We start from the raw sequence: 63,646 nt of genomic DNA, 5'->3' as shown, positions 1-63,646 counted from the left end.
CTTTCATCTACTCCTTTCCAGCTGACCAAGAGCAGAACCACGCCTGGCTCCACTGCCACTATGCCGTCCCATGCTGTCTCCTCAGGATGTACTCAGATGTCCGTTCCTCCACCCAGTCTGGGAGCCCTTTGAGGAGAGGGATGCTGTCCTAGTCAACTCTTTCCCAGCACCAGGCACAGTATCTGGCACATTCTATCTTTTTCAAGGACTCTTCCAGGTGGCCTGACCTTCCCTCCTCTGAACCGCTGCATTTCTTGTCTGCATCGTGTTTACCCCAATCAGACATCACCTTATTTCATTATCTTTTTACAAATGCTTTATTTCTCTGGCAGGTTTCATTGGAATCAGAATTTTCATTCATTTGGTAGCTGTTGGCCTTGTGTCCACCTCTCTCTGGCACTCAGGTCTCACTTAAGAGCTGGCCCTCTGAGCCGTGGTTTGCCGTCAGTGAGATGGAGACAGGGGCAGTCCTAGGCAGTCATGTTTTGTTCCACCTGACCCTGGGCACCTCTCCCCCTCCCAGGCGACAGGCAGGGATAGGTACCAGCCTGGGAGAGACAGCTCATCCACAGGCTGGCCCAGCAGAAACTCTGGGCTCAGCCAAAACTGCTCAATTGAGGACAAACTGGGCAAAGTAGAATATTACTCTGCGGAGTTTTTAGAAATATGGTGGGGTAGCATTTGGGAATAATAAGATTTGTAGCTGGGCATGGTGGTGCATGCCTGTAGCCCCCCAGCTACTCTGGAGGCTGAAGCAGGAGGATCTTTTGAGCCCAAGAGCTTGAGGCTACAGTGAGCTATGAATGCACCACTGCACTCCAGCCTGGGTAACAAATCAAGACCCTGTCTCCAAAAAAAAATGTACACATTTATGTATTTGAGATACATAAAATATATTTAAAAATTAAGCATAAAAATTATATAAATATGTCAAAATAGGAAACTGGAGATGCTTGAAATCCAGACTTTGGGAGCCTAGCAGTGCAAGGATCTCTAGTCTCGGCTTCTTTTTTAAGATGGAGTCTTGCTCTGTCGCCCATGCTGGTGTGCAGTGGCACAATCTCGGCTCACTGCAACCTCTACCTCCTGGGTTCAAGCAATTCTCCCTGCCTGAGCCTCCTGAGTAGCTGGGATTACAGGGACACATCACCACCAGCTAATTTTTGTATTTTTTTTAGTAGAGATGGGGTTTCGCCATGTTGGCCAGGCTGGTCTTGAATTCCAGACCTCAGGTGGTCCATCCACCTCAGCCTCCCAAAGTGCTGGGATTACAGGTGTGAGCCACCATGCCCAGCCTAGTCTTGGCTTTTTGTCAGCTCCCTGCTTATGTCTAACACTCACCCCATTACAGAGCTGGTGTGGGAGTTTCTGTCCTGGTGACTTAACAGTGTGACTAAAGTGCTTAGCACTGTACCCGGACCACAGCTGGGGCCCAATAAACAGCAGCTGTCATCATCCTCACCATTGGTATGTTATTGTTACTGATTCTTTGATGGCAACCATAGCTCATCCCCCTCTATCTCCTATGCCCTACAGCAGGGCAGTGGAATGGTTAAGAGGCTTTGAATTCTAACAGTCCTGCTGTAAAACGCCAACTTGTCATTTTGGATGTGTGGCCTTGGACACTTGGGCAGGTCACCTATGTTCTTTGAGCCCTGTTTTCTTATCTGTCAGGTGATGATTTTAAAAACTATGCTTCCATGGATTGCTGGGCTAAATGATATAAGACTGTAAAATGCCTAACCCAGGGTTTGGCATCAAGTAAGCACATTGTAAATGGTAGCTGCTGCTCTGCCTATACTTATAACTAGTCTTGTGCTTTAAACTCAAATATTTGTTTGCTCACTGAAGTCATTACACAGAAAGACACTTTTCAGTCTCAGTAAGGAACTTGGGGAGGTAACTGGGGCAGACAGCAAGAGAACAGGTGTCTTTTTTTTTTTTGAGACAGAGTCTCACTCTATCGCCCAGGCTGGAGTGCCACGGTGCAATCTCAGCTCACTGCAACCTCCACCTCCTGGGTTCAAGTGATTCTCCTGCCTCAGCCTCCGAGTAGCTGGGACTACAGGTGCATGCCACCATGCCCAATTAATTTTTTGTATTTTTATTAGGATGGGGTTTCACCGTGTTAGCCAGGATGGTCTCAACCTCCTGACCTCATGATCCACCCACCTCAGCCTCCCAAAGTGCTGGGATTACAGGCATGAGCCACCGTGCCTGGCCTGAGAACAGGTGTCTTTTGTCCGGCTTCAGCAAACTCATTGGAACTGATGGGTAACTCGCTTTGCTTAGAACCCCCACCAGCATTCACGCGGGGCTGCTTCCCAGTCACACTGCTCCTGGGACGAGGGCTGCTGTTCTGCAGTTGGCGCCATTCTTTACCTCCTATTACTGAACTGCCAGCGTTCACTTGTGTTCTGTTAGGTAGATTTACCAATTCTTGTTCATTCAGATTTTCTTTTGCTCACTAATGTGTTTAACGTTCACTAACTTACCAAATGTGACTTATTAGTGACTTTTTCTTTGAAGATGGAGTGGAGCAATCCTTGCGCCTTCTGCAGTATTCTACTGCTGTTATGGAACAGTGCGGCTATGGGTGTGCATCAGTGAGGGATGGGGAGAGGCTAGGGGAGTACATGTGAATGGAGAGGTAGCCCCACCAGTATGTTTTCTGAAATATAGTCTTGCAGAGGGCAGTTTTGGGAAATTACTGCTCTCACACACTCTTCTTGACCCTACCCCTCCAGCATCTCTCTGCTATCCAAGGGTTGGGATTTTTAAAAAGAAAAACAACAACAACAAAACCAAAAAACAATGTGAGTTTTCCACCATCTTATAAGGGTGAAAAGCCCCCTCCCACATCTGGATGAACATTCCTGCATGGGTTTGAGGGCTTGGGAAAAAGACAGGGCTTGCCCCCACAGTGCAGGTAGGCCCAGTGATCCTATGAGAGGGGCCAGGAGGTGGGGGAGGTCCTCTGCGGGCAGGAGGTCAAGTATATTGTATTATATGACTGGTGCTTGATGAACCAGGGGAGAAGGCACCAAGAATGACTGTATTTAAATGTAAAATCTCCACCCCTTGAGGGTACGTTTTCAGGTCTGGGTGACTAATTAGACTGGGAAACAAGGGAGGGCAAGATGGCCCTGTGCTTCCCCTGCCCGCTGCCTCTGGTGGATGTGCTTCCCCTGCCCGCTGCCTCTGGTGGATGTGCTTCCCCTGCCCGCTGCCTCTCTGGTGGATGTGTGGACTGCTGGCTTCAGTACTGTTTTTCTTTCTGATGGCCCTTGTTATTTCTGCGTAAATATTTACACATTCAAATGTCTTACTGCATTGCTAGAATTAACTATATTATGAGAAAAATAATATTTTTCAGAAGGCCTGAGGTGGGCTGGGGTCACTCTGTGTTCTCTTCCTACAGCAGGGCCTCACTCTTCTCCCCCTCAGCAGCGGAAAAGGACTCTCCAGTTGGGGTCTTTTCTGTTGGAGCTTCTGTTGGGGCTTCACTATCCCTGGGATAAGAATAACAATGGCAAGGTTTTTGTCTGACCCGCCCGGACCCTCCTTGCTTGAACCCCAGAGAGCGACCGAATTACACCAGGCAAATAGACAGTTTAGGAGTTCAGGCTTTATTGGAGAGCCTCCGGGCGGACTGGACTCGTGCCGGGGGAAGAGTCAGCAGTCTCGCGCCGGCTTTCTTTTTTCTGCGGCTTTTATAGAGGTAGAGTGACTGGGGGAGTGGGAAAGCTGGCGTGTCGGGTGGCGATTGGGTAGGTGGGATGTCACGCGGGAAGTCTGCTGGGCGGGAGTTAGTTGGGTGGGAAGCTGCTGGAGAGCTGACGGGACGGTCGGTGATTGGTCAGGCCTGTTGCTGGGCGGAAAAGGAAGAGGGGCCTTTTAAGTGGAGAAGCTGAGTACTTTCTACGTGGCTGGGACCTGGGTGGGGTGAGAGGGGGGCCCGAGGGTCTCCTGCCAGACAGTTTTAATTCTTGAAAGGAGCAATTAAGCTTCTCATCCCCTCCTCATTTTAGATGGGAACTGTGAGGGCCCGTCATTTACCCCCTCCTCATTTTAGATGGGAACTGTGAGGGCCCATCATTTACCCCCTCCTCATTTTAGATGGGAACTGTGAGGGCCCATCACTTACCCCCTCCTCATTTTAGATGGGAACTGTGAGGGCCCATCATTTACACAGTTTCCCTGTTGAAGATCTCATCCTCACTGGAAGACTCCTTGTCATGCAGTTTCTCTGTCATGTTTTTCACACGTGTGGCACTGAGATGTCTGTACGTATCCCCAAGCCAGAGCAGCCATCTTAAAAAGCCACCCTAGAAGATAGAAAGGGAAATATTAATTTTGCATGTCTTCTGCTTTCTCTGGCCACAGCAATGAATCCTGCTTCAATGTACCTGAGTCGCACTTTGTGATGAGCATGTCCTGTGTGGCAGAAATCTGGAAATGCCCCTGGGGAGACACATGCACAACACAGTGAGTGATGCTGCCATTTCCCACGTCTCTCACACTGTACTTCTCTGGTCTTATTAGGACTAAATGAGTACCTCAGTCCAAAATCACAGTGAGCAGAACCACTGCAAACCACATACCTGGGGTCTTGAAAATAATTCCATGCAGGTGGGACTTTCAGAAGCTCTCCATGTCTGTCCAGAAGGGCCCCACAATATAGCTGGAGGGACTTTGTGTGTGGCTTAGCATGGAGCACGGGGAGGATGTTCAGTCCCACTCACCCCCTTGGCCAACCGCCCTTGTACAGTGAACAAACCACACAACCATGCTCGGCAGAAGCATTTTACATCAGTCCCCTTCAGACTTAGTCTCATGGGCATCACTTGATGGGGGGGTGGAGGATGAGGTGTTGTTTTTTTTTCTAGATGCTTTATTTGCTTTATTCTATAAGTTGAATCACCTGAAGCAAATGCCTGAGTGCAACTAGCCAAGTTGTCTATCTCATAGATCTTCATACAGCAGGCTGTCGCTGGTGAGTGAGTGAGCTGTGACATCAGCTTAAAGGACAACATATTCTTTTGAATGTGAATAAAATAGAAAAAGCCAGAGTGCATTGTGTGACCATGGGGCAAGACACTCTCCCTTTCTCTTTCTCAGGTTTCCTATCACAAAGGACAAACTACTGTCTAAAGTCTCACCTATTTCTTTCTTTCTTTCTTTCTTTTTTTTTTTGAGACCGGTTTCACTCTTTTTGCCTAGGCTGGAGTGCAAATGGCATGACCTTGGCTCACTGCAACCTCCACCTTCTGGGTTCAAATGATTCTCCTGCCTCAGCCTCCCAGGTAGCTGGGATTATAGGTGTGTGACACCATGCCTGGCTAATTTTGTATTTTTATTAGAGACGGGGTTTCATCATGTTGGTGAAGTTAGTCTCCAACTCCCGACCTTAATTGATCCACCTGCCTCGGCCTCCCAAAGTGCTGGGATTACAGGTGTGAGCCACCTGGCCTGGCCTTCCTAGTTAAAATTCTGTGAGGTTTGTATAAAAGGAATAGAGTGGGAGCCCAAAAACCAGTAAGATGAAAAAGTAGTGTTTCCTCAGTTCTCGGATCCAGGGAAAAAAGAAAGGAGAAAAAAAAGAGAAAGTAGTGTTTCCTGCCACTTTAGAGGAAGGACTCACATATTCTTTCTTCCATAAGCCTTGAAGGAGACTAGCGCCCTCACTCCAACACCAGGTTGCCTTCCCTACCCCTTCCCCAGAGCCTCCAAGAAGGCCCTTAGCCTGCCACCACCAGCAGGAACAGGCACCAAAACCTTTCCCCTTCCTGTCCCTTCCCATCTCCCCAAAGGGCTGGGGACATCAGATGTGTCCTTGTTCGTTCCATCTAGCTCAGCTTTGGCTGGGGAGCTAATTTCAGGGGAGTCAGGCTAAGCATTAGGGTAAGTAAGTATTATTCCTGTCTTGGGTAGTTTCCTCCCTGAAAAATGAGGACAGAGTTCTAAGCTTTCCTCTATTTCTTAAATTATAATTTTAAAATTGCTGGACTGGCTGGGTGCATTGGCTCACACCTGTAATCCGAGCACTTTGAGAGGCCGAGGCGGGTGGATCACGAGATCAGGAGTTCGAGACCAGCCTGGCCAACATGGTGAAACCCTGTCTCTACTAAAGATACAAAAAATTAGCTGGGCATGGTGGTATGTGCCTGTAATCCCAGCTACTCAGGAGGCTGAGGCAGGAGAATCGCTTGAACCTGGAAGGTGGAGGTTGCAGTGAGCTGAGATTGTGCCCTTGCACTCCAGCCTGGGCGACAGGGCAAGACTCTGAATTAAAAAAAAAAAAATCACCAGACTAATATTTACCTTGAGAATCCTTTTTCATCTTCCTTTGGTGCCCTTCTATGATAATAAATCTGTTTTGGAAGAAAACACAATTAAGATTACCCATCACAACAACCATTATTTCCAAATCTGTATTTTTTCCTTTTATTCATCGTAAGTCTCATCCACCTGAGGACAGAACTTTTTGGAGACAGGAATTGTATGCTGTTTAACAGTGCTTTGAATCAGTACACTCATCCTTGATATCTTGCAGGGGATTGGTTCTAGGATACTGCCCCCACACCGTACCAGAATCTGTGGATGCTCAATCCCTTATATATAATGGTGCAGCATTTGCATATAACCAACACACATCCCCCATATACTTTATTTATTTAGAGACAGGATCACCCTCTGTTGCTCAGGCTGGAGTGCAGTGGCATGATCACAGCTCACTGCAGCCTCAGCCTCCTGGGCTCCAGTGATCTGCCTAACTCAGTCTCTTCAGTGGCTGGGACTACAGGTGCACACCACCATACCTGGCTATTTTTTATTTTTAGTAAAGACCACATCTCACTATGCTGCCCAGGCTGGTCAAGCGATCCTCCCACCTTGGCTTCCCAAAGTGTTGGGATTACAAGTGTGAACCATCAAGCCTGGCCCCATGTACTTTAAGTCATCACTTATAAAATGTATAGATATTGTACAATGGTGACAGTTGTTATGCTGTACTTTCTATTTGTATTTTCATTGTGTGTGTGTGTGTGTGTTTTTTTTTTTTTTTTCAAATATTCAGCCTCATCTAGTTGAATCTGAAGATGTGGACCTGCTGATGCAGAGGGCTGACTGTATCTAACTTAGGGTCTTGCATGCAGCTGGCACTTAATATATTTTATTGACTGTTTTAGATAAAATTCAACAGATAATTCCTAATAAAAACTCTTAAAAGCAGGAAAAAAAGGAAACCCGAGTCCTTCCTCTAAAATGGCAGGAAAACCAGCTTGGGCAACATAGCAAGACCTTGTCTCTACACAAAAATTTTAAAAATTAGCTGCTGGCCTGTAGTCCCAGCCATTCAGGAAGCTGAGGCAGGAGGATCCCTTAAGCCCCGGACTTTGAGGTTACAGTGACTGCTCTCCAGCCTGGGTAAAAACAGGCTCTGAAAAGGAAGGAAGGGAGGGAGGGAGGGAAGGAGGGAGGGGGAGGGAAGGAAGGAGGGAAGGAAGGAAGGAGGGAAGGAGGGAGGGAGGGAAGAAAGGAAGGAGGAAAGGAAAGAAGGAAGGGGGAGGGGGAGGGGGAAGGAAGGGAGGAAGGGAGGGAGCGAGAGAGGGAGAAAGGAAAGGAAGGGAGGGAGGGAAGAAAGTATAGCATAACTATTGGAAAGGAAGGGACAAAACTATCATTATTTGCATATGAAATGATAAATATTAGACAGCCAAAGAAGCCTAAGAGAATCAACTAACATTTTACTGGAAGTAATATAAGAATTCAGGGCCGGGCGTTGTGGCTCACGCCTGTAATCCAAGCACTTTGGAGGCCAAGGCGGGTGGATCACCTGAGGTTGGGAGTTCAAGACCAGCCTGACCAACATGGTGAAACCCCATCTTTAAAAAAAAAAAGAAAAAAAAAGAATTCAGTACGGTGGCTATATACAAAATCAAGAGATCAGCATACAAAAAATTTTTTTAAAAGATGGCTACTTCAAATACTTTTCCCAGGTACCACCAATAACTAATTAGAAAATGGAAGAAAGATCCCATTTACAATGGCAATAAAAATGTATGAAGTATTTAGGAACAAAAATACAAAGATCTTTTATCTAACAAAAGATGTGTAAGATCTACATGATGGAAACAGACTTTTCTGAAAGACATTCAAAAAAATGAATACATGACAAGAGATATCACGTTCCTAGAATGTTGTACAGATGTTAATTCTCGAATTAATCTGCAATTTAACATGATCCTATTCAAATCCCAAGACAGTTTTTGGTGGTAGCTGTTTTTGAGAGAGGGTTTTGCTCTGTTGCCCAGGCAAGAGTGCAGTGGTATGACCACAGTTCACTGCATCCTCGACCTCCCAGGCTCAAGCAATCCTCCCACTTCAGCCTCTGAAGTCTCTCAGATGGTGTCTAAGAAATGGTGACAAATCTCACAAAGGGAGTAGGCTCAGAAGGGCTGGAGTATTCAGGGAAGGTGTCAAGAAGAAAGACGAACTTGAGTTGGCTTTTGAGAGTTTCATAGGGTTCCCTCAGGCAGAGTGAAATAAGGGCATTTTAGATGGACAAAGGCACAGACAAAAGCAGAAATGGGCATGGTGTGACCAGGGTATGGTGAGGGGCTGCTCTGGCTGGAATGGAGGGCTGCCACAATAATGGAAATGGTGAGTGAGGAAAATAAGTTTGGATTGGCAGCATAGCGTCAAGGTTGACAGCTTATTAACTCACCCTTACAATATGCTAGCACTGGCCTGTTGGAAAAAGTAATACATCATGTAATTGAACAAAAGGCAAACAGAGGCAAGCTCTGGGAATGGGCGCTATAAACAGGACTCGCCCCAGAGTAGCCAGATGTAGGCTTTAGATATGTAATGCAGATTGAGCATCCCTAATCCAAGGAGGAATGTCTCATATGGGTCCGAGAAATGGTGACACATCTCACAGAGGGCCTGGGCTCAGGAGGGCTGGAGTATGAGACATTCCCCCCTCCCCTGTGAACTTAAGTAAGTGGCCAACTACTTTTTAGAAAGATGGCTACCCTGTAGTACTTTAACTGGACCTATTTAGACAATGCCCTACACACTGGAGAAGGAAGACACTATGTGAGTCTAGTAAGTCTATGAGATGAGACGTCTCTCTTTTGGCTTGTCCTTCTTCTCCAGGGTGATGACAGCTCTGTGAGGGTGGAGATTATACATTTCTCTTCATTTCAACAACAAGGAAATAAATTAGTGGCAGAGTCCATTCAATTGTTGACATAGTTTTGGGTGGGAGAAATTTTGCTATTATATCAACTTAATTTCTTAAAATAGTCTAGTGGGATTAATTTAATTTCAATTGACAGAAATCTCCTGGAAGTGACGATCCTTTAAAAATCCTGGAATATATATTATAGTAAAAGAACAAAGAATACCTCGGCCTTAAACAACTGAAGAAGAATGTCAAGTAGTAGTAGGTGGGAAAGTGGCTTTGATTTTCAGTTTGTGGGTTCTGAATCTACACAAAGACAGGATTGCATTCTGAAAACCTGAATTAATTATTGTCCTTACCTTGACGGCACAGAAAATTAGGATTAAAATCACAATTACAGTCACAGGTATTGCCACTATGAGTTTGTTGTAGCCATATCCTGGAACGACTTTAGTGAGCTAAAAAAAAAAAAAAAAAAAAGGAAAGAACAATTTTTTTAAAAAAAACAAAGAGATAGGATGAAAGCTAACTATTAAAAACCCCAGTATTCCAAGTGAGTAGCTTACAGGTTCTTTTTTATTTTTTTGAGACAGGATCCCACTCTGTTGCTCAGGCTGGAGTACAGTGGTATGATCATGGTTCCCTGTAGACTTGACCTCCCTGGGCTCAGGTGATCCTCCCACCTTAGCTAGCCTCCTGAGTGGCTGGGACTACAGGCATGTGTCACCACACCTAGCTAATTTTCGTGTTTTTTGTGGAGACAGGGTTTCACTATGTTGCCAAGCTGGTCTCACACTCCTGACCTCAAGTGATCCACCCACCTTAGACTCCCAAAGTGCTGGGATTACAGGCATGAGCCACCTGGCCAAAGTTACACGGCCAAGACAAGCTATGGCCTGCGAGTCCCAGGTTCTCTTGTGTTGGCACTTTCCTGACATATGCTAAATGATGGGAAAGTCTGGTCTCACCTTTCTCTGTGGTCCTCACCTCACTTGACTTCCGCTCTTTCTGTTCACTCTGGGCTTCCGTGCTCTCGCTGATATAGTTCTCAGTTTTCCACTGGTCCGTATCCCATTCTGCCTTGGACACCTTTACTTCTTGCTGTTCACTGAGAAGTTTCATCAGGAGGCCTGTCTCGGAGATGAGCTTAGCACAGGCTAATTGCACTTGGGTCTCAGAGCAGTCCATCTTCAAGGTCCGGATAACATGAGATATGAGCCTTCTCACATTGTTGTTAGGGATGAGGGACTGTAGCTGCTGGTTTAGCTGAATTTCAAACTCATCACCTGGGGACAAGATCAATGGGTAATTGAAGTTTTTGGGCTTGGGGAACAGGTCAGTGCCCAGGTCATTGTATTCCCATTGTATTTCATTGGTTTGTTTAACAGTTGGCTCTAAGTTGAACGCAGTCCCAGTGGAATCTGCCTCAGGAGGATTATTGTAGGCTGTGTTTTCAGAGATGGTGCCTTCTGGCATAGCAGTGTTTTCCATAAAAATGTTTTCTTCAAAGGCATTTCCTGCAGTGGTGTTTTTAACATTAGTGTTTCCTATAAGATGTTCTGAAGGAGCAAATACCTCTGGAAAAGAATTCTTTTTAATGCTGTCTCCTAAAGATGAAAAAGCCCTTTCTGAAGGGGAATTTATGAGGCTCTTTGCTGCAGAGAATGGAGGCCTCTTCGCAAGCATCAGTCTGTTGAGAGAACTCTTCTTTCTGAACTTTCGACTCTTTTTGGCCTTGGGTGTTCTGTGGACCACATGGGAGCGAGTTTTATGAAAGCGGTATTTTTTTCTTGAATTTATGGTTGGTTTAGCAGCCTTTATATTTTTAACTCTAGCCTTTGCATTTTCTAAAATGAAAATGGCATAGGTTAAGTCTTTCCTTCCATTTCTTACCTCAGGTTGGGCTTTTGCAGAGGTGGAGGCGGAAGGCCCGCCCATGGAGAAGGGTTTCAGCAAAGAGGAGACTGCTGTCTTATGCTCTTGGGTGAAAAAAGGCTTGGTGTAGATAGTGTTTCCCACCAACTTCTCAGGCCTCTGCACCACGTGAGGCTGTTCCAGCTCCCTTGGGGCTGCACTCCCGGGCCTTTTTCCTTTCACAGTGTTTTCCACAAATGCCTGGGCACTCTGTTCCCTCCTGATGCTCTGCTTTCCCACCTCTTTGAAGTGCCTATTCTGGATGCTCCTTGGGCCCATGAGGACTCTGTTTGCTCTCTGCAGGCTTTTTCCTACACTTGGAATCTTTGCCAGGCTGTTTTCCTGTGGTTGGGCAGTTTGTAATTTTGTCTGAAAAATTTGCCATTTAAATTTAGGATCTAAAACGCTGGACTGTACAAGCATGGCAGTTTTTTCTTCCCTTCTAACCTCATCTATTTTTTCTTGAATTTCTGCATGTAACGCATTTTCCAGAGAATGCAGCTTTCTCAATTTATTTTCGTAAGTTGAGTTGTTGGATGTGGGTTGAAGAGAGGGGCTCTTTGTATTGTTTTTCAAAATACCCAGGGGCCTGTCACCATCTTGTGAATCTGAAAAAAGCAGTTTAATGAATGGTAACAACATTGCCTCCACATCTTCTAGATTTCCCATGGAGAAATAAGGCAAGATATAATTTAGTGCACTGATAACATCACTTTCATCATTGATGTCTCGCTGCTCACTCCCAAAGCCTGACAAGTTGATGCCGTTGCTGTCTGAGGGCGTCTCAGGCTCAATAGTCAGTTCAGTGCTCATGTGCTTCTTCCGAGCTTGTAACGCCTTCATGAACGCTCCTTCAGGATTCCCTATAGATGCTTCTTCAAGACAATGTGTGGTGTTTGTCAGACATGTACTGTTGCAATGCAGCTTGACTGTCTTGCAGACAACCTCAATGCTATTTTTAAATTGGCAGAGGCAGCAGGCCATATGGCTAGGTAAGATCCTATAGATAAAAACACAGAACAGTAAATTAATGGTGAAGGGGTTTCTTGAGTAGGTAAAGGAGGCAGACCAATGCTACCACAGGGCTAGGCAAAAAGGTGTTATTGAGGCCTATGGACTGGACAGTTGGTTAGGAACCAGAAGGCCACAGGATGGAGGACAGAGGTGCACAATAGAAGGTTAAGCATGGCAGTGAGTATGGTATGCCTAGAATAAACATGGTTGGGATTAGAATTGGGTGACACTGATCAGTAGTTTAATTCAGAAGTATCTCTTCCCAACTCAAAAGTTTTACTTTGGGCTGAAAGTACACAGGAAGAAGGTAGACTTCTAAGAAGAGTCTGAATAAACCCCCAACTTCTGTAGTCCCTTTCTCAATTCCTGTTGGGAGTGGGAAATATTAGACATTCTCTGGGCATTAAAAACAGCTTAGTTTAACATGTATTGTGGGGTAAAAAAAAACAGAGATTGCATTGGTCAAATCTGGATGGACATTTGAGCTTCAAAAGAATAACAAAAATAAGATACAACATAATTAATACAAAGAAGAATTCATGAAGAATGATATTCAAAAAGAAAGAGGGAGTGTTCTTCTTTAATGAAATAATGCCAGCTAGTAAACACAGAAGGAATGACAAAATTTAAAAAAGTGTCACTCTGCACCACCAATGTAATAAAAATTGATTCAGACAAGGATTATCATTGATACACAATTGGGTAAAAAGACACTTGTGAACAGGATCTTCACTGATTTCAAAGTACCACTCCATAGATTATTTATTAATTACCAAGGGGAAAATTATTATTATTATTTTTTTTATGAGACAAGGTTTCACTCTGTCACTCAGGCTGAAATACAGTGGCAAAATCATAGCTCATTGCAGCCTCGACCGGGCTCAAGTAATCCTCCAAATTCAGCCCCCCAAATAGCTGGGACTATAGGCTTGCACCACCACACCCAGCTAATTTTCTTTTGTTTTTTGTATTTTTAGTAGAGACAGGGTTTTACCTTGTTGCTCAGGCTGGTCTAGAACTCCTGGACTCAAGTGATCTGCCCACCTCAGCCTTCCAAAGTGCTGGGATTACAAGTGTTAGCCACTGCACCCAGCAAAATAATCACAATGGAGAGATCTGGAATATCACCTTAATCAAGTGATCAAACTTAGCATTATGGGCCACCTGTGGTCACGAGGCAGGAAGGATGTATCACCTATGCAGTATTCTTCCCAAAAATGCTTAACTTGAATCTCATCATGAGGAAACAGACAAATCCAGATTGTGGGACAATTTACAAGACAGCTATCTTTGACTCTTAAAAAATGCCAGTATCATGAAAGATAAAGAAAAAGTAGAGGAATGTTTTATATTAAAGGAAACGAAGACATGACATGCAGTGCCTTTGATTGGATTCTGTACTATTCTTTCATCTTTATGGTATGTTTGAGTTTTTTTCAAAATATAAATTGGGCAAAAGAGATACCAAGATAACTGATTATTGTTATGGCTCATTGGAGGCAGTTTTAGAGAGATAAAAACAGCCTCTGTTATCTGGAGTAAATCTCAAGGTTAATCTTAAGCAGTATAGCATGGTCATTAAGAATACAGATTCCACAGCCAGACTAGGCTTAAATCCCAGCTCCACTAATAATGTGAATTTGGGCAAACTGCTTAATCTCTGTTCCTTGGCCTTGTCATTATAATAGTACCTACCTCTAATGAGTTTTGAGGATTAAATGAATCAATACCTGAAAAATGCCTGGCACATAGTGAGTGCTCAATAAATATTAACTACTATAATTATTATGTTGCAAAGGCTGTGGGGACCTTTTCTGGGTCCTTCAAAAGGATGACTTTATCAGGACCTCATTAAAACTGTGAAAACAGAAGAGTGTTTCATGGATATATGAAGTCTATGAATTGGGAGTACAACGTATAGAGTTTTTTTTTTTTTTTTTTCTATCTCCAATAATGGGTATAAGCAAACGTATAGAGTTTTATATTAAAACTGCATCCAGTAAGTTGGCCTGACACAGCTTTCAAACCTATAGAGAAATAACCACTAGTGACTAGTAGTGTTCCTTTGAGTGGAAGCCTTTGATCTTCACATAGAAAAAATGGACCCAGAACCATAACCCAGCATTTTACTTATATAGCAACCTTAACTCTGACACAAAGGTGTTTTTTTTGTTTGTTCTGAGGCAGGGTTTCGCTCTGTTACACAGGTTGAGTGCAGTGGTGCAATCTCAGCTCACTGCAGCCTCTGCCTCCTGGGCTCAAGTGATCGTCCCACCTGAGCCTTCTAAGTAGCTAGAACTACAGGTGTGTGCCACCATGCCCAGCTAATTTTTGTATTTTTTGTAGAGATGGGGTTTCACCATGTTGCCCAGGCTGGTCTTGAACTCCTAAGCTCAAGCAACCCTCTCTCCTTGGCCTCCCAAAGTGCTGGAATTACAGGCATGAACCCAAAGATTTTGTTATTATTTTCGTGCCTTTAACTTCTTATTTTAAACATTTTCGGTTTTTCCTTTAAGCCTTAGGATGGCTGGGAAACATTTTCAAATGGTATAATGAACACCTGTATAACTTCCATCTGGAATCAACAGTTGCTTTTTTTCTTGCTTTTTTTTTTTTTTTTTTTAATTCCCCACCTAACCCCAACAGTTGCTAATACTTTGCCACATTTGCTTTCCATGTATGTATGTCTACACATTTTTCTGGACAAACCATTTGAGAGTTAGTTGCAGATATGAGCCTTCACCACTAAATAATTCAGTGTGCAGTCCCTAAGAACCAAGGGATTCTCCTCCATAACCAGAATACTATTATCACCCAATGAAACTTAATATTGTCATTGCCTACTATGTAGTCCATATACAAATTTTCACAATTGTCCCAATCATATCATGGCTTAAAAAAATTCAGAATCCAATCAAACATCAGACATTGCATTTAGTTTTCATGATTCTTTAGTCTCCTTAACTGTTCCCAGAACTGTTTTAAAGTATACTGACAAATCTTTGAGACTGTAAATGACCTGAGGTATAGATTATCCTTACTTGAGAATAGTAATTTTCCAATACGCATTAAAGATCATTACACATGAGCCAAGACTCAAATGGGCTGGCCTTCTTTCTTTGTATATAAATGTGTAAACTCCTGAAGACTTCCAATAATGAACTCCAATAGGGCAGTGAGTTCAATGTCATTTGGGTCTTGATGACAAATTGTTACAGAGAATAGGAGCATTTTTCCTATCCACTAATGGTAAAGAAAAAAGCAGACAGAACCTCACTATGTTAGAGAACTAAATGAGAAAGCTGGTTGATGAAGAGGACTTCATCCAGAGAGGAAGGTATCTAGCTGACATGGAAGATGCTGCAGGAGGCCGAGGAAAATGAAGCTAGAGCAATAAAACAGATTTGACAAAGTGCTGAAGACAAGAAAGTGACCTGACAAAAATGAATGCAGCAGAGTGCTAAATGAAGGGCCCATTCCATGCTAATCTTGTATAATGCCCTCAACTAGCCTTAGCATATCTGAGTTTCTATTTAGCTTGCCATATTGTGTGTTGGGGGGCGGGTGGCACAATTTAAGTTGCACTAAGTTGTGTAACAAACTCAAAATAAGGCCCTGAAGATATATATAGGGTCATGCTCTGTCACCCAGGCTGGAGTGCAGTGGTGCCATCTTGGCTCACTGCAACCTCCACCTTCTGGGTTCACATGATCCTTCTGCCTCAGCTTTCCTAGTAGCTGGGACTTACAGGTGTATGCCACCACATCTAGCTGATGTGTGTGTGTGTGTGTGTGTGTGTGTGTGTGTCTATGTATATGTATATGTATATATGTATATATAATTTTAACTGCAAAGAAGGCCAGGCACAGTGCCTCATGCCTGTAATCCCAGCATTCTAAGAGGGTGAGGCAGGAGGATCACTTGAGGCCAGGAGTTTGAGACCAGCTTGGGCAACATAGTGAGACCTCGTTTCTACTAAAAATAAAAAATAAAATTGAAAAAAAAAAATAGATACCTCACACCATATATGCAAATTAACTCAAAATGGATCATGGACCTAAATGTAACTACACAATTTCTGGGAGAAGACATAAAAGAAAATCTTTTTGACTTTGGATTAGACAACAGGTTCTTAAAGATTTCTTAAATAAGAAACAAAAAAGCACAAGCCATATAAGAAAAAATTGCTAACTTAAAGCTTACAAAAATGAAAAACTTCTGCTCTTCAGAAAACACTTTTATTTTTATTGTTTATTTTTTATTTTGAGACAGAGTCTCACTCTGTTGCCCAGGCTGGAGTGCAGTGGTGCAATCTTGGCTCACTGCAACCTCCACCTCCCAGGTTCAAGCATTTCTCGTGCCTCAGTCTCCTGAGTAGCTGGGATTACAGGTGTCTGCCACCACTAATTTGTGTATTTTTAGTAGAGATGGGATTTTGCCACATTGGCCAGGCTGGTCTCAAACTCCTGACCTCAGGTGATCCACCCACCTTGGCCTCCCAAAGTGCTGGGATTACAGGAGTAAGTCACTGTGCCCAGCCAGAAAACACTTTTAACAGAATGAAAAGACAAACCACAATCTGAGAGAAGATACTTACTAAACACATATCTAAAAGCCTTTTTTTTTTTAAATTTATTTACTTATTTAATTCTTGATATAGCATCTCACTCTGTGATCCAGGCTGGTGTGCAGTGGTGATCATGGCTCACTGCAGCCTCAACCTCCCAGGCTCAAGCAATCCCAAAGTGCTGGGACCACAGGTATGCACCACCATACCTGGATTGTTTTTGTATTTTTGGTAGAGACGAGGTTTCACCATATTGCCCAGGTGATCTCAAACACCTGGCCTCAAGCAATCCTCCTGCCTCAGCCTCCCAATGTGCTGGGATTATAGGTGTGAGCCACTGCACCTGGTCCCTGAAAGGACTTGTATCTAGAGTCTATAAAGCACTCTTAAAACTCAATAATAAATAATCTCTCTTGTGATTACAGGGGAAAAACCTTATTAATAAAAAGATTAATATTCAATTAAAATATGGGAACAGATTTGAACAATTTAGTAAAGAAGATATTTGCACATGAACAGACATTCAACATCACTACCTATTAAAGAAATGCAAACTAAAACCACAATGAGATTCCACTACACATCTAGCAGTAGAAAGGCAAACATTTCTTTTTTTTTTTTTTTTTGAGACAGTCTCACTTCGTCACCAGGCACCAGGCTGGAGTGCAGTGGCGCGACCTCAACTCACTGCAACCTCCGCCTCCCGAGTTCAAGCAATTCTCCTGCCTCAGCCTCCCTAGTAGCTGGGACTACAGGTGCCCGCCACCACACCCAGCTAATTTTTTTGTATTTTTAGTAGAGACGGGGTTTCACCATGTTGGCCAGGATGGTCTCAATCTCTTGACCTCATGATCCACCCGCCTCGGCCTCCCAAAGTGCTGGGATGACAGGCGTGAGCCACTGCGCCCGGCCCCAAACATTTCTTTAAAAACTGAAATATAAGAATCTGCTGGGCCGGGCCAGGTGTGGTGGCTCACGCATGTCATCCCAGCACTTTGGGAGGACAAGGTGGGTTGATCAGGTGAGGCCAGGAATTTCAGACCAGCCTGGCCAACAAGCTGGAACCCTGTCTCCACTAAAAATACAAATATTAGCTGGGTGTGGTGGTGGGTGCCTGTAATCCCAGTTACTCAGGAGGCTGAGGGAGGAGAATCCTTTGAACCTGGGAGGCAGACATTGCAGTGAGCTGAGATCGTGCAGCTGCATTCCTGCTTTGGCAATTAAAAAATTAAAAAAAAAAAAAAAGAATCGGCTGGGCTGGGCACAGTGGCTCATACCTCCCAGCACTTTGGGAGGCCAAGGCGGGTGTATCACTTGAAGTCAGAAGTTCAAGACCAGCCTGGCCAATATAGTAAAACCCCATCTCTACTAAAAATATAAAAATTAGCTGGGTGTGGTGGCAGGTGCCTACAGCCATTTAGGGGGCTGACAAGGCAGGAGAATTGTTTGAACTCAGGAGGTGGAGGTTGCAGTGAGCCGAGATAGTGCCACTGCACTCTAGCCTGGGGATAGAGCAAGACTGTGTCAAAGAAAAAAAAAAAGAATCTGCTAAAGTTATGGAACAACTGCAACACTCACACAACACTGGTGGAAATGTAAAATGGCACAGACACTCTAGGAAACAGTTAAGCAGTTTCTTAAAAAGTTAAATATGCACTTAGCATGTGAACAATCCAACTCCTAGGTATTTACCCAAAAGAAATGAAAACATAGGTTCACACACAAAGACCTGTATGTGAGTGTTTTTAGCAGTTTTATTCATAATTGCCAAAAAATTGAAAACAACCCAAATGTCCATACACTGATGAATGGATAAACAAATGGATACATCCACACAACTGGAATACTACTGAGCAATGAAAAGGAGTGAACAGTTGTCCCTCAGTGTCTGCAGGGGATTGGCTCCAGGACCCCCTGCAGATACCAAAGTCCACAGAGGCTGAAGTCTTTTACATGAAATAACATAGTATTTGTATATAGCCTTGGATATACTTTAAATACCTAAGACAGTATAAATGGTATGTAAATAATTATACCGTATTTTAAATTTTCTACTGTTTTTATTATTTCATATATTTTACTTTTTCCAAATACTCTCCATCCTTGATTAGTTGAATCCATGGATGAGGAACCTGCAGATATGGAGGGCCAGCTGTTCTGATAGGTGCAACAACATGGATGGTAGCGTAATCTAAAAAAAAACTGTGCTAAGTGAGGCCAGGCACAGTGCCTCATGCCTGTAATCCCAGCAGTTTGGAAGGCCAAGGTGGGTGGATCACTTGAGGTCAGGAGTTTGAAACCAGCCTGGCCAACATGGTGAAACCTCATCTCTACTAAAATATGAAAAATTAGCCAGGCATGGTGGCACATGCCTGTAATCTCAGCCAGCTACTCGGGAGGCTGAGGCAGGAGAATTGCTTGAACCTGGGAGGTGGAGGTTGCAGTGAGCTGAGGTCATGTGGCTGCACTGCAGCCTGGATGACAGAGTGAAACTCTGTCTCAAAGAAAAATTATGCTAAGTAAAAGAAGCCAGATACAAGAGGCTACATGCTACATGATTTCATTTATAAGACATTCTGGAAAAGGCAAAACTGTAGGAACAGAAATCAGATTAGTAGCTAACAGGGGCTGATGGTGGGAGGAGGGGACTGACTACAAAGGGACACGAGGGGCCTTTTTGAGGTGACAGAAATGCTTTATATTGGGAATGTGGTGGTGGTTATGTCAATATACATTTGTCAAAACTCATCAAACTGTACACTTAAAAAGAGTAATTTTGTTATATGAAAATTGTATCTCAGTAAACCTGACTTAAGAAAATACTAAAACAAACCTAAAGAACCAATTAAGTGAAAATAAATCTAAGAAAAAAATAACTTACAGTTTTTCCAATTCAAGAGTCATCATGAGGATGTTCTTAACTGTTGTAAGTGGGACTTGTGTTCTTCCCATGTCTCTGAAGAGGAAAATCAAAACATTTGTGATATAAACGCCAATACAAAAATTCTATACTTAAAAAAGATATTTCAAGGACATGTGATTACTTCAATTTTGGCTTTTCTATAAAACAAGCCAACTCAAGAGTTTATTTGCTGCAGAATTCCAGAGAGCTCTTATTAAAGAAATTTAAGTTGATTTGCATCATCAAATTAATGATATTCAAGAGTAGAACTTGTACTTACTTTTTATTTATTTATTTATTTATTTTATTTATTTTTCTTCTTACTTGACATGGTGATTGTAGTTAGCTGTGTATTTTTTGTTTTTTTACCATTATCTTACTTCTCATTTTCATATTGGATTCACTCATCTTGATTATTTACTCCTTTCTTCCTTTTTAGAATAATGAACACCTATTCCTCCTTCCTTTCTTAGTTAAGTAATATTCCTCCATGTGTCTGCATGTTCCAAATCTATATGGGTTCTTCAACACTGTCCTCTTCCCCTGCTGGCTGTCTTGACCATTATACATCCTTTCTTAATCCTTTTCTTTGCCAATAACTTTTTTTCAGTAACCCAGTGAAATTTAAATTATGACTTTTTAGCCTAAATGCAAAATACTTAATCATTGATGAAAAACTTAAAAAGAGCATAAATCATTTCATGACTCATGTGAGTACTGTTAATACTTACAGATATTTTAATGCTGGCAATTTAAACAAATATGGATCTTCAACAGTTGTCAGAGGATTGCGATTGAGAATTCTGAAAAGAGCAAGGAATTAAAATTACCTGCATTTTCAATGTGTGAAACTGCATGAAATGCTTATATTCATTTTTTGGTATGGAACGTGTAGGTAAAAAAAATCATTTTCTGTTTTTACCCAATAAATCACCATTAGACTCCATAAAGCACTATTCCTCTGGGAACTACCTAGGTCTCTAAAAGATAAAGCAGAGGAGAGAAAGAGGGGAAAAATAGAAAAAACAAGAAGTGGGAAACAAAAAAAAAATATGCCACAGAACTTTTCAGGTCAAAAACCCCAGAAGTGACTATGCTAGTAGGAAGCCCTGACTCTGTAGGAAACACTGTTTCTAGTGTCCTCCATAATTCAAGTTGCTTGTCTTTTTTTTTTTTTTTTTTTGAGATGGAGTCTTGCTCTGTCACCCCGGCTGGAGTGCAATGGTTGGATCTCAGCCCATTGCAACCTCTGCCTCCCACGTTCAAGTAATCCTCCTGCCTCCTGCCTCAGCCACCTGAGTAGCTGGGATTACAGGTGCCCGCCACCATGCCCAGCTAATTTTTGTATTTTTAGTAGAGACAGGGTTTCACCATATGGACCAGGCTGGTCTCGAACTCCTGACCTCAGGTAATCCACACACCTCAGCCTTCCCAAGTGTTAGGATTACAGGTGTGTGCCACTGCGCCTGGCCACTTGTCTTATCTTTATAAAGTTAAAATTTATGGTTTAATTTGCACAGTTAAGAAAAAAAAAAATAGGACCAATTCTTTTGCTTTATAGCCAAAGAAAAAAGGATAGATCTAAGAGAAGAAACTGGTCAAAACCATACTCCTATCACATACTCCCACTTTTATTCTTGTATCACATCACAGCCTTTGCTACATTGCATGTAATCACCTGTCTACCTGTCAGTCTCCTGGACTATCAGCTCCTTAAGGGAAGACACCACATCTTATTGTCATTGCGATCCCTGTGCTGGGCATAATGTCTGAAATTTACTAGGCATTTAATAAATGTTTATTGAATAAACAAATGACATTTTGTTTATATGTCAATAAAAAGAATAAATTCATTTTGATGCAAATTTTTATTCAAAATGCTGGAATCTATTTTCTTTTTAATTCTTTAAAGTGAATGAAAAAAAGAAAAGAAACAGGAAGAAATAAAAGAAAATCTGCCTTCAGGTTAACCCGAGAGAATCATCACCATACTTTTGCAGAAATTATAAAAATAATAATTATTACAGCGAGTATCTATTGGGCTGCCAGGTATTTGTGATTGGCACTTCACATTTAATCCTCACAACAACCTTATGTGGTAGATATTATTATTGCCCTATTTTATAAATGAGGAAACTGAGGAACAGAGAGGTTACATAATTTGTCCTAGGTCACCAAGCTATTAAGAAGCAAAGCTGTAATTTGAACTGTGTTTAATCTGTATGAAGAAAAAGGGTTTACTTTAACCTTATGGGTTTTTTAATTCTTTCTTTCTTTCTTCTTTCTTCATTTTCCACCCGCCCTCCTTCTTTCCCTTTCTTCCTTCCCTCCCTCCCTTTTTCTTTCTCTCTTTGTTTCTTCCCTTCATTCCCCTCCCTTCTTCTTTCCCTTTCTTCCTTCCCTCCTTCCCACTCCTCCTTTTCTATTTCTTTCTTTCCTTCTTTCTTTCTTTGTTCCTTCTTTCCTTCTTTCTTTGTTTCTTCTTTCCTTCATTTCCTTTCCTCCTTTCCCTTTCTTCCTTCCATCCTTTCCTCCCTCCCTTCTTTCTTTGCTCTCTCCCCTCCTTTTTTACTTCCTCTTTTCCTCATTTCCCTCCCTCCTTCTTTTCCTTTCTTCCTTCCCTCCTTCCTTCCCTTTTCTTTCTTTCTTTCCTTTCATTTCCCTCCCTCCTTTTCTTTCCATTCTTCCTTCCCTCCTTCCCTCCCCTCCCTTGCTCTCTCCCTCCCTCCTTTCCTTTCCTTCCTTCCTCCCCTCTTTTTCTTTTCTTTCCTTTCTTTTCTTTCTTTCTTTCCTTCCTTCTCTCCCTCCCTCCCTCTTTTTCTTTTCTTTCCTTTCCCTCCTTCCCTTCTTCTTTCCTTCCCTCCCCCTTTCTTCTCTTTCTCTCTCTTTTCTTTCTTTCCTTTCTCTCTTTTCTTTCTTTCCCTTCGCTCTCTCTTTCTTTTCTCTCCCCTTCCTCCCTCCCTTCCCTTCCCTACCCTCCCCTCTTTCCCTTCCTCCCTCCCTCCCCTCAATCTCCCTCTCCTATTCCCCTCTCCCTCTCCCTCTCCTCTTTCCAACAGGGTCTTGCTCTGTTGCCCAGGCTGGAGTGGTGTGATCTTGGCTCACTACAACCTCTACCTCCCAAGCTCAGGTAATCCTCCTTCCTCTGTCTCCCAAGTAGCTGGGACTATGGGTACATACCACCACACCTGGCTAATTTTTGTATTTTTAGTAGAGATGGGAGTTTCATCATGTTGGTCAGGTTGGTCTTGAACTCCTGATATCAGGTGATCTGCCTGCCTTGGCCTCCCAAAGTGCTGGTGTGAGCCACTGGGCCCAGCCTTAATTTTGAGAAGACTAAATACAGAAATGCCTTTAAATCTTCATCTACTCTGGGAAGGCCTCTATGAGAATTACAGTTTCTCACTAGCAGGGTGTGGTGGCGCATGCCTGTAGTCCCAGCTATTCAGGAGGCTGAGGCAGGAGAATTGCTTGAACCCTGGAGGCAGAGGTTGCAGTGAGCCAAGATTGATACACTGTAGTCCAGCCTGGGTGATAGAGCAAAAAGAAAAAAAAAAGAGAGAGAATTATATTTCTTTTCCCTAATCATTTCCCATGATTAAAAATTTAATTAGTCTACAGTCATTGAGACTTTTTTTTTAAAGAAACACGTTCTCACTCACTATGTTGCCCAGGCTGGCGAGAAGTGGCTATTCACAAGCCCGATCCCACTACTGATCAGCATGGAAGTTCTGACCTGCTCCATTTCTGAACTGGGCTGGGACATCCCTTCTTGGCAACCTGGTGGTCTCCTGTTCCCATGAGGTCACCATACTGATGCTGAACTTAGTATGGACGCCCAATTGGCATAGCACACTATAGCCCAGAATTCCTGGACTCAAGGGATCCTTCTTCTTTTGCCTCTCAGGTATCTGGGACTACGGACATGTGGCCGGTGAGACTTTAGAAACTTTAAACCGTGTTGTAGGTGACATCAGTGAAAATGGTGGAATAAAGACACTCAAAAATTCATCCCTTCGTAAAAGTAACAACAACCAAAAATATGGCCATAAAGGAGCAGTGTGAAGAAGAAGAGGTGAGAACAACCCCCCGTAAGGCTGGTTGCGTTGCCGAGACCTCAGACACACCCCCCTCCCTTGCGGGGACCTCGGACACAACCCCCTACCCTCGCCAGGAGCTCAGACACGCCTCCTTCCCTTGCCGGGAGCTCGGACACACCTCCCCCTGCCCCGCCGGGAACCTGGGGAAAAAAGCCCCATCAGGACCTACCTGATAGCATTTTGTCCCATCCAGGCCCCACTCCCTACCTACCATTTTGTCCTATCCAGGCCCCACTCCGTGCCTGCCATTTTGTCTTCCTGCTTACCATTTTGTCCTATCTGGGCCCCACTCCCAACCATTTTGTTCCATCTGGGCCCCACTCCCCACCATTTTGTCTCACTCACCTTGGGCACAGCCAATCAAATGCCTTCACTCCCCATAAAACCCCATGCCTGAGGGGAGTCTGTGCGACTTCTCCGGCCCCTCCTGTTGGACCGCAGAACCTCACCCGGGAGCCTGAATAAATTCCCTTGCATTGGATTATTTTCGTGCTGGCCTCAGTTTCTTCACCTTACACTCGGCGAGAACAGACCTTACACCCCTGGACCAACCAAAGCCCATGTGCCGCTGCATCCCACGCCCAGAGCCTACATCCCACCGCAGTCACCACGATACCTGAGAGAAAGGCTGAAGGGGATGCTAAAGGAGATAAAGCCAAGGTGAATGACGAACCACAGAGAAGATCCGCGAGGTTGTCTGCTAAACCTGCTCCTCCAAAGCCAGAGGCCCCCGCAAACAAGGGAAAGAAGGTACCCAAAGGGAAAAAGTAAAAAGCTGATGCTGGCAAGGAAGGGAATAACCTTGCAGAAAATGGAGATGCCAAAACAGACCAGGCACAGAAAGCCAAAGGTGCTGGAGATGCCAAGTGAAGTGTGTGCATTTTTGATAACTGTGTACTTCTGTTGACTGTACAGTTTGAAACCCTATTTTTTATCAAGTTTTATAAAAATGCAGAATCTTGTTTTACTTTTCTTTTTTAAAGCTATGTTGTTAGCACACAGAACACTTCATTGTTGTTTTGGGGGAAGGGGCATATGTCATTAACAGAATGTCTCCAAAGCTGGATTGATGTGGGGAAAACACCTTTCCCTTCTAGTTTTGAGAGACTTCCTCTTGGCTCCCAGGAGGAGGGATTCCCTGACTTTGGTACACATGGACCCCCTTGGCACACAAAAGCCTTGTGGTATAGAAAAACAAATTCATTTTTATGTCCTCTTCTCCCTTTCTGTCTTTCAGCATAGACTTAACTCCCTTAAGCCCAGACATCTGTTGGGACCTGACCCCCAGTCATTGGTTACCAGTGTGTCAGGCAATCTGGACTTGCCAGTGATGCCACGCAGATGGCACCTGTCAAAAGAGCAGTGGTTCCATTTCTAGATTGTGGATCTTCAGATAAATTCTGCCATTTTCATCTCACTTCCTGAAAGGCAGGGTCGGCTTGTGAAAAGTTGTTAAACAACATGCTAAATGTGAAATGTCAATCCTCACTCTAAACTTTCCCTGTTTAGAGCATCAGATGAAGACTTCATTGGGTTTTATAGTGGCTTTCTGATTTTTGGTGGTCCATCAAAGAAGAGAGTTTGAAAATTATTGTATACTGTTAATGATTGTCTGCCCATGTCCTGCCTGAAATACCATGATTGTTTATGGAAAGTATCTTTAATAAAGCTGGATACAGTTTGGCTTGGAAAAAAAATGGCCAAAAAAAAATGGACCAGAATGAACTTTTTCAGAACTCTAGAAATGTAACCAAAGTCTTGCAGTAACTCAAGGAGCATTTATTCAAGAATAATTTCTGTAAGAACAGTGAGATTTGTGTTAACTTGCCTTAGACCATTCTTCACTCTCTAGCTCAGTAGTTGCCTTGAAATATAGCCCACATCCCCAACCAGTGCAAGCAGAATGGAGCTGGAGCTCCTTCAAAGCCTTATTCTTAGTGAACTGTCATTATGTCATCTGTCTGGTGGTTCCCTGGAAGACCTCATTTGAAAGGTTTGTCTTTATTTGACCAGAATGAAAACTGTCTAGTGCAAAGCCTCTCCACAGAGAGTGTTTTTGGAAAACAATTTCAGACAAGTGTTTTAACATGGCAACTGTATGAGGCAATGGATAATAGTTGGGGGGGGAAGTCCTAATCAAAAAGCTTAATAGGAAATGCTGAGGAATAAGATGTCCACAGGAATTCTGAAACACTTCGATATATCCTTGGGAAACTAGAATACCAGAATACCACAAGACATATTCCTGGGAATCTGGAATGTCAAGCACATGCATAGGGCAGGCTGTAAGCATGGTCAGGAAAGACCTGCTAAGTCCAGAAACTCTCACACCCGGCTGATCTTGAGGTTCTGCACTAGCAAGAAATGAAAGCTAAAGTATAGCTGTAAACTGTCTGGCTGAGTGCTGAAGGTATGCCCCAACATGTACACAGAGGTCTTGGCAAAAACTAGGAGAGACTTATCGGTTCCAAGAATTTAAGTAAATCTCCATTTAATCATTAGCTGATCAGTAAGCTAACCAAGGAAAGACTTCAGTGGGCACACATGACAAATAATGTAAGACTTTACAGAATAAGTTAAAAAAAAAAAGGCACTAAATAATAAATAGCAACTACTCTAACAAGCAGCAGTAACACCAAATCCTGGGAGCATGGATCTAATTTTCAGAATTGTTACATTATATTATTTAAAATGTTCAATTTTCAACAAAAATTTATGAAAGATGCAAGGAAACAAAGTATGGCCCATATACAGGGAGAAAAAAAAGAAAGAAAGAGAAATTTTCCCTGAGAAAGCCCAGACGTTAGAATTACTAGACAGATTTTTTTTTTTTTTTTTTTGGTAGAGGTGGGGTCTTGCCAAGTTGCCCAAGCTGGTATTGAACTCCTGGCCTCAGCCTCAGCCTCCCAAAGTGCTGGGATTATAGGTACGAACCACCATCCCTGGCCTACTAGACAAAGATGTAATTCAGCTATTTAAAATATGTTCAAAGAGATAAGAGAAACCATTCAGTTCTATAGAGAACTAAATGAAAGTATGAAAGCAATGTCCCATCAAATACAGGATATCAGTAATGAGATAGAAACCACAAAAACGAGCCAAATAGAAATTCTAGAGTTGAAAAGTATGGTAACTTAAATAGAAAAATCACTAGAGGTTCTCAATGGTAGATTAGAGTTGGCAGAAGAAATAATTGGGAACTTGAAGGTCAATTGAGATTATCAGGTCTGAGGAAAAGAAATAAAAAAGAATGGCCAGCACGCGCCACCGCTAGCCGAGCACTCTCGCCAGAGCCTCTGGCCCTTGCGTGCCTTTTCCCCTCTGGTTGTAGGAGAGCGAGATCCTGCTCCGCCGCTGTGGCAGCAGCCGCAGCCGCAGCCCTGGCAGCCTCGGGAGACAGCGGCGGCGCGCGAGCCTCTGGGCGGACCGTACCACCGCTCGCCAGCACGCAGGGGGAGCATCCCGCCGCGCTGCGCACGCTTCGGCGACCCTGGGGGGCAGAGCCGGCCTCGACCCCGAGCTCGGAGTCCCACGGACCGCGCCCGCTGCCGGCCCCACCCATCCGGGTCGAGGAAGCCAAGGCCATGGCCGAGACGGAGGAGAGGAGCCTGGACAACGTCTTTGCTAAGAGGGGGAAGAAGAGGCCGGGCGCGGTGGCTCACGCCTGTAATCCCAGCACTTAGGGAGGCCGAGGCGGGTGGATCACGAGGTCAAGAGATAGAGACCATCCTGGTCAACATGGTGAAACCCCGTCTCTACTAAAAATACAAAAAATTAGCTGGGCATGGTGGCGCGTGCCTGTAATCCCAGCTACTCAGGAGGCTGAGGCAGGAGAATTGCCTGAACCCAGGAGGCGGAGGTTGCGATGAGCCGAGATCGCGCCATTGCACTCCAGCCTGGGGAACAAGAGCGAAACTCCGTCTCAAAAAAAAAAAAAAAAAAAAAAAAGAGGGGGAAGAAGAATAAGAAGGAGCGGAGCAACCGGGCGGCGAGTGCTGCGGGCGCAGCGGGCAGCGCCTGGCGGGAGCAGCGGAGCCGGGCACGGGGACCCGACCGGGCGACGGTGGGACCGCGAGTGTGCGGGCTGCGGGCCCAGGGGCCGCCACCAAGGCTGTGACGAAGGAGGAAGATGAATGGAAAGAATTGGAGCAAAAAGAGGTTGATTACAGCGGCCTCAGGGTTCAGGCAATGCAAATAAGTGAAAAGGAAGACGATAATGAAAAGAGACAAGATCCAGGTGATAACTGGGAAGAAGGTAGAGGTGGTGGTGGTGGTATGGAAAAATCTTCAGGTCACTGGAACAAAACAGCTCCGGTACAAGCACCTCCTGCTCCAGTAATTGTTACAGAAACCCCAGAACCGGCAATGACTAGTGGTGTATATAGGCCTCCTGAGGCCAGGTTAACCACAACAAGGAAAACACCACAAGGGCCATCAGAAATCTACAGCGATACACAGTTTCCATCCCTGCAGTCAACTGCCAAGCATGTAGAAAGCTGGAAGGATAAAGAAATGGAGAAGAGCTTTGAAGTAGTAAGACACAAAAATAGAGGTAGGGATGAGGTTTCAAAAAACCAGGCCCTTAAACTTCAGCTAGACAACCAGTATGCTGTGCTTGAAAATCAGAAAAGCAGCCACTCACAATAGAATTAAGGAATGGGCTTTGCTAACCCTTCTGAGGTAACTAAACTACAGCTAACCACCACCAACAGCCATTCATCATCTGATCTCTGCTGGATCTACAGACACCGTTACAGACCACTGAGTTTCATGACCGGCCCTATGGCACTATGGAAGTTAAAGTGTCAAGACTGCTCTATGCATATTGGATTTACGGGAATTTTCATTGTTACATAAATGTGTGAACTAGTTTCAACAGTGTTCTTTCATATTTACTCTGCAAATACAAAAAACCAAAACCTGCAGCCAGTGGTCATTTCAAAATCTTTTTTATGTTCGGATACTGAGCCTTCATAAGGGTTGACTACCTCAGATTTGCTGCACTCATTGTGGACTTCGTGTGGATCACAACTTCTGGATAAGAAGCTTACAACCATTAAGTGTCGATGTGAACCTTCAAACCAGCTCTACTGGATTCTTATCAGAAATCCTGCATAAAAAGTCAGCCATCTGTGTTCTGATCTGCTGTAAAAGATGAAGATTTAAGTGACCTTAATTAACCTGTCCTGTGCCCTACCCTTAAGGAATACTCTCTGTAGTAGGCTGTGGCTATATTAGACTTCCTGGAACACACCGCTGAAAACAACTTGTGTGTTCAGATCATCTGTGTAGGGCTGTGATTTGTAGTTTAAATTTTAGTTGTGTTCTGAAGAAACCACAAAATAAATTCAACCAAACTTGGGTCCACCAAGTGGGGGAAGGGGTAAGGGAGAGAATAATCTTGTGGGGTTTTTTGGTAATATTTTTATTTGGATAGTGCTTTTTTGTTTTGTTTTTGTTCTACATTAAGGCCTTTTTTGCTTTGACTTGAAATAGTTCTTTGACAGAGCATATTGCTTGGTTAAGTAACCTGAAGTATACATTAGGATTGTCAAATGTCTCATAGGAATGCCAATCCCGCAGGTGGTGGAACCAAATAGCCTTTGATGTAAAGGGTAGTGGATGCTGGAGGCTCAACTTCAGGTGCTGCTAATGCCTCGTCTAATCAGGTCTAAATTGTATAGTAAACTGCAGTGGGAAGAGTATGCTTTCTGCTGAGGCTAAGGGGTTCACTGATCTGTCCTTAACAAATTCAGAGCAACATAAGCAAAACCTCAGCTAAAACCCATTTAAGTGTCGTGGATTATGCGTGATCTTTGATAAGAATTCCTATATACTTGTGCCCAAATTTGCAAGGTATTGGCTGTACATAGGTGCAGTGATTGTCCCAGCTAGCTCTGTTTTCAACCTTTTGGTGTCTCTTTATGTTCATTTGGAGAGTCAGGGCGAAAGACAGGTGATGTAGCACTTCTGTTTTTAATAATTACAGCTTAAAATACCTATTAATCATAGTTTTTGGTCCTTTAAAGGGACCGGAGGAAGCTACCCAGAATTAAACAGAAGAGTGTCCATCTAATGAGATAGTCTGGCAGTTTCCTAGTTTTGTATCTTGCAATAGAAATATCTGAAAGTGGTAATCTGACTACTTGATGCAGAGTCTGGGTTTCTCTATAATAAATCCCTTTGCCAAATGCATGAGTTGCAGACTTGCTACTGGCAAGAGTGAAGCAAGTGGGTGAGTAAAACTATTTTGATGTGGGAGCATTTTCGGATAGGAGTTTAGCCTTGATGAAAGTGTCTGTGCAGGAATTGGACTCCGAGGGAGGTTACAGTATCCCCTGATGGGACCTGCCACCCACGTCTGGGCAATAATGTTGGCATTTGAGGTGGCAGGCAGGATGCCTGTCTTCTAATGTATTTGAGTGAGTAGCTGAGCCAGCCAAGGGGAGGTTGAATGATTAAATCAGAAATGGGATTCTTGGTAAACTGAAGACTTTATTTGGGAACCAAAAACCTTAAAAAATGGTCTCTTCATTGCTGAACTGTCTTTTTTCCCTGAAAGTATGTATTTTTTCCCAGAAAAATTTTGTTGGGGGTTATGTTACTGAAGAATGAACAGAGATGACTAAGTGGAGGTGTTATGTAAAAGCATACTGTACCCTCAGAAGATTTAAATTCCAACTCTTTGTTATAACTTTTTAAAAGATTGTGAAAATATCAAAATGTACATGAATCAAGTTTTAATATACTGTATGATGGGTGGATGAGGCTGTCCATTGTACCATTTGTCTGAATTCTCAGGCATGGTTTGGCAGTGCAAGAACTCTGTAACATTAACAAATTCAATAAAAAGTAAATATATGGAAAAAAATGGAAATAAAAAAGAATGAATGAAAGTGAATAGAATCTCAGAGACCTGTTTGTGGAACACAGCATGAAGCTTACTAACATACATATAATGAGAGTCCCAGAAGAAGAAAAAAAGAAAAAAAATAGAATATTTGAAGAAATAATGGCCCCAAACTTCCCAAACATGATGAAGAACAATCTGCATATTCAAGAAGCTCAAGGAACTACACGTAGGAAAAACTCAGGTATCCACATCTAAACATATTAAATCAAACTGACAGAAGCCAAAGACAGAAATATCTTGAAAGCAGCAAGAGAAAAGCAACTTATCATATACAAGGGATCCTCAATAAGATAATAGCTGATTTCTCACCAAAAACAATGGAGGCGCTGAGCACCGTTGCTCACACCTGTAACCCCAGCACTTTGGGAGGCTTGAGGCTCAAGAATTGCTTGAAGCCAGGAATTAGAAACCAGCACTCACAATGTAGTGAAACCCCATCTCTACAAAAAAATTAAAAATAGCTGGGCATGGTGGTGCATGCCTGTAGTCCCAGCTACCCAAGTGGCTGAGATGAGAGGAATGCTTGAGCCTGGGAGGTGGAGGCTTCAGTGAGGTAAGTGGCTGCACCACTGCACTCCAGCCTGCGTAGCAGAGCAAGACCCTGTCTAAAAACAAAACAACCACACACAACAGTGGAGGACAAAAGGCAATGAAATGGCATATTCGAAGTGCTGAAGAAACTATCAACCAAGAATTCTATACTTGGCAAAACTACCTTTGAAAATGAAGAGAAATTAAGATGTTCTAGATAAATAAAAACTGAGAGACTTTGTTGCTAGAAGACCTGCCCTATGAGAAATACTAACGTGAATCTGCACAAAGAAATAAAAAGCACTGGCTGGGCACAGTGGCTCAGGCCTGTAATCCCAGCACTTTGGGAAGCTGAGGCTTGAGGATCAGTTGAAGTCAGGAGTTTAAGACCAGCCTGGCCAGCATGGTGAAATGCTGCCTCTACTAAAAATACAAAAACTAGCTGGGCATGGTGTTGTGTGCCTGCAGTCCCAACTACTCAGGAGGCTAAGGCACTAGAATCACTTGAACCTGGGAGGTGGAGGTTGCAGTGACTGTGCCACTGCACTCCAGCCTGGGCAACAGAGGGAGACTCTGTCTCAAAAAAAAAGGAAAGAAAAAGATAATTGCATAATGCAATAATTATAAATCTAGGTGATGAACATAAAATGTATAAAGATGTAATGTGTGACAATAACAGTATAAAGGAGGGGGTGAGAGTGGAGCTTTAGAGAAGCAAAGTTTTTGTGTACTATCAAAACAAAGTTGGTATTAGTTTGAACTACAATGTTATATAATTAAGATGTAGCTGAGACCACAGGTGTGCACCACTCTACTCAACTAATTGTAAAAAGCTTTTTAGAGCTGGGATCTCACTATGTTGCCCAGGCTTGTCTCCAACTCCCGGCCTCAAGCAATCCTCCTTCCTTGGCCTCCCAAAGTACTAGGATTATTGGTACACACCACTGCAACTGGCCACAGATATTTTGTTTTTTAAGTTTTCATTTTTTGAGACAGAGTTTCACTGTTTCTCAGGCTGGAGTGCAGTGGCACAATCATGGCTCACTGCAGCCTCGACCTCCCAGGCTCAAGTGATTGTCCTGCCTTAGCCACCTGAGTAACTGTGACTATAGGTGTGTGCCACCACATTCAGCTAATTTTTAAATTTTTTTGTAGGGATGAGGTCTCAGTATGTTGCCCAGGCTGGCCTTGAACTCCTGGGCTCAAGCAATCCTCCTAATGCAGCCTCCCAAAGTGCTAGGATTACAGGCATGAGCCACTGCACTCAGCCCACAGATATTTCAAAAATCTCAAGTCAAGCACCTAAACTTCCACTGGAGGTAACTAGGAAAAAAAATAAAAAAAGCTCTCAGCAAACTGAACCCAAAGCAAGGAAATAATAAATATTAGAGGAGAAATAAATGAAATCAGGAATAGAAAAACAACAGAGAAAATCAACATCGTTAAAGGTTGGTTCTTTGAAAATATCAACAAAACTGACAAACCTTTAGCTAGACTGACCAAGAAAAAAATAGAGAAGACCAAATTATTAAAATTAGGAATGAAAGAGGGGACACTACTACTGTTCTTACAGACATAAAAAGGATTATAATATGAATAAAAGGATTATATAAAATATATGCTAATAATTAGATAACCTGGATGAAATAGACACATTACCAGAAAGATACAAACTACTGAAACTGACTTGAGAAAAAAACAGAAAATCTGAATAGACCTATGTCAAGTAAAGAGATTGAGGTAGTAATCAGAAAACTTCCCTCAAAGAAAAGCTGAAGACCAGACAGCTTCACTGGTGAATCTACCAAATATTTAAAGAAGAATTAACACCAATTCTTTTACCACAATTTTTTTTTTGAGTTAAAGTTCCCATTTATTGGATGGGTGTGGTGGCTCACACCTGTAATCCCAGCACTTTGGGAGGCCGAGAAGGGCAGATCATCTGAGGTCAGGAGTTCAAGACCAGCCTGACCAACGTGGTGAAACCCCATCTCCGTTGGAGTCTCATTCTGTCGCCCAGGATTGAGTGCAATGGTGTGACCTAGGCTCACTGCAATCTCCACCTCCCAGGTTCAAGCGATGCTCCTGCCTCAGTCCCCCAAGTAGCTGGGATTACAAGCGCTGCCACCATGCCTGGCTAATTTTTGTATTTTTAGTAGAGATGGGGTTTCACCGTGTTGGTCAGGCTGGTCTCGAACACCTGACCTCATGTAATCCACCCACTTTGGCTTCCCAAAGTGCTGGGATTACAGGTGTGAACCACTGCATCCAGCCTCCATCTAGTTTTTAACTTTTATTTTAGGTTTAGGGGTACATGTGCAGGTTTGTCATATAGGTAAATTGTATGCTGGGGGTTTGGTATACAGATTATTTTGTCACCCAGGTAATAAGCATAGTACACAATAGGTAGTTTTGATCCTCACCCTCCTCCCACCCTTCACCCTCTAGTAGGCCCCGGTGTCTGTTGTTCTTTTCTTTGTCCACACGTACTGAATGTTTAGCTTCCACTTATAAGTGAGAACATGCGGTATTTGGTTTTCTGTTCCTGTGATAGTTTGCTTAGGATAATGGCCTCTAGCTGCATCTACGTTGCTGCAAAGGACATGATCTCCTTTTTTTTTTTTTTTTTTAATGGCTCCATGGTATTCCACGGTATATATGTACCACATTGTCTTTATCCAGTCTACCACTGATGGGCATTTTCCATGTCTTTGCTATTGTCAGCACAATTCTTATCAAAATCCCAGCTAGCTTCTTTCCAGAAAGTGACAAGCTAATTCTAAAATTATATGGCAATTTGAGGCACCCAAAATAGCAAAAATAATCTTAAAAAATAACAAAGTGGGATGACTCAAATGTCCCAATTTCAAAAACCAAATCAAATCTACAGCAGTCATAGTATGATATCAGAATGTGGACAGACAGATAAATCAATAGAATAGAACTGACAACCCAGAAATAAACCCTCATATTTATGGCAAATTGGTTTTTGACAGGGGTGCTAAAACGATTCAATGTGGAAATAATGTTGTTTTTTTTTTTTTAATGGTGCTGGAACAACTGGACATCTATATGCAAAATAATGAAGGTGGACCTCCTGTACCTCATACCATTATAAAAATTAATGCAAAGTATGTCAAATACTTAAATATAAGAGCAAAAATGATAAGACTCTTCGAAGAAAACATGGGAGTAAATCTCATGACCTTAACTTAGGCAACAGTTTCTTCTTCTCCAAACTGGATTTTTTTTTTCTTTTAAAACAATTTTTTCTTTTCAATTTAATGAAGTATTACTAGCTGAAGCCAGCCTGACATGGTGAAAGGAATGCCAGACTGATGAAAGGTATGCAGCCTGATTTAAAATCAAACCCTGAACCCTTTTAAAGAAGAATAAAACATTTTATACACAAAAATGACACCAAAAGTACAAACAACCAAAGGAAAAATAGATTTTATCAAAATTAAAAACTTTTGTACACCAAAGAATACTTTCATGAAAGTCACAGAAGTCACTGGATGAGAGAAAATATTGGCAAATTATCTGATTAGATCTAATATACAGAGTATCCAGAAGATACACAGAATTCTTATAATTCAATAAAAAGACAACTCAATGTTTTAAATGGGGAGAGGATTTTAAAAAAACATTTCTTCATGTAAGATATATAAATGGCCCATATGCACATAAAAAATGCTCAATGTCTTAACTCATTAGGGAAATGTCCATCAAAAACCACAGTGAGATACTACTTTACACTCACTAGGATGGCTGTAGTGAGAAGAGAGACAATGACAGTGTTGACAAAGACATGGAGAAATTGGAACCCTCATACATTGCTGGTGGAAGAGTAAAATGGTACAGCCACTGTGGAAAACAGTTTGACAGTTCCTCAGAAAGTTAAATATAAGAGATGCCATATGATCTAGCAATTCTACTGCTAGGGATGCACCCTAGAATTAAAAACATGTCCACACAAAAACTAGTACATGCATGTCCATAGAAGCATTAGTCATAAAAGCCAAAATAAAGTGGAAACAACCCAAATGTCCACTAAGTGATGAATAGATGAACTGACATAGTGAAGTCTCCATACAATGGAATATCACTCAGCCTTGCAAAGGAATGATACATGCTACAGCATGGGTGGACCTTAAAAACAACATGCTTTGTGAAAAGAAACCAGAAACAAAAGGCCATATATTGTATGATTCATTTATATGAAAGATCTGGAATAGGCAAATCCATAGGGACTCAAAGTAGATTAGTAGTTATCTGGGCCTGAGGGAAGACAGCAATGGAGAGTGATGGCTAATGGGTACCATGTTTCTCTTTGGGGTGATGAAAATGTTCTGGGGTTAGATAATGGTGATTGTTTGCTATGTAACCCTGTGAATATACTAATCACTACTGAATTGTACCCATTATAATACTGCATTGTATGGTATGTGGATTACATCTCAATTTAACACAAAGAAGCATAGTGTACTATACGGAACACCAGGTGCAAAGACCAAACATGCTGGCAGATGGAAAAAAGAGGAGTGAAGATTCACTCTCCCTTGACTAAGGTCAGAGTGAGTCAGTGGTGAGGCTGGGAGCCACACAGCTTGTCCTGCCTTGTGATCAACCTCTTCTTTCCTATTCCAGATGGTTTTTCAGTGCCATTAACCTGTTTTGTAACACTTATATTCAATAAGATAATGTTACACAGATAAAGAAAGAATGTGAGTGCCACATGACTGGTTAAGCATGGTTTCTCAAACTAGGGCTTTAAATATCCTTCATGCTTTTTTTGTCATTAAAACCTGTAAGATCACTGGTGGGCTCTGTGCAAGTAAGCTACCCCCTCCTTCTATATCTTCCCCTGCCCACTTTCCTTCCAGCTATTAAAAATGACCATAGGCTGGGCACAACAGCTTATGCCTGTAATCTCAGCACTTCGGGAGGCCTAAGCAGAAGGATAGCTTGAGACTAGGAGTTTGAGACCAGCCTGGGTAACACAGTGATACCTTGTTTCTATTTAAAATAATAATAATAATAGTATGACTGTAAAGCAATATGTAGCCAAATCAACTTAGCAAAGTTTGTTATCTTTCCTCTAAAATTATCTCACTCTCCAACCTTCTTTCCCTCTTGACAGTTCATCCATAGCCTTGAGCTCAGCATTATCTCTGAACTAGGAAGCTCTTTTCCAACTGACATTAGGATCTTTGCATTTGTCCCCAATAAAATCAAAATATAGGGTCACTCAATATTATCCTATATCCCTCCTGTTTTAGGGCATTCTTTTCTTGATTAAGGTTGTGCCTGGACCATGGAGAGACTGAATGGGAACTGACTCAACAGCTCAAATTTGAGGACTCTATAGCAACTCTTTTCTTTGATAAAACTCTTTTTTGGTTTTATCAAACCAAATGATATGAATGTTTTTATTATATTTATATTTATGTTTCCACTTTTTAAAAGTTTTTCTATAGAGATCGGGGTCTCACTTTGTTACCCAGGCTGATCTTGAAACTCAATCGATCCACCCGTCTTGGCCTCCTAAAGTGGTGGGATTACAGGCGTTAGCCACCGAGCCCGGCCTCAAGTGTTTTTATATGCACAGTAGATGACCATTTCCATTTCTGGTTCAAGTCCTTCATTTTATACATTAAACTAAGGTGCACTGACTCCCAGTCCATTGCCTTTTTGATATCTTTATGGGAATAAAACATGGCAAGATTTTAGCCTCAAAGACTGTCTCAGAGTCAAAGTTTAAGAAGTACTGCTCTAAATAATTTTTTTAAATATGCCTTATTAGAAGAGAAAAACTCAAATATTTTTGTACCAGCCTTTTGCTATAGAACAATGGGACAGAATAAAGGTAGCTCACAAAATAAGGGAACATTTCTTGCCTGGTTTTTTTTTTTCCTCCAAATTCTTCTATATAGGTCCAGACAGATGGGTTATGTTTCCTTTCTATTAACTGAGGAGAGAGAGATGAAAGGACTGGAGCATGTCATCACTGTCCTAGATGTACTGAAATCCTAGCAGCTTTAGCTGAAAAAATGTCCAAAGTAGGCTGTGAAAATAAATTTAAATGACAAACTCCAAAATGATCTATGCTAGAATCCCAAGGCAGTCAGGGAAAACTGGTTACATGGAGGAAGGTAGTCAAAGAAATAAGAAGATGACCTAGACCCTCATCCAATATGTGTGATGTACTTGGGGAGAAAGTAACCCCTTTCCTTTATTCATCTACATAGGTCCGTGAGCCATGAAAACACATCTCTCCATACCAAGCTCCTCAATACGAGACCTCTGACTGTATCACGTAAACCCTTTTTCAGGGGCAAAGTCTAGAGAATCTGAAATGGTGAGCCTATTTTTTTTTTTTTTTTTTTTTGAGATGGAGTCTCACTCTGTTGCCTAGGCTGGAGTGCAGTGGCATGATCTTGGCTCACGGCAACCTCCACCTCCCAGGTTCAAGTGATTCTCCTGCCTCAGCCTTCAGAGTAGCTGGGATTATGGGTGTCGTCAGCACACCTGGCTAATTTTTGTATTTTTAGTAGAGATGGGGTTTCACCATGTTGGCCAGGCTGGTCTTGAACTCCTGAGCTTGAGTTATCTGCCCACCTCAGCCTCCCAAAGTATTGGGATTACAGGGATGAGCCACCATGCCTGGCCATGAGCCTGTATCTTAAACTCTTGAGAATAATCTCGAAGAAGACTCCCTGGCAATGAAGAATAACCAAGAATTAGGCAGACCTGGGTTTGAATTCTGGCTCTGTCACTTTCTGGTGAAGTGACTTGAGTAATGAACATGAACCTTTCTGGGTAGCATTTACAGCCCAAGGCAGTTTGAGGAATAAATGAGTATAGTGCGCCTAGCAGTGGGATGGACACAGCACATGATGGTGCTCAGCCATCATGATGTCACACCAGCACTAGCCAGTGAGCATAAACCCTGGAGATGCCCAGAGGGGGTCAGGAGCTCCAGAAGCATGGGATTCTCAGAGGGAAATGGAAGTCACTGCTTTAAAGGTCCTATTCAAGTTAGAAAGTAGGATACGATGCACACAAAGCCAAACTGTCATCATTCAGCTCCTATTACAGAGGAACTAAGAGCTGCATAGAAAATTACTTGCAAAGCTTGTAAGTGGTTCTGCCACTTAATAGCTGTGTGAACCTAACTAAATTACCCAGCATCTCTGAGTTTCAACTTCCTCATCTGCAAAATAGAAATGATAATAATATCCACATCACAGAGTTGTTGGTAAAATGAAAATGAGCTCTCATAGGAGGTAACATGTATTGAGCATTTACCATATGCCAATCACTATTCTAAGAACTTCGGACATGTTATCTCACTTGTATAAGCACTTAGGTGTCTAGAACATAAACAGCACCTAATAAATTAAGTGTTGAAAAAATGCTATGGGGCAGAGGAAGAAATGCTAAGCTTCTGCGAAAAGACAGCTTGTTACGCAGGGGAGAGAATAAGCTGCAGTGAGAGAAGAAAAGTGTAACAGTTGCCAGGTGTGACAATCTCAAGACTTTTCAACCATTACAAATTTAAACAGCCACCCTAAATCACCCCAAAGGACAGATCCGAGTTGTTCTTTTCATCTTTACTGTTTATGCCTCCCTGTTTCAGTATATACCAAAACGTGATGACAATACCCTCAACTGTGTAAACTTTTGTGCGTCTACCGCTATGTAAAGGAAGCTGATGTCAGCAGACTGGGGGGAACAACAAGGCATGTTTGTGACTGAAGCTCAATTTGCTATCACAGTGTGGCCACACCTACATCACTAATATTCTAATAGTGGGATAAAGCCTGGATTTTCCTCTTATTCTCTCTGTGCTTACATTCTTGGCACGATACTGATGTGCCACAGACAAGCCAGCATGTGAGTGTGCTCTATCTGAATAGAGTGTGCTCTGTCTGAATAAAGTATGGCCTTTCTACATTGCAAAGTCATCCAGTTTCTAAAATTATGGAGTTTGTATTGTTAGAACCAATGAAATGAAGAATTTTTAAAGATAAGCCATCAGACTAGACCTGTGTATGGAAATGAAGAAGCACTTTAAAGTCAGGGAAAAAATATAAACATACTTAACATTTAGGATGATCAACCATTGCTGGTTTTCCATAAACCATTTCATTCATGATTTCTTCTGTAAGAGATATGATTATTGCTACCATTCAGAGGGGGACTTTGATAGCTGCCTGGTCCTTCTGGTCCTCCTCGGATGCCTTGCAAATAAATGCCCTCCTTTCCCCAATACAAACCCTTGATATAGCTGTTTGGCTTTACTGCACTTGGGTCAGCAGAACCCAGTTAAGTCCACTAATAAGCTCTTGGTATGCCTTTGAGTTGGATTTCAGATTCAAAATAGACTGACCCTACCACACTAACTTGGCCAGTCAGTATTTGTCAATAACATAGATGCTTCATTCAAGAAATTTACTGGGTAGTAACTTTTGGAACCCAGGGGCGATTTCAGAATTTTGTGGGGTCTGAACCTTATCTAGTGAAAACATAAAAAATCATGAATACAAAATTTGCCAGGGGCCCTCCCAGAACATTGGAAGGGGCCTGTGCAAGTGAGAAGTCCTGAAGCTTAGGCTCTTTTCAATTCACCATCAATCCACCATTGCTGGGGCCTCTTTTTTCCTTCAAACTTACATAATGCAGGAAAATACATTCTTTCAACTTATAAACACCACAGAATGGTGCCATATTGGTCATAAAATTACTTGGCAATTTGCCTTTGGAACAAAATGCAATGAGGCTATATGTCACATATGCCAAATATGACTGCAATGTAGCTTTGTTTACTAGAAAAATTTGACTCCAAACAAAGGAGCCCAGCCCCCAACATAGACTTGCTGTGTTGAGACCATCTGTCAGTCTTTGAAAGTAACTGTGACTTAGTTTGAAGGGTACAGCTCTATTCTGCTTATATGAAATGAATACTAATTTCCAATATCAGCTAGCTCTGATTTTTCTCATCACCATGAAGCAAATGCCTTTTTCTCTTGTTTAAGATGAACACAGAAACTCGAGATAAGCAAGGTGGTGTCTCCTCGAGTCTTCCTTAACCCACCACCCATTCCTACTTTGTCCTCCCCTTGTCACCCTGCTGTACAGATGTCCACATAGCTCTCCTATGTTTTCCCATCAGCATCTGCTTCCTCCCTGAGGTATGAAAGTCCCCATCTTGTACCCCCAGCACTCAGTACAGTACCTGGCACAAATGGACATGGCGCTGAGTGAATGTTTTTGAGTGAATTCATTCATTTTTATCAGCTGTGATTCCAGTGTTTTCTTGGTGTTGCCTACATAATTGTAGTGAAGCTGGCCAGATTATTATTTTTTTTTGAGACCGAGTCGAACTCTGTTGCCCAGGCTGGAGTGCGATGGCATGATGTTGGCTCAATGCAACCTCTGCCTCCTGGGTTCAAGTGATTCTCCTGCCTCAGCCTCCTGAGTAGCTGGGATTACAGGCACCTGCCACCACACCCAGCTAATTTTTGTACTTTTAGTAGAGATGGGGTTTCACCATGTTGGTCAGGCTGGTCTTGAACTCCTGACTTCAGGTGATCCACCCACCTCAGCCTACCAAAGTGCTGGGATTAAAGGCGTGAGCCACTGCTCCTGGCCACCAGATTCTTATGAGGGACTCCCAGTGTTATAAAGTGCTTAGTAACAGTGGTGAGTTTAAGATATTTTATTAATGCTACCTACACCTCTTGGTGGAGGGACCTAATGAGCCTGTTCTCTGATGTGAGGGCAAAAGAAAAACAGATCCTCAGTGTCTTTTTCCTAAGTTAGGCATTAGCAAATTAATGAGGACAGAGAGGAGCATCTGCAGAAACTGTTGCTCTAGTCCAGACACTTCCTGAACGCCTCCCTCTACCTCAAAATGAACTGTGTGAAACTAGATTTCTGAAATACAAGAGAGTTAGAAAGTCCTTTCTAAAGTCAGATGTAAAGGAGAATCTTCACCTTGAGTCTAAAGCCCCCTTCAGGCCATTGAACATACCCACTCTGATTTGCCTGTTATGTTATACAGAGAAACCATAGAATTTTTGAGCTGCAAGGGAATAAAATTTGTATTTATGGTCAAAGAGTAGTCAGGAAAGTATATGGAATTAAGCTATGGTGATGTATTTTCTTTACAAATTGTTTTTTGCACCATAACTTAACATAAACACCATCTTGGCCGGGTGTGGTGGCTCACACCTGTAATCCCAACACTTTGGGAGGCTGAGGTGGGCGGATCACCTGAGGTCACAGGAGTTCAAGACTAGCCTGGCGGAGGTTGGAGGACAGTGGCACAATCTCAGCTCACTGCAACTTCCGACTCCTGGGTTCAAGCCATTCTCGTGCCTCAGCCTCCCGAGTAGCTGGGATCACAGGCATGTGCCACTACGCCCTGCTGATTTTTGTCTTTTTAGTAGAGACAGGTTTTGCCATGTTGGTCAGGCTGGTCTCAAACTCCTGTGACCTCAGGTGATCCAGCCGCCTCGGCCTCCCAAAGTGCTGGGATTACAGGTGTAAGCCACCATACCTGGCCCTACACTTTGGATTTAACTTTGATTCCTGCTCATATGCACAGTTTCTAACTGCTTAAATGTCTGCAACATTTAGCTACAAGGAAGGAAGCTTAACACAAAGTCCTCCAGAGAGCAAAAAACTGCACCACCACGCCCAGCTGATTTTTTTGTATTTTTAGTAGGGATGGGGTTTCACTATGTTGGCCAGGCTGGTCTTGAACTCCTGACCTCAGGTGATCTGCCTGCTTCTGCCTCCCAAAATGCAGGGATTACAGGCCTGAGCCACCAAGCCTGTCAACAAGGCTAATTTGAGGGTCATTTGTTTGATGACTTTTCTTGCCCATGCCAAAGGTCAGAACTAGGAAAAGCAGAGCAAGTCTTATATAAGCTATGTAAGTCTCTTGGCCTTTGTACCTTAGTTTCCCCATTTGAGAAAAATGAATGGATCTTAAGACATAATTTTCAGAGTTCGTAATGGGCTTATACCCAGCTAACCAATAACTGTATGAGGTTTTCACATGTAAATAGTTGTTTACATGTATTCATTTTCTATTTCACTTACAAATTGTGTAAAAACTGCATTCCATGCCAGGCCTGAAATGTTCCAAAGCTCAGTTCTGTGAGTAAATTGCAACCAAGATTTCTACAAAAAAAGACACAAGCCAAAGGAAAAAAAAATTATTTCAGAATGTTTATCATTTGCCATGATTCTAATTTATACAGGATAGAACATAACCTCAATCCTTTCTCTGTGCACTAAAGAAATCTCACTGTGGACAATACTGGCTTATGATTTATACTTTAACATTGCACATGTGGTACATTAGACACAAAACAGTGAATGCTCAGTAAATACTTGTGTTTAGTGATCTTTATTTCTCTAGAACAGGATTTCACAACTTCAGTGCCATTGACATTTTGGCCACCAGGCTCGGTGGCTCAAGCCTTAATCCCAGCACTTTGGGAGGCCAAGGCAGGCAGATCATGAGGTCAGGAGTTTGAGACCAGCTTGACCAACATGGTGAAACCCCATCTCTACTAAACATACAAAAAATTAGCTGGGCATGGTGGTGGGTACCTGTAATCCCAGCTACTTGGTAGGCTGAGGCAGGAGAATCACTTGAACCCAGGAGGTAGAGGCTGCGGTGAGCTGAGAGTGCGCCACTGCACTCCAGCCTGGGCAACAAAGCAAGACTCTGTCTCAAAAAAAAACAAAACAAAACTCTTTGCTGTGGGGGTTTGTCTTGTACCCTGGAGGATGTTTAGCAGCATCTCTGGCCTCTGCCCACCAGATGCCAGGAGCACACCCACAGTTTTGTCAACCAAAACTGTCTCTGGACATTGCCAAATGTCACCTGAGTACAAAATCACACCAGTTGAGAACCACTGCTCTCTGATGATTCACTATGATCTGTGTAATAATGTTCACACTAATCTTTGCTAGAGACAAAGGATTTGCTATATAATTTTAGTTAACTTTCTACTGGTAAAATTTTAATCGTATTTCAAAATGAATAGCAAAGAGGTTTATAATTAAGTTTTATAAAAATTCCAAATATAATCAAGTTTTATTTGTAACTTACATAGACTGTAAAAATGGTAGTGATTCAAATGTATGTCTTTCAATAGACTGTATTTTATTGCAGGATAAATCTCTAGGAAAAGTAAAAGGAAAATATTGCCTTGATTAGTTATTAGATGTCAGATTAGTATGAATAAATAGCAAGAGTTTAGAATAGTATTTAATACACAGTTTTCATCTAAGCTGTAAATGTTTGGACACGTATTTAAACTGTCCAGAGCTCCTAACCCTGCCTGTACCTCTCCTAGAGTCTCATCTTCATGGTTTTAATAAATAAAATATACAACTATAGATCTTGATAGACTTTGGGATTTATTATTCCTGAGAGCAGTAGACTTGATTAGATGCCCTTTTGTAGTCTCATCAAATCCTAGATTATGAGCTCAAAGTTTTTATCTCTACATATAGTTTCCAATATTAAAAGGAATAGTCTCACATTTATATACCTTCCTAGTTTAGGTCTGTTTTCCTAAGCCAGTTCAGTATCAGAAGAAATAAGACATCCTTTCACATTATTTGGAAGGAAGTTAACCCTTTAACATATAACTTTGAACTAATTCAAATCATATTAACAGAATTTCTATCATATTAATAGAAATTCATTTTTGGCTTTATATTGCTTTAATATTTCATGAAAGCAATTTCTTCAGTTATATAGTGATGGGGCAACAAAAACAACATGGAACTGGATTTTCATTTTTCGAATAAAAACTGGTATAGTCAACACCCATTCTTGACTACAGTTGGCTCTCTTATTTTTATTGATTCTACTTGTCAGCTTGTCCCTCCCTCTTTACCTGGATGGTGTAATGTTGTCTGGCTGATGTCTCCATCTCTGGTCTCTCCCTTCCTAAACTACCCTATACAGAGTCATCATATAAACTCTCAAGAAGTGGCTTGCAAAGACCAGCATCTCCTGGGAAATTACTGAAGATGCAAATTCTTGGTCCCACTCTAGATGAACTGAATCAGTAACTATGAGGGTGGAGTCCAGAACTGAGTTCTAATGTGCCCTCCCAGTGATTGTGAGGCAGATCTATCTTACAGCACTGCTGTGATAACACGGTTCCCCATGATGGCTCCTGAGCTTAGCACTGAAAGCCCTAGAAGATCTGGCTCCAATTTCCTACTCTCCCTCCTTGTACTCTACAGGTACTCATGGCATTCCTCAAATACTTTCCTGTGTCTGGGCCTTCTCCCATTTTCCTTTTGCAAGTTTAGAATATTTTCCCCAAGATGTCTGTCCAATGTTACACAATGGCCCTTCAAAGTCCTATTCAAATGGCATTGTTCTAGTGACACCTTCCTGGGGCCAAATTGAAGTCATTTTCCCCTTCTTCTATGCTCCAGAAACAATTTATCCCTCCTAGTGCCCACATTTATTTTTTCTTTTTTAATGTAGTTATTTTTCATCCCATTTCTCCTGAGCATAAACTCCTTGAAAGCATGGACTAGGTCTTGCTCATCTGCATTGCCCACCATGTGTAAAACTGACACATGGAAATAGAGCAAACTCAAATATTTGCAAAATAAATGGATAGCTGGGGGAGTGAGTAGTGAGTAGAAGGAAAATGACTATTTTAAAGGAAACCTTGTTTTATTACTTCGTGGCCTCTGTAGCACTTTGGCATCCACTTGAGGGTCTTTATACCCACTTTCCTTAAGCCTTCTGCATTTGAAAAAATCTGTTTGCAAAAGAGCATCACTAATGAGCTTAATAAGGATTAATGACATACACACCACTGGACCATGGACAGAGGATAAGAATCAAGCGTTCATAGCAATGAACATAGTATCTTCTTATCTCTAAACAGACAGAAATACTATGCAGGTATCTCTTCCTTGGTAACAGGGTTGAGGAGATAGTTATTTTGTAATTATTGAAGACTTAGGGGCATTTCTGACACACTTACTTAGTTTAAACATTTGTAGCTATACCACTTAACCATCATTTTAAACATCTATTTTAATGTAACAATTCCTAAAATGAAATCCTTAATACCAGTCTATTCTCTTGGTAGCTTAATATTCTGGATAATATTATTTACATAATTCAGCTGATTTTTTAGTTATTTAAATGTTAATTTAATTCAGATTAAATTACCAAAAAATTCTGGATTGATGATGTTCAAATGAATGTAGGTGGTCTATATTTTCTTCTCTTTCAGGCAACAATGTGAAGTTAACTTTAATTCTTTCATTCTACTAAACCAACTTTCTCAAATCTTTTTTTGGAAAGGTCAGGTAGTAAATATTTTAGGCTTTGTGGGCCACATATGATCTATGTTGCATATTTCTCTTTGTTTGTTTTCTGTTTCTTTCACAGTCCTTTAAAAATGCAAAAACCGGCCAGGTTCAGTGGCTTATGCCTGTAATCCCAGCACTTTGGGAGGCTGAGGCAGGCGATCATCATGAGGTCAGGAGATCAAGACCATCTGGGCCAACATGGTGAAACCCGGACTCTACTAAAAATGCAAAAAAATTAGCTGGGCATGGCAGTGCATACCTGTAGTCCCAGCTACTCGGGAGGCTGAGGCAGGAGAATTGCTTGAACCCAGGAGGCGGAGATTGCAGTGAGCCGAGATTGAGCCACTGCACTACAGCCTGGGTGACAGTGCGGGACTCTGTCTCAAAAAAAAAATGCAAAAACCATTAACTTAATGGGCTATTTAAAAATAGACTCTAGATTAGATTTGATCTCTTGGTTGTAGACTGAATATAAGAAGATGGTATGTGAACAGTTATAAAACAAGGTTCATATGAGTATCAATCACTGCTCAGATTCACCATGTGAATTTTTTTCTGTCTGTATTTTGTCTATATAATTTAAAAATTGAAAATGCATAGGAAGTAACTAATGCTAGAGATGGGCTAAGACCCTATATAAACTTACAGAATTAAAGAATTTTATTCCTGGAAGAAATCTTAGAGATTATCTAATTTGAACTCCTTATTCATTTTATAGATAATATGACTAAAAACTCATAAATAGGATTAACTAACTAACTTACAAATACTGGAGGGATAGCAGGCCTTCAAATGAATCCTTATGTAATTCAGTCAAATAATTTTCACTGAGAATTCTGGAAAATGAAAAAGTTATTTCTAGATTAAAATGCAAACTACAACTATTTGCTACACAGGACTATCTCCTATATGTGGAACAAAGCTGAGTAATGGTAATTTCAAGACGGTATCTGCTCTACTTTCATTAAAACCTTTTCTTACATTTTCATTTTTGTGTCCATCTCTCTCCACCACTACCACACACACACATGCACACACACACACAAGCACACCCTACCCACTCTTCCCACCAAATTGTATATTCAATGCCTCCTCTCTAAATCACAAAGTCCCTGTTAGAATCCAACTCTGGGTGGCACCAAGATCAGCAGAACCTCCATTTCCTCCTCTCTTTTCCCAAACCTATTATGAAAGCCCCACATGGAACTATGTCAGGGCTGCAAGTGAAGCCATTCAACATTTTTCCTCATTAAAAAAATTTGAGAACTACAATATGCATAAAATGCACATAATATAAATGTTGTTTATATTTAATTTAATTTCTGAGACAGGGTCTCACTCTGTTGCCCAGACTAGTCTCAAACTCCTGGCTCAAGTGATCCTCATGTCTCAGCCTCCCAAAGTGTTGCGATTGCAGATGAGAGCCACCTCATCTGGCCAAACATTCAGTTTAATAATTATAAAGCAGATACCCATGTAACATCGTTAGAAAAGATCACCGCTAGCATCCCAGAAGCCCCCAATGTGCCCCTTTCCAATCATAAACCTCTCTCTAATCCTTATAGGTAACCATTATCCTGACTTTTGTAATAATTTTCTTGCTTTTAAAATGTAGTTCTGGCCTAGCATGGTGGCTCACGCCTGTCATTCCAGCATGTTGGGAAGTCAAGGTGGGTCAATCACCTGAGGTCAGGAGTTCCAGACCAGCCTGGCCAACATGGTGAAACCCTGTCTCTACTAAAAATACAAAAATTAGCTGGGTGTGGTGGCGGGCACCTGTAATTCCAGCCACCCAGGAGGCTGAGGCAGGAGAATTGCTTAAACCTGGGAGGTGGAGGTTGGACTGAGCTAAGACTGCACCATAGCACTCCAGCCTGGGTGACAAGAATGAAATTCCATCTCAAAAAATAAATAAATAAGAAACAAAATGTAGTTATCGCTGGGCATGGTGGCTCACACTTGTAATTCCAGCACTTTGGGAGGCCAAGAAGGGAGGATTGCTTGAGCTCAGGAGTTCGAGACAAATCTGAGTAATACAACAGGACCTCCTCTCTAGAAAAATTTAAAAATTAGTTGGGCATGTTGGCATCACCTGTAGTCCCAGCTACTAGAGAGGTTCAGATGGGAGGATCACTTGAGCATGGGAGGTGCAGGCTGCAGTGAGCCGTGTTTGCACTACTGCAGACCCTGTCTCAAAAATAAATAAAATAAAATGAAATGAAATGTAATTTTACCTATTATGTGTCAGTCATAAACAACATAGTTTAGTTTTGCTTCTTGAACATTATATAAATGAAATCATATTATATATATTATTTTCTGTATCACTTCTACTTTTAAGATGTATGTTGCTGAGGCTGGTTCAAGACCTGTGTTGTGCTTCCAATAAGGTAGTCACTAGCTACATTTGGCTAGTGATAGTGGCTAATGCAACTGAGGAACCGAATCTTTAATTTCAATCATTTTAATTATTTTTAAATTTCAAAGCTGACACTCAATGCAGTTGTTAGAAAATGGATGTTTGCAACAATTTGGGTATATGATGCTACTTGTTTAACCGCAAATTTTATGAAATCTAAATATAGATTAAGGTGGGTTTTTTTTGTTTGTTTTTGTTTTTTTTTTAAAGATGGGGTTTCACCATATTGGTCAGGCTGGTCTCGAACTCCTGACCTCAGGTGATCCGCCCACCTCAGCCTCCCAAAGTGCTGGGATTACAGGCGTAAGTGTTGTTGTTTTTGAGATGGAGTTTCGTTCGTCAGCCAGGCTGGAGTCCAATGGTGCGATCTTGGCTCACTGCAACCTCCACCTCCTGGGTTCAAGCAATTCTTATACCTCAACCTCCCGAGTAGCTGGGATTACAGGTGCCCGCCATCACACCCAGTTAATTTTTGTGTTTTTAGAGGAGATGAGGTTTTGCCATATTGGCCAGACTGGCCTCAAACTCCTGACCTCAGGTGATCCACCTGCCTCAGCCTCCCAAAGTGCTGGGATTATAGGCATGAGCTACCTAACACCCAGCCAGATTAAGTATTATTATTATTATTACTAACTTTCTCCCTAGATTTCTCAGCAGAACAGATTAAGTTTTTTTGATAAAAATTTAGCAACCAAATTTGGACTTTGGTTAAAAAAAGTTAGTATGGAAAAAAAGAATGTAAGCTCCACAATTAATTTTTATACTAATTACATGTAGAAATGATACTATTCTGGATATTTTGAAGACTTAGTATGAAAATAGACTATCTCATTAATAGCATAATAACATGTTGAAAGGATAATATTTTGGATACATGGGTGAAATAAAATACATTAACATGTTTCTCCTGTTTCCTTTTTAGTTTTATTTTTTAAGTGACTACCAGAAAAGTTAAAATTATGTATGTGGCTTGCATTAGGTTTCTAATGAATAATGCTGCTGTAGAGTATTCCATTGAACGATTATACTGCAACATACTGATTCATCTACTGTGGATGGATGCTGAGATTTTTCTAATTTTTACCTAACAAATAATGCTGCTTTGAACATTCTTATACTTGTATCCTGAAAACATTTTTGCCTGAGTTTCTCTAGAATGTAATAATAAGGGTACAAAATTACTTTCCTAAAAAGTTGTGCTATTTCAAGTGGCAGATTGAGAAAATGCCAGGTCTCTACCCATCCAACCGCTACCAAATCCCTAAAAATTATAGAACAGAAATAATTTTAAAATCCACAACCTTAGCTCAAAATGTGGAAGCAGTTCTACAAGTGCTCCTTTATCAGAAATACTCGGTTATTAGTTGGGACAGGGCAGTAGGAGAAACCAGAGGCACATCAACCCCATATCCTTCTTCCTTGGGCCAGGCAGCAAAGAGTGTCTTCCTCCAGGCAGGAACGATTGTCTGAAAGTGGGCAGTGTCCTGGAACCCTGGAGGAAGGGTGTACACTCCCTTACTAGCCATCTCCCATACCTTCCTTATTCTCAGAAGACTCCATCTGGAACACAACCCCCAGAGAATCACACCTCTCCTCTAGAGCTAGAAAACAGAATTGTCTGGTTCTAGTATTTTTTTTTCCCTATCAATAAGATATCAGACAAGGGTGGGGGAAACTATTTTAAAGTGACCATAATTCCTCTTCTTAGATTACTATGATTGTCTTTTTTTGTTTTGTTTTGTTTTTGAGACAGTCTTACTCTGTTGCCCAGGCTGGAGTGCAGTGGCATGATCTTGGCTCACTGTAACCTCTACCTCCCAGGTTCCAGCAATTCTCCTGCCTCAGCTTCCCAAGTATCTGGGATTACAGGCACCCACCACTATGCCTGGCTAATTCTTGTATCTTTAGTAGAGATGAGGTTTTGCCATATTGGCCAGGCTGGTCACAAACTCCTGACCTCAGGTGATCCACCCACCTCAGCCACCCAAGGTGCTGGGATTACAGTCGTGAGCCACTGCACCCAGCATGTGTTCTATTTTTAATTTAGAACTCACGTATGACTTGTCTATATAATATAATTACATTAGTTCAATGTAAGTTGAACTAATGATGTGACACACAAACTCTTGTGAAAAATGCCAGTTACTTCTAATGTAAGCATTTTTTCCAAAATCATTTATATGTCTAAACTAATTCCTTCTATAAATCAGTAAGAAAATGATAAAACAATTCAACAGGAAAATGAACAAAGGACAGAAAGCTCAGAGAAGAAACCGAATGTTCAATAAACATATAAAGGTATTTAATTAAATTCATGAGTAATCAGAAAAACTCAAATTTAGATGGAATCCCTTTTATTCACCCATAACATCAACAAAAAGTTGGAGAATACCCAGTGGTGAAAAAGTGTGGGGAAATGAATGCTGTCATATTCTACTGACAACAGAGTAAGCTGGCACAACATTTTTGAGGGCAATTACAATTTTATGTCTACATAGTCATAAATACCCCATACCCCAACGATTCCATTTCTAGATATTTATTCTACAGGAATAATTTCCCATGTTCACAAAGAAGCATGTGCAGGGATTTCATTGCAGCAATGCATGTAACAAGAAAACAAAACATAATCTAAACATTCATCAATGGGGAATTATTAAATAAACTATGATACACCCATACTATGGATTATGCAGGAGTTTAAATGAATGGAGTAACCCTCTAAGTACTGGGAAGGAAAGAAATCTAAGGCATATCATGAAGTGAAAGAACCAAGTTACAAGATGCTACCACTTATGTAAAGAAAAAGGATTTTGAAAACCACACAACAAATCTATTTTGCTTTATGTAAATATGTATGTAGGCAATGGGAAAAAGTCTCGAGGAATATATACTAAATGCAGGGTAGCGTTACCTCAGGGATGAGGGAGTAGGGCACAAGGAGGGTTTTTGTTATATCTGTTATTTCATCTTTATACATTAAAAATAAAATCATGGGCTGGGGGTGGTGGCTCATGCCTGTAATACCAGCACTTTGGGAGGCCAAGGTGGGAGGATCACTTGAGCCCAGGAGTTCGAGACCAGCCTAAGCAGCATAGGGAGACCCTGTCTCTACAAAAAATACAAAATTAGGTGGGTGTGCTGGGATGCATCTGTGGTCCCAGATACTTTGGAGGCTGAGGTGGGAGATCTCTTGAGACTGGGAGGTGGAGGCTGCAGTGAGCTGTGATTGTGCCACTGTACTCCAGCCTGGGGAACAAAGTAAGACCCTGTCTCTGGGGGGGAAAAAAAAAAAGAGAGAGAGAAAAAAAGGGAATATAATCATGTATTATTTGTATGATAAAAAATAAATTGAAATTTCCTCTTACTTTAAAGAGAGCTCACCAAATTTAATTCTAAAATAACCATAAGATTGCAATCAACAGAGGTTGATTTGGAGTATGGAGGGGAAATACCTTTTCTCAGAAGTACAGACCTCAAAATTCTGGACCAAGAAGGATCTTACAATTCAGTTAGTTTTTTTGTCATATTTGGAGAGAATATACTCACAGTTTCTTGGTCCAACGGTATGCCTTCCATACCTTTCCATCAATGTAAGAAATATAGTTTCCTTTGAAATTTCTGTAAAGAAACACAAGTTATATCCTTAAATAGGTAGGAAAAGAATGAACAGGATAAGTAAAAGAATCATAGCAACCTTGTCAGGGATATTCAGTTACAGAAAATAACACCTGCCTTCTAATTTCCAGAGCCATCAGCTTTCCAGTTTGTACAATTAATCAAAAAATAATGCAGGGCCACTGGCACAAATGATGAGGCGTCTCCTGAAGCTTAACTTCCTATCCATCCAATCTCTTAGACAGATGATGCCAGTTAATTACTTTGAATGTAAGTATTTTATCCAAAAGCACTTACGTGTCTAAACAACTCCTTCTATAAATCAATACAAAAATGGTAAATAATTCAAAAGAAAATGGGCAAAAGCTTATCATTATCAACAAATAAGAAGAAAGAAACCCTATGCCAGGTAACACCAAAGCTTTGGCCCAGTGCCCTCTGCTGAAACATCCTAGGATTTTTCTTTCCACTTCTATTACAACTGATCTGATTTAGCCCCATCACACTTTACTCCTAGGTTTTGCTAGACCTATTTTGTCTCCCTCTAGGGCACTCTACATATGGATTCTAAAATAATCCTTTGCATGTCTACACTTGAACATAAAGCAAAAAACAAAATAAAATAAAATAATCTTCCTGTTCTAATCATTTTATCTCTCTTGCTTGGAAACTTTCAGTGGCTTTCCATATCTCACTGTGTAACTTTCAAACTCCTATAGCTGATAATCAAGGTTTTACATAATCATATCTTCATTGTTCCCTCATGTGATTCTGTGCAGCAAGATTGGTCTACTGAATTCCAACCATACCTGTAGCCATGCCTTTGCCTAGACTATACTCCCATTTTTTTTTTTCTAACAAATTATAGCTACTGTTTAAGACCCAAGTAAAGTTTTAGCTTATCCATGTAGCTTTCCCTGACCTCCACACTTCAAGGATCACAGATTCTGGTAAATTCTAGCACTGATGTTCTGCATTATCTTTTAGTACTTAATTATATATACCTCCCTTTTTATGCCTATTCTCTCTCTTCCTTCCTATCATTTTCATGTTCTGGAGACGGTAGCATACTTGGCCCTGGGTTGGACACAAAACGAGTGCTACATATAGAAAGCCAGGGACAAAGATGAGTTCCAGACAAAACTAAAGGACTGAGTAATCATGTTAACAACCAACACTCCTACATATGCTAGGCACCGATGCAAGTATTTCATGTATTCACTCACCTAAATTTTGCAACAATCCTGTGAAATGGTAACTAGCATAATCTCCAGTTTAAAGATGAGGAAGGGCTGAGCGTGGTGGCTCACGCCGTAATCCAAGCACTTTGGAGGCCAAGGCGAGTGGATCACCTGAGGTCGGGAGTTCAAGACAAGCCTGACCAACATAGTGAAACCCCGTCTTTAAAATAAATAAATAAATAAATAAAGATGAGGAGACTGAATCACAGAACAGAATAACTTGCTCTGGGTCACCAAGCTAATAAATGACAGACCTGGGTTCAAACCCAGGCAGCCTGGCTCCAGAATCAACTCTTAATCACTTAGAGCATCATCACTGAGATGGGGAGAGGGATAGGCTGCTGTAAAGAGGGTGAAGTGAAAATGGGAGGAGAGCAGCGGTTAAGCAATGATGTGATAAGGCTAAATAAAAATGGATAAGAAAACGAGTAAGGGTAAAAGACTAGAGTAAAAGTAAAAGACTGGAGAAGGGGCCTAACAGTAAAGGAGAATGAGGAGAAGGAAGAGTGGACAAGCACAGGTGAAAGCAGAAAGCTGTCAGTATGGTTTGGGGAGATAAAGAAGGCCCAGAAAGGCCTCCAGGAAAAGCCTGCCATGTCAGGCAGGACACAGAGGACAATGGAGGAAAAGTGATACTTACAAGATAGTGAAGGTGCCATTGTAGGTGTTTGGCTCTGGCACAGGCACGTGGAGGAGCCTCTGCTTTGGGTTGAGATCAATACACGACAGCATCTCATCTCTGCAGGTACAGAGCTCACATATGTTGGTGCTTGCGGAGGCCTGTTCCTCTGGTGCAGTTAAAGCCTTATTTTGGGCGTAAGTTTCAGGCTGCACCAATGAATCCTGAGTAGGTTCTAGTTCAGTAGGTGGACCTATGACTTCAGTCAGGTTTTGATGCTGAGTCTGAACCTGGTCTGGATGAGTAGCTGTAGTCTTCTCCAGGGCTGCAGAATGTCCAGTCTCTGTAGTGGGTTCTGGAATTATGGCAAGCCCCAGATCTGGAGGCTGAGTTGAGGTCTCCTCCGTGGCTGGAGACAGTTTTACCTCTGTAGTAGGTTCTGTCATGATGGTAAACTCCACGTCCAGAGACTGAACTATGATTTGAGTCAGGTTTGAATGCTGAGTCTGACCCTTGTCTGAAGGTGGAAGTGTCACCTCAGGGTGTTTTGGAGGACGAGCTGTAGTCGTCAGGGCTGTGGAAGGTTCAGCCTCTATAGTGGATTCAGGAGTGATGGTAAGCCCCAGGTCCAAAGGTTGAACTGTGACACTAGGCGATGCTGAATGCTGACCTTGATCCTGACTTGGTGTTGGAAATGTCACCTCATAATGAGCTGGAGGTTGAGCTGCAACCTCCTTAGATGGCTCTGGAACCTGAGCTGGGACCATCTGCTGGCTTGAAGGTTCTATCTCCTTACGGGGTTCTAGAGCCTGAACTGTGGCTTCCTGCTGGGTTGGAGAAGATTCTGTCTCCAGAGGGGGCTCTGGAATCTGAGCTGGAATGTCCTGCTGAGTTAGAGATGGTTCCACCTCCTGAGGGAACTCTGGAGGCAAAGATGGGGCCATCTGCTCAGTCAGAGAAGGTTCTATCAGCATAGGGGGCTCTGAAGACTGAGCAGGGACTGCTTGCTGGACTGGAGAGGATCCTACCTCTTTAGGTTCCTCTAAAACCTGAGTTGGGGCCTGCTGTAGGACAGGAGATGGTTCAACCTTCCCAGGTGGCTCTGATGGCTGAGCTGGTATCTCCTGCTGTGGTGGAGGACTGATCTCTTCCGTAGACTTTGGAAGATAACCTGAGGCTTCCTGCTGGGTTGCAGATGGCTCAACCTCCTTAAGGGGCAATGGTGGCTCAGCTGGGAACTCTTGCCGGACTGGAGAAGGGTCTACCTCCTTAGGGGGATCTGGAGTCTGAGCTGTGGCCTTCTGCTGAACTGGAGATTCAATCTTTTCAGGAGAATGCAGAGGTGGGGAAGGGAGATCAGGCTGGACTAGAGAAAAGTCTGCCCGCTCAGTGGGAATAGGAAGGTTGTCCTGCTGGACTGGAAATGGTTTGACCTCCGTAGTGACTGCTGTAGGTATGGTAAGCTCCAGATCTGCATTTTTAACTGTGGTATGAGGCAAAGGTGAATTACTTCTGAATATTGAAGACAGATCTGGAGGTGAAAATACCACCTCATCACTCAATGGACTTTCAAAGTCTGAGGAGAGCTGAGTTGGAGGCTGAGTTGTGGGCTCTTGATGGACTGGAGGAAGTTCATCATTTTCAGGGGTATTTAGCTGCTGAATTATAATCTCTTGCTGGTCTTTCAAATGTTGAAACTGCTCAGGGGACATTAAGGACTGAGCTGGGGCCCCCTGTTGGGTTAAAATTTCAACCTGATTAGTAAGATCTGGAGTCACTGTAACCATGTGATCCACAGGTTTAACAGTGACATTGTGCAATGCTGGAGGCTGAACTTGGTCATGACTTAGAGGAGAAACTGGTACCTCTTGATGCTCTGGAGGTTGAGCTACAATTTCATTAGGGAGCTGTGGAGTCTGAGCTGGGGCCTGGATTAGAGGAGACTCAACCTCCTCAGGGGTCTGTGGATGCTCAGCTGCAGCCTCCTGCTGGGTTGGAGAGGGGTTCTCATCCTTAATAGGTTCTGGAGACTGAACTGAAGTCTCCTGTTGTGTTGGTAAAGGTCCAACATCTTCCAATGACTCTGGAAGCAGAGGTAGGCCCCCGTGCTGGGTGTTGGAAGGTTCTACATCTTTAACTGGCCCTGAGAGCTGAGCTATAGTCTCCTGGTGGATTGGAGAAGTTCCCATCTCTGCAGTAGGCTCTGTTGCTATGGTGAGCTGCATGTCTGGAGGCTTAACACTGATATTGGGCAAATCTGAATGCTGAGCTTGATGGTGACCTGCAGGTAAAACTGTTACTTCATGATGTTCTGGAGGCTGAGCTGGGGTCTCCTGCTGGGCTGGAGAAGGTTCAAGCTCCCCAGAAGATTCAGAAGGCTGAGCTGGCTGTTCCTGCTCACTGTGGGAAAGTTCAGCCTCCATAGGAGGACCTGGAGGCTCAGTTGGGGCCTCCTGTTGGGTTGCAGAAGGTTCCACCTCCTCTAGAGGCTGGGTTGGGGGCTCCTGCTGGGTTGAAGAAGGTTCTACCTCCTCAGGGAGCTGTGGAAGCCGCACTGGGGCTTCTTGCTGCTGTGAAGAGGACTGGATCTCTTCAAGGGTCTCTGGATTTTGAGTTTCAGGCTCTAGATGGAATTGAGAAAGTCCAACTTGCTCATGGGGTCCTGGAGGCTCAGCTGAGTTCACCTGGAGTTCTGGAGGCAGGCTGCCGGGATACAGCATATCCGTACTTGAATCTAAATACTCATCCTGCAAAGTTTGTTTCTGATGCTGAGGTTTTGATACAAATTGATGTGGAATTTCCACAGCCTTAGCAAGGCTCCAATGCTGAGCTAAATCTTTCTTCAGGTTCTTGGGAGAAACTATAAACTCTGTTGCTTTTGAATACTGACTGTCTAGAGGTGGAACAAGTATTTCATCTGCCTGATGATCTGCAGCCTGATCTAGATCTGCAGTTTGAACCTTACTTTTGAGGTGATGAGGCTGAACTAGGGTCTGGTTCTGATCCGAGCCGAGGATTGGACCCACCTGTGGGAGCCTTTCTTGCTGAGTCAGCTTGTAATTCAGATCTGGGTGTGCAGACGAGAAGTGCTCAGGCCCTGGGGGCAGCTCTCCAGCTGAATCTGTGTCCAGAAATGGAACCAAATTCTCAGTCGATTCCTGGGGCGGGGCTGACCTCTGGGAGGAAGCAGAAGACTCCAAGTAATCAAATCCCCCTGGGTCTGCCGAGGGAGTACGCGCATGGAGAGATTCCCCTGGGAGATGGGAGGAGCGTGAAGACCAGGGCTCAGTTGGCTCCAGGGGGTTAGAGGTCAGCTGAAGTGGGTCCTTGACCCACTCCAGAGGCTGAGCCTCCTGGACTAGTAGCCATAATAGTTGCCACGTGAGGAGGGGCCATAGGGTCCAGAAACGTAGCCGGGACATGATAAGCACTGGCGCTGCGCATTGAGCTGCAACCAGTCTGGCAGTCCCTAGAGGCTGGCGTCCCTGATAAGCACGCGCCCCGCCCAGTCCTTTATGACACCTTTATTAGATCTGCTCCACGTCACCATGGCGATCTTATGTCACAATCCCACCCAAGCCCCCCTTCCCACCCCACCCTGCCGGAACACCCCTCCCTGCTGGAACACTCCTCCCCTCCCCTTAGCTAGGAAGGATTTGGGCCACAGACCCGGGTAGGTCCCAGGACTGCAGCAGCCTGGTGTGGTGGGGTGGGGGCACAGCAGACCTTCCCAGGGAAGTAACAGGACCTTGCCTCAGGATATTCAGAAGCGCTAGCCCAGTTCTGGCAGCCTGAACTCTTCCTCCTCCAAGGTGAAATCTGAGAATACTCTTCCTTCCAGGGAGAGCAAGTGACCTGCAAAATGTGTGCCAGTTAGGGTGGCAGGCAGAATGCACATTACAGTCATTTATTCCAAAATGTTGCCATTTTCACTAAACTTTCCTGTTTTTTTTTTTTAAAGACGGGGTTTCACCATGTTGGTCAGGCTGGTCTTGAACTCCCAACCTCAGGTGATCCGCCCGCCTTGGCCTCCAAAGTGCTTGGATTACAGGCGTGAGCCACCACGCCTGGCCTTTCGCTAAACTTTCTATATCTTTTGTTGCATGTTTGATAATTGATTCACGACCCTATTGGGTAGGGGCCGCCAGGGAATAAGCGAGGACTCCAGATTTTCTGTAGGAGGGCTGTTGGGGGTGGGGAATTCAGTCTGGGAGAGAAGGCTTCAATCCGAGTGAAGAGCCCTTTGCACTAGCCTGGGAGGAGGCTGAACTGTCATCCTGCCTTGACTTACACATTACCCTAGAAGTGACAGTGCCACCCTTCAGAGGTCTACCCTGTGTGCACACATGGAGAAGAGGCTTAGGTTGTTAAGTCAGCATGTTAAATAATTTCCTGAAATTCAACTATAAACTAGAACCCAGCTGACTTCCCCCACAGCCATTCTTACCTATCTTATTACTGATTGGCATAATTACCAGTGTGTAAACTCCAAGAAGGTGCTTCATCTATTCCAGTGCCTAGCATAGGCATATGGTGCATAGTGATGGTTTTAAAAATTGAAGTGGGGCCAGGCACCGTGGCTCACATCTGTAATCCCAGAACTTTGGGAGGCCGAGGTGGGTGGATCACTGAAGTCAGAAGTTCGAGGCCAGCCTGACCAACATGGTGAAACTCTGTCTCTACTAAAAATACAAAATTAGCCAGGCATGGTGGCACATGCCTGTAATCCCAGCTACTCAGGAGACTAAGGCAGAAGAATCACTTGAACCCAGGAGGCGGAGGTTGCAGTGGGGTGAGATCATTCCATTGCACTCTAGCCTGGGTGACAGAGTGAGACTCGTCTCAAAAAAATAAAATAAATAAAACAAAATGGAAGGGATTCCAAGATTTGCCTCATTTAGGGATGGATCTATTGTTATAATCAGATTTCTAAAATCAGTGCTGACTTCCTCTCACATTTCACAGGAAGCTAGATTTCTTAAAGCTTGAAGTTTCCTTGGTGGGTTTTATTTAAATTAAAATAATTATTTTGGCCAGGCATGGTGGCTCACACCTGTAATCTCAGCACTTTGGAAGGCCGAGGTGGGTGGATCACCTGAGGTCAGGAGTTTGAGACCAGCCTGGCCAAGACAGTAAAACCCCATCTCTACTAAAAACACAAAAATTAGCTGGGCATGGTGGCAGGTGCCTGTAATCTAGCTACTCGGGAGGCTGAGGCACATGAATCGCTTAAACCCAGAAGTCGGAGGTTGCAGTGGGCCGACATCAAGCCACTGCACTCCAGCCTGGGTGATAGAATGAAGGTTTGTCTCAAAAATATATATATTATTATTTTACAGGGAAATACTTCAAAACACTTTGCAACTTTGGGGTGAAAATTAAACAAAACACTCTAACCCCAAATTTAGTTCCCACTGAAACGAAACTTTTGCTCTTTCAAAAAAAGCATTTACTTACACAAACCTAGGTGGTATAGCCTACAGCACACCTAGGCTATATGGTATGGCCCATGACTCCTAGGCTACAAACCTGTACTGTATGTTACTGTACTGAATCCTGAAGGTAACTGTAACACAATGGCAGGTATTTGTGTATGTAAACATGGAAAAGGCATAGTAAAAATACTGTATAAAAGATAAAAATGGGGGCTGGGCACAGTGGCTCACACCTGTAATCTCACCACTTTGGTGGCTTACACATGTAATCCCACCTGAGGAGGGTGGATCACCTGAGGTCAGGAGTTTGAGACTAGCCTGGCCAACATGGTGAAAACCTGTCTCTACTAAAAATATAAAAATTAGCTGAGTGTGGTGGCGCATGTCTGTAATCCCAGCAACTCAGAAGGCTGAGGTAGGAGAATCGCTTGAACCCGGGAGGTGGAGGTTGCAGTGAGGTGAGATCGTGACACTGCACTCCAGCCTGGGAGACAGCGAGACTCCATTTCAAAAAAAAAAAGGTAAAAATGGTATACCTGTATAGGGATCGCTCCATTATACTCTTACGGAACCACCATCATATATATATATGGTCTATTGTTAACCGAATTTTGCAGCATATGATTGAGAATGATTTACAGAAAGATCTTCAGCAAAATATCCCCCACCCAAGATATATGGGAGATGTTGCGATCCAAGTAATAAGCCGTATTTGAAAGGCATTATAGTTTTTGAAAGCTGTAGCACAATCATTCTTAAGGCCAGTTACCTTGTCCCCATATCTCTGGGATCCTGTTTGAAGGGAGTTCTAAAAAGGTCTGTGTTCAAGCAGCCCAGCATCCCTAATTCCTGGGGTGGAGGGGAGACTAACCCCTCTCCTGTGTCCACAAGTAGAGTAATACCGTCCTCAGTTCTCTCTCCAAACTTCAAATAAGGGGTCAGAGCCAAGGTTCAAGAGTTCAGGAAAAGCCTCAGAAATACCCTGCACTCAAAAGCAGTTTCAGAGTTTCACATTTTCCCAAGAATGAAACAAATTATCCTCCAAATTCTGCTGCTTGCTTTGAATTATGGTGACACTGGCTATGTTACCCTACCCTTGTTTTTGTTTTTTGTTTTTTTGAGATGGAATTTCGCTCTTCTTGCCCAGGCTGGAGTGCAATGGCGCAATCTCGGATGGCCACAACCTCGGCCTCCTGGGTTCAAGCAATTCTCCTGCCTCAGCCTCCCCGAGTAACTGGGATTACAGGCACGCGCCACTATTTCTACATGTTGGTCAGGCTGGTCTCGAACTCCGAACCTCAGGTGATCCGCCCGCCTCAGCCTCCCAAAGTGCTGGGATTACAGGTGTGAGCCACTGTGCCCGGCCACAAGTTTTCCTCTTAAAATCCTAAACTTTAAGAAGCACTAGAAGGTAAAATGTGCTTACTGTGGAGCGGTGCCTCTCTAGACTCTAAAATCTATTGCGGGTAGCTGTCACCTGGGGTCCCCTCTAGAATTCAGTCCTTCAGCGGAGGCTGAGGCAAGTGAGGTGCTGAAGCAGGACTCCGAAGCTCCCAGTCAGCGGGAGCGCGGCTTTCTCCATCCCTCCCTCCACCCTGGCCCTGGCTTACATGCAAAGCCTCGACCGTGGGTCCGGAGCTCAGCTCTCACACTAGCAAGGTTCTGTCACCCTCCGTGGGAACCGCAAAACGTACCAGCTCCGCCATCCCGCTTCTGTGCTGCTATGCGCCTGCGCAAGGCACGCCCGCGGTTTTTAAAAGAGGCGCATGCGAGGGGCGGGGCCGACGCTGGGGTCGCTCCGTCGCTCCTCCTGCCTGGGGCCAGCCTCTGAGTCTATTCCCCTCCTCCAGCCCCACCGCCATGATCCTTGACTTTAGGGCTTCCATCCAAGTGCATGTTTGGGGTAGAGTCCCAAAATCGGCTGACAGGATGGAAGGGTACGGACATGTTTATAGCAGCCACCTTCATCTTCACTCCTGAAGGAGGCTAGGGTGGAAGGGTGGTAGGGTGGTAGGGTACTAAGTATTAGCGCTACCTCCTTTTCTAGGAGTTTAAAATAGGTAAACAAAAGTATAACTCACTAAGCCATTAACAGTCTGGTATGAAATCCTTAGGAAGAATTCCCTGGTTGCCCTACATGATTCTGTTGAATCGTGTATGTGTACTTGTGAGGATCAGATGATGTGGGAGGTTGGAGGTCCGAGTCAGAAGTAGAGATCAATTTTTGAAAAAAAAAAAAAAAAAAAAAAAAAAAATCAAAGAATAGGCCCAAATTGGAGCTGATAGTGTCCGATAGGGGTAGGTATCATAATTAGCTATGTGGTGGAGCAGTGTAATCACCTGGTGGGTTCATTGTACCCACTGCCCAGAAAAGCCAATTTACTGAGACAGTATTAGAGAAAGAATTTAATAAGCACAGAACCACGGAAATAGAAGACTGGAGTTTTATTATTACTCAAATCAGTCTGCCTGAAAATTTGGAAGCCAGGGTTTGTTAAGCATAGTTTGGCAGGCAGGAGGCTAGGGAACAGGAAATGCTGATTGGTTGGGTCAAGGATGAAATCACAGGGAGTCAGAGCTTGTGTTCTTGATTCTGAGCCACTGTGCCTGGTCTAGAATCAAGATTTAAATAGCTAAGAAAATAAAGTGAGCCTGGTATCCTCTCTCACCTCTCCCACCCTGGGGTCCTGGCCAGACCTTGACAGTCCACATGGCAAAGGTTTTTCAAGTGCCTCTTAGAGTCATTGCACGAGTAGTGCAGTTAGTTGATCTGGAAGAGGCCATAGTCACAGCTGCCATCTGTTAGTTGATCTGGAAGAGGCCATAGTCACAGCTGTCATTTATCTTTGACATGTTGAACTTGCTTTCCACGAAAGCCAGGCACAGCCCTTAGAGTGGGGAGAAGAAGGTCAGGATTTAGAAGGGGCCAAGCTGAGTGAGAAGGGAGATGGAGGAGAAAGGGAGGCAAGGAATCAGACAAAAGGAACAAGGCCCAGGAGGCAGGATGGGACTAAAGGGCTGGAAACTTCCATTGACTTCCCCTCTCATCCCTTAATCCATCCACCCACTCGTTAGTGCACCTACTCATCTGTCCATCTATTCATGCTGGTCTACTTAACTGAGCACCTACTGTGTGCTGGGAACTGTGCAAAGCCAAGTGAGGGACATTTCAGTTGGGTCAAATACAGATGCTGCCTTCAAGGGGCCTATATTACAAGCATAAAATATGTACCTAAAAAACCCACAAAGCAAGATAAAAGGACACAAGTGTTGCAAGATAGGTGCACACGAATTCTGGGCAAAAGGAAGCTATCCCTTCCTTGCAGGAGGTTAAAGCCTTTGCACTGGCTGTCCCCTCTGCCTGGAATGTTCTTCCCCCAGACATCTGGGTGACCAGGTCCTTCATTTCATTCGGTGCTGCCCAATGTCACTTCCTTGGAGAGGTCTTCCCCGACTTCCCATCCAAACAGTGTTGTCATCACACCCCCGCTTTATTCTTCTTCACAGCATTGATCACCACCAGGCAGTACTTTCTCTGAGATGGAGTTTTACTGTTTTGCCTAGGCTGGAGTGATGTGATGTGATCTTGGCTCACTGCAACCTCTGCCTCTCAGGTTCAAGCAATTCTCCTGCCTCAACATTCTGAGTAGCTGGGATTACAGGCGCCCACCACCACACCCGGCTAATTTTTGTATTTTTAGTAGAGACGGGGTTTGACCATGTTGGCCAGGCTGGTCTCGAACTCTTGATCTCAGGTGATCCACCCACCTCAGCCTCCCAAAGTGATGGGATTACAGGTGTGGGCCACTGTACCTGGCCGCAGTACTTTCTTTATGTGTGTGCTTGTTTATTGCTGCTCTCTTCCGCTAGGATGTGAAGCCTATGAGGGAAGGAACACATCCCCAATGTCTAAAACAATTCTTGGTACGTAATAAGTGCTCAGTTAATTGTTGAATGGGCCAGGCACGGTAGCTCACATCTGTAATCCCAGCGCTTTGGGAGGCCAAGGCAGGTGGATCTCCTTAGGTCAGGAGTTTGAGACCAGCCTGGCCAACGTGGTGAAACCAATCTCTACTGAAAATACAAAAATTAGCGGGGCATGATAGTTGGTGGGCACCTGCAATTTCAGCTACTCGGGAGGCTGAGGCAGAAGAAATACTTGAACCCAGGAGGTGTAGGTTGCAGTGAGCCAAGATCACACCACTGCACTCCAACCTGGGCAAGAAGAGCAAAACTCTGTCTCAAATAAATAAATAAAATTAAAAATTAAAATAACTAAGAATGTATAATTGGACTGTTTGTAACACAAAGCAAAAATGCTTGAGGGGCTGGATACCCCATTTTCCACAATGTGATTATCATGCTTTGCATTCCTGTATCCAAACATCTTAGGTATCCTAGAAATACATACACTTACCACGTACCCACAAAAACTGCAATTAAGAATTTAAAAAGTAATGAACTATTGACACATAAAACAACTTGGATAAATCTCAAAATAATTATGGTGAGTGAAAGAAGCCCGACAAAAAGTACACATTGTATGATTCGACTTCTAGAAAGCACTATGATGACAGAAAACAGACCAGGGCCGGGCGTGGTGGCTCACACCCATCATCACAGAACTTTGGGTGGCCAAGGTGAGCAGATTACTTGAGGTCAGGAGTTCGAGACCAGCCTGGCCAACATGGTGAAACCCTGTCTCTACTAAAAATACATAAATTAGCCAGGCATGGTGGCGGGTGCCTGTAATCCCAGCTGCTTGGGGTTGAGGCACAAGAATCCCTTTAATCCGGGAGGC

At 42.9% G+C, this 63,646-nt stretch overlaps 1 protein-coding gene and 2 pseudogenes across 1 annotated transcript; 2 read left to right on the top strand and 1 right to left on the bottom strand.

Annotated features, from left to right (window-relative positions):
• Positions 1-3,613: 3,613 nt before the first annotated feature.
• Positions 3,614-56,970, bottom strand: LOC105711315 (leucine-rich repeat-containing protein 37A3-like). The gene is given in 14 exon segments (XM_064369190.1): positions 3,614-3,871; positions 4,148-4,328; positions 4,410-4,464; positions 6,325-6,374; positions 9,550-9,648; positions 10,178-12,104; positions 19,567-19,641; positions 20,319-20,390; positions 42,247-42,327; positions 43,268-43,339; positions 46,278-46,349; positions 51,482-51,553; positions 53,432-56,760; positions 56,762-56,970. Coding segments are annotated over 13 exon segments (6,138 nt in total). The 5' UTR covers positions 56,855-56,970; the 3' UTR covers positions 3,614-3,871; positions 4,148-4,187.
• Positions 23,513-24,705, top strand: LOC110568888 (non-histone chromosomal protein HMG-17-like; annotated as a pseudogene).
• LOC105711332 (protein CDV3 homolog) lies at positions 27,272-30,801 on the top strand (annotated as a pseudogene).
• Positions 56,971-63,646: the final 6,676 nt, after the last annotated feature.

Source organism: Aotus nancymaae, unplaced genomic scaffold, assembly GCF_030222135.1.
Source record: "Aotus nancymaae isolate 86718 unplaced genomic scaffold, 86718_ANA_hifiasm-v0.15.2.pri h1tg000089l, whole genome shotgun sequence".
Taxonomy (NCBI): Eukaryota; Metazoa; Chordata; class Mammalia; order Primates; family Aotidae; genus Aotus; species Aotus nancymaae.
Note: the sequence above shows the minus strand (reverse complement) of the source record. Positions and strands in the feature narration are given on the sequence as shown.